Below are 72,089 nucleotides of genomic sequence, written 5' to 3'. Positions count from 1 at the left end.
ACATGTAAATATTTTTGCATGTACATATTCATAAGGATGAACTTATATTACCTTCCAAAACACAAAATGATGACGAAATCACTTCATATTAACCAGGCGATGTAACATGACCTCAATCTCTCCATCTAGAACAGTAAAAGAGAAATGTAGGACTATATTCTTCCAATGTTTTGATTGACAGTCCATTGGATTTAATTTGCAATGAATTTTGCATATGTCACCCAGTCGAGGGAGAAAAACTTTCATATTAGGGTCAGTGACCAAAGTCTCATTACAAATCATTTGTATTCATTCACTACAATATTTCCATTTCCCAAGTCCAGAGATGTGATTGATCAGAACAAACTCTGATCTAGTTTTTTTGGTACATTTCAGATAAAAGTATTCAAGGACAAAATAAATAAATAAAATTAATTATAATAGATAAATGTTCATGTTTTATAATCACTTATTACATGAAATACTGAGTTCTGATTGGTCATTCACAGCATTCAGTGGTCAGATGCTTCCTAAATGGAATACAACAGTTCTTGGCCACATTTTTAGTAGCCTTGATTCAAGATTCTTTTTTCCTATTCATTTTCCCATGGGGATTTAAATAAATAAATAAGTATTATATACTCTCTGTACTATCCTTTACATAAAACTATAGATCTCTGTATGGCCTGGTTATGGCCTGGTTCCTGTGTTGAAGTGCTGTAATCGGGTCCCGATGCATCTACCAACCCAGAAAATGTGAAAAAGAACAACCCAGTAATTTTTTATTTTATTATTTTTTTGGTAAGCCTTTCTCTGCAAGCTTGCAAAAAAAAAGAGCTGTTCAGATTTTGCTTCACCGTGACATAGAAAGGGGATCTTATAATAATATTATAACCCCTTATTCTGCAAATTCCCATGGCACCATGTACGCTGCTGCCACACAGATCTAATATAAACATGCAATTTCTTTCCCAGCTGTTTACCTTCACAAACATAACCGACTGTTTTAGAAACTTGTGTGTTTTTAACATAAACTTGTGTATTTCTCAGTTTAAGTGCAATACAGCATGAAAGGAAACTCCCATGCCATGTGACACCTGCTTTCTGTGTGTGTACGCTCAGAAAACTGTATATCATGAGTTTAAACTAATTTGGTTAAAAATGCATGATTTCAACGTGATAAACACGATAATCAAAATTAAACAGATGTTTTTTTTAGCAGAATATCTAAGGCACAGCCCTATTTTGAAAAAGGGGGTAGGGAGCAGCAGCTCATTTGCATTTAAAGAGACGTGCACGAAAACTGCATTTTTCTGCTTCCACTCAAAATAAGCATTTTCAAAATGTTATAATAAATTATCTGTGGGGTATTTTCATCTGAAACTTCATAGACATATTCTGGAGACACCTGAGAACTTTTTTGCATACTATTGTAAAAAGGATCATAATAGGTCTCCTTTAAGATGAACTGTCAGTATTTGAGATATATGAGATATGGATATCTCACCAGATTCCCTCCATGAAACTTGATAAGTTGGTGTGATATATGTGTCCCTGACCCATAATTCAGTTGGGAGACGGTTTCACAGAACACTGTCTGAAAGTTGCAGTTTGACATGTGATATGAAGTCTCTTCTCTGTAGACCTGACACTCAAAGCTCATCTTCATTTTGCTCCTCTCAAGGCTATCTTCAGACAACAGATGAAAAAAAAAAAAAAAAAAAAAAAATTTCTCTTGCGGTAGTGGGTTGGGATTCAGCACAGAAGGGAAAAAATAGAACCTGTTATCCCCTGGCTGAGTTGTCATGGAAACAGCATCGCTGTGCTCTTTCCTGTGTGAGGAACAGGATGCCGTTTAGCGTGTGGGATCTGAAGATGCTGTTGTAATTGATTCATGTCTTTGTCACCTTTATAAGTCATGAACACACATCTACAACAACCGATTGCTGTGATCTTTGTACCTCAAAACCATGGAGACACTAGCCGAGCTAGTCATGGAACACACTAATTTGTGCCAAAGTTCAACTAGTGTTTTGCTGCCTTACACGGCATGAGTTTCTATGGCAACCACTTCTGTGCCATGATTATTCAGCTCATCCATAAGAGATTCTCTACTGTGCAAGGGTATTAATGTGCTTTATGTAATTGAGTATGTTGTGATAGAAACTGCAAATATTCTTTTGAATGACAGAGAATTAAGCATAAGAACAAACTGATACAGCACTCTCAAAATGACAGAAAATGGCACTTTGCTATGCTGACTTCATTGCTGGTGCTTGAAAATGAAGTACGGCTGCAGATCTCTAAAAAAAATCTAGCCTATAGATAACAGATTGGGTCAATGTGATTGGGTTACTGTTATTAAATCAAATGCGGTACAGTGGACTAAATGGTCAGACAGTCTCTTTTGAATAGTCAGCAGAAGGGAGTGGGTGATCTCCAGTGCTTTAATGTCCCGCATTATTCACACTCACTTACACCCCCTCACAGCCAGAGCAGTAAAGTTAAATGGTGTGTCTCTCTGAGAAGGGAGATATGTGATTCTTGTATGACTGAAGCAATGGCTGAGTGTATGAGTCACTTAGCATTATATAAATAAATATATAAATCTGTAAATGAAAGCATCAGTGTGATTCAGTAATTTTCCTCATGGGTCTTCTTGAGTGTTTATCTACAGGAGGGACATAAAAAGCAAGCATGCAGAGCATGTGCATGCGATTGGGTTTTGCTTGTGTAATCTCATGTTTGTCATTATCAACTCACTGTTTAATTCTGATTATAAGAATACATGAGGCCAAGGGCAGAGTGAGGTGTGAGGTTGATATATGAGACTTTAGGCCTCTGTTCCATACATCTGTTCATAGCCCATTTTCTGCATGGTCTTTCTCTCTCTCTGTCCATCTGTGCGAATAAACATATATCGCCTTTACACACACACACAAAAAAAAGATTCACTGAATTTACAAAAAAAAAAAATTAAGGTAATTGGTTGCAATCAATTTATTTTAGCTGCATTTAAATAAACACATTTAGCTGACTAACTTTCAACAACATTTGTTTATTTAAATGTAGCTAAAATATATTGATTGCAACCACTTACCTTAAAAATAATTTAGTAAATTCAATTACTTTTTTTTTTTCGATTCACAGATATGACTTTCAAATTCTCATTAACCGAAGATTACAATCGAATGCAAAGTTAAAGGGGCGGTTGATTATGATTTCACTTTTTAAAGTTTGTGTGTAATGTTGCTGTTTGAGCATAAGCAACGTCTGCAAAGTTCAATGCAAAGTGAGATATTTTCTTATTTAAAAAAAACTGCTGTTTAAGGACTACAAAAAAGGCTGGTAGGGACTACAATGAGCTTCTTCCAGGGTTTGTGACATCACTAACCCCGATGTTTACATAAACCCTGCCCCCGGGAACATGCAACTACCAATAATGGTAAGGGGGCGTGACATTTCTGGACAATGTGCACTAGGTGGTTGGCGAATCACAACACACTTGGCCAACTAACCAATCTGAGCCCGATTGCGTATTTCTCAGGGAGGGGCTTCATAGAACTAGGAACTCAACAGAATGTTTTGACAAGAACAGAAACAGCGGTGTAGAATAAAGGTAAAATATGTGAAAATAATGCATTTCAAAAAGCAAAACAAAGCATGGACACTTTTACGCTTCCCCAGCTCCACCTGTATATGTTATTATATATATATATATATATATATATACACTCACCTAAAGGATTATTAGGAACACCATACTAATACTGTGTTTGACCCCCTTTCGCCTTCAGAACTGCCTTAATTCTACGTGGCATTGATTCAACGAGGTGCTGAAAGTATTCTTTAGAAATGTTGGCCCATATTGATAGGATAGCATCTTGCAGTTGATGGAGATTTGTGGGATGCACATCCAGGGCACGAAGCTCCCGTTCCACCACATCCCAAAGATGCTCTATTGGGTTGAGATCTGGTGACTGTGGGGGCCATTTTAGTACAGTGAACTCATTGTCATGTTCAAGAAACCAATTTGAAATGATTCAAGCTTTGTGACATGGTGCATCATCCTGCTGGAAGTAGCCATCAGAGGATGGGTACATGGTGGTCATAAAGGGATGGACATGGTCAGAAACAATGCTCAGGTAGGCCGTGGCATTTAAACGATGCCCAATTGGCACTAAGGGGCCTAAAGTGTGACAAGAAAACATCCCCCACACCATTACACCACCAGCCTGCACAGTGGTAACAAGGCATGATGGATCCATGTTCTCATTCTGTTTACGCCAAATTCTGACTCTACCATCTGAATGTCTCAACAGAAATCGAGACTCATCAGACCAGGCAACATTTTTCCAGTCTTCAACCGTCCAATTTTGGTGAGCTCGTGCAAATTGTAGCCTCTTTTTCCTATTTGTAGTGGAGATGAGTGGTACCCGGTGGGGTCTTCTGCTGTTGAAGCCCATCCGCCTCAAGGTTGTGCGTGCTGTGGCTTCACAAATGCTTTGCTGCATACCTCGGTTGTAACGAGTGGTTATTTCAGTCAAAGTTGCTCTTCTATCAGCTTGAATCAGTTGGCCCATTCTCCTCTGACCTCTAGCATCAACAAGGCATTTTCGCCCACAGGACTGCCGCATACTGGATGTTTTTCCCTTTTCACACCATTCTTTGTAAACCCTAGAAATGGTTGTGCGTGAAAATCCCAGTAACTGAGCAGATTGTGAAATACTCAGACCGGCCCGTCTGGCACCAACAACCATGCCACGCTCAAAATTGCTTAAATCACCTTTCTTTCCCATTCTGACATTCAGTTTGGAGTTCAGGAGATTGTCTTTACCAGGACCACACCCCTAAATGCATTGAAGCAACTGCCATGTGATTGGTTGATTAGATAATTGCATTAATGAGAAATTGAACAGCTGTTCCTAATAATCCTTTAGGTGAGTGTATATATATATATATGTATATATATATGCTACTTGTGCAGCAGCAGTGTCTTGCATACTCATAGCACCGTGACAGCTTGTTTTGTCAGTAGCAAGTTCCTGTACTTGCAGCAGCAGCAATAATCTACAACAACAGCAATAACCAACAGCAGCAGCAATTCAGCAGCAGCAATGTAGCAGATATATCCCGCCAACATTGCCATATCCATTACCATGCTAAACTCTTCCTAGAGTTGTCATGATAGAACAGCATTTATTTGAAATAGAAATATTTTGTAACATTCTAAATGTTTTCCTGTCACTTTTAATGCATTGCTGAATAAAAATATTATTAAATATATATTTTTTTTAAATCACACTGACCACAAACTTTTTAACAGTATAGTGCATAAAGAAATCTAAGAAAATTTGAACCCTGTAAGCATTGTTTTTAAATATCACACATAAAAAAGTCATTGCAAGGTATTAGATATCATTGAAATACGTGTCTTGAAAAATCACGTCTCTGAAGTCAACAAAGGTGCTGTAAACTGAACCATTTGAAGCTTTTTTTTATACTTGAAATGTTTGCTAACATCAGTTTGGCTGACGTGTCTTTGGTGGGCAGGGTTTTGTAACAGCGATTTGATTGAAGCAGTAGGGTTTCATTTAGTAGCTAAATCTGGAGGCTGTTATTGCAAAATTGCTTACGTCACCTTTAAACTACAAATTACCCTTTAGATAAAGTAGCTGGCTACTTAAAAATACTCAACTACACTGAATCTACTTAAAATGGCATAATGTAGTACTATTTTACGCTCAGATAACAAACGGCATGCAGACAGAGCACAACAAAATGTGTCTGGTACAAACACAATGTCACATGATGTGCACTGAATTACAACCAATAAAGTTCAAACATTTAATGAAACATTTAAGCAGAAACTTTAATGTTGCACACTGAACTTTTTAATTGATACTTTTGATATCTACTTTATACACCAAAACAATAGAGTTCAGTAGTGAGACCTCCATTTCTGTATACGTTGTTGATACTAGAATCATTGCATGTTTCCTTACCAATTCCAAGTGAGATTATACTGAAATGACTTTCAACAGAATGGAAATGAGCTTGGCGAACCGACAAGAGCATCATGTCTGCAGGTGGGAATCCTCTTTCAATTTCTCCTCAAAGCTTTTCCATGATCCTTAGTCCTCTGGGTTTTCCCGCCACAGATGCAGAGGGAGACCATGGGGAGATGGGTTTCACATGTCCTCCGAGGCACATCCAAATTAATGCTCCGCTCTCTAATGGAAAAAATCTGATTTGTGCTTCTAGATGTCCCGATTATTTAAATGTTCACAGATTATCTGCATTTGGTTGCATACATCACCACCTGATCCAATAGGTTTTCTACTTTACTCATAATGTTTGTTTTTAACTACATTAGCGCCGTCCACCTGTGCCCCAGCCCAGAGATTATGTATATATCTTTTAAAGCATCAAGAATAAAATCAAAAGAGGAAAGAGGTTATAATCGCTAGTCTATCTGAGTTTTCTGACAGCCTCTCTAGGATGCCACTGAAAAGCATCCCAGGGTAACACTTGACATATGGTGGACATGGTGAGAGAACTTAGTGCCAAAGAAGAACAGAAGGGCAGTCCCCTGGCAGGGAATTAGGCACAGTACCCAGACCAAGAGAGTGAGAGGCATTGCTAGCAGCTTGGCATTTACTCGGCCAATGTGAAAGAAGATATCATCAGCGTTACAAAATAAGCACATATCACGGGGAAGATCAATGGCCGGACTAATTTATGCTTCAGCTGTCCCACCCCCAGACAACCATTACAAAAATTGTATGGACTGGGGATGCCTCATGTTATTTTTCCAAATTTGCTTCATGAATGACTCATGAATTTCAGCTGGCATTAAAATTTGATGCAATTCCTTCACATGCAAACTTAAGATGAGGACGTTCAGAGGTCGCTGCTGAGTGTCATGTGAGCAGCTGCAGGGGTGGACGCAAGTGGGTGTTTTAAGGGGGAGGGCAAACAGTTCGTCGACTTCACTGCAGCCCCACTCATGCCACCGCATGTGGCGCCTTTCACAGTGGGCTCCTCGTTTGTTGACGGGCACATTATTAATCCTGATGTCGAATTGATAGATACCGCTGAGCCTGTTAGCAACATCCATGTGTGTGCTGGTTGCAAAGCTTCCCAGAGAGCGGAAATAAAAAGGCACAATGACCCCTAGGGCCCAAAATAGAGCAGAATGTAATAATAATGAAGTGCAAAAAAATTGTAAGTGCAATCTTTTGTTTGGCAAAAACAAAACAGGCCAACAAAGGCTGAGGTTTCCATTGTTTTGGAGTCACCGCCCATCTTCAGTGTTATAGTGAGGCACAGAGAGATGTGTCTTCGTGCCATATGCAATTTGCATTTGTTTTGCTACAGCACAAAGATAGACAGAATATTAATTTTAAAACATACAATATCTCGGAAAACACCAGAGGAAAAATTAGCTTGAGGAAATCACACAAAAACTATATAATCAACTAAATACATTTTTGAAAAAACAATGATACTGTCAATATGTCCAAAGTGCACTTTGGCTTTTGTTTTATTCACATTTACAAGCATTTGCTGTTGTCACTGAGTAACTTACAAAAGTTCTTTAGCATCACAAATTTGTAGCAATAGCCAAGAATACATGGGTCCAAATTATAGATTTTTCTTTTATGCCAAAAATCATTAGGATATTAAGTAAAGATCAAGCCGTAAATTTATCAAAACATAATTTTTGATTAGTAATATGCAGAACTTCGTTTGGACAACTTTACATGCGATTTTCTCAATTTTTTTTTTTTTTTTTTTGCACCCTCCGATTACACATATTCAAGTAGTTGTATCCTAACACACCATACATCCATGGAAATCATATTTATTTAGCTTTCATGTGATGCATAAATCTAATTTTTTTTTTAAATGACCCTTATGACTGGTTTTTGGTCCAGGGTCACATATGAGACTATTATCAACAGATGACATGCATACAATTTTGCCGTTCAGAATTATGTCTGAACAAGAGCTTCCTATACAAATATTTTGTGAAATATTTTGAAACCTTGTGTCAAATTTGGCAAACTATCAAAGTTGAGTCTACAAATTGAAGATTGGAGATTCTGTTGTTGAGTTCATTATTTAGATGTGAGGAAGCAAAGTACTTATCACTGCTAGAGTGGTGAACATGTTTAATCTAAATTCTGATCCCATATCAATCTGATATTTAGTGTTCAAATACTTTCTCCTGTCTCTGGCCCAGTCCTTTGCCATTGACCCTCAACCCTCTGCTACTTTTGTTTGGGCCAGTTCAAAAACATCCTGCACTGTTGAGTTCCTGTACTGTTAAATCTCTAGAGTTCTGTTCCTCCTCTTCTCTTTTTAAACCCACACACCACTCTGTCTGTCTGGGCTCTTGATCTTAGATGGTCTATATAATCATTGCGGCCATTACACGCTCAGCTGGGCAAGGATTGCCTGTGGTGAACTGAGCAAGGAGCCAAACAAGGAGACCCAGGAGCTCTCTGCTCATGTCCTCTGCCATGCCTGTTTGTGTATGTGTTTTATACACTTTATTGCTAACTCATTTCATTTTTTTAACTTTTCAATATATATTCAAATCATTAATCCTTAAAATTTTATATAGGAACTGCAGTTGCAATCTATATTGGGGGAAAAACTAATATTTACTTGTGGAAAAGAGAAAAGAAAATATCCTCAAGACTATGAAACATTATTTACAGTTTTGCAGATAAACAAATTATGATATAAATAACAGCGTATAAAACGAAAATGTAAAAAAAAAAATAAAGAAAAAAACTAAAAAAATATAAATCATAAAAAAATCAACTTTTATTTTTTAAGAATTAAACATTTATTTTCAATGCTAAAAAGAGTGGCAATAACAGTAAAAAGTTAGCACTTGTGAAACAGCTTTCAACTGCAAATACTAAATGCTAAACTGAAAATAATCAAATGAGGATGCATGGATAAAATACTTATTACTTAATAAATTTAAGTATTTCTTGAGGGAAGAAAACCTTAATGCTGCTCTGAACAGGAACACATTCACAATCACACATAGCAGCTGCATAGGAAAGCACTGCTGTGAAGACCAGGTCCTCAGGCACTGTGCTCAAATAGTGTGTGCATTTGTGTGTGAGCTGGACACAGACAAAAAGTGACAGAATCCTACAGATGTGTTTTATTTCACCTTGTCATGACCCTGATAAACAGAGTGCTGCAAGTATATGGTTTCTCATGCTCTAGGGTAATTTATATGCAACATGTGTCTGTCATAATTAGGAGCACAGAGAGTGCTGTATTCCCATCTCCTGTGGGGAGAGTTACTTTTAGGAGCAGATCCCATAAAACTCTTCTCCCTACATATACAGTTCAGAAGTCAACCAATATGGCGTTTTCAATAGTTAATGTTAAGTAATTACATTTGATTGCCCTCAATCCTGAGTATGTGGTTAGGCGTCTTGTATGCTTGCAAAAGACTGTGAAAGGATATTAATAATGGATACAGAGTCTTCAAATGACAAGAGAGAGTTGTAAAAGTGTCTGTTTTGGACCTTAGTTAGGGTGGGTGCCATATCTAATTTCTCATGGATGAAAACAAGGTTGAGAGGGATATATCTGTTCCATGGGTTGTATGCATAATCACATATCAACACACATACCTGTAGAGACACATAAGTTATGTATTACAATCATACAATGGGAAAAGCTTGAAACAGAAGTTCTCTATGTGTCTAATGCTCAGGGGACACAAACTGAAATTCTATCTCAGCAGCATGCAACTACGTTCTGCCTTCATTTACTTATAAATTATGAATTTACCTCATAACACCCCCCATTCTTTCAGTGCTGAACCATTTCTGAAATGTTCTCTGTGCATATCATTAATTCAGGCCTTTCTCATGAAACACAAACAGAGCAAGTTTTAAATCCATTTTTATGTGAATTGTTGCACTGAATTGAACATGACAATATATGTAAGAATGGTTTTACAATTTACACATAAATCCAATCTGCTTGTGTTTCATGAATAAGACCCGCAGTTTTATGTGATTTTTGATGGTTTCTCATTTTCAGCTTCCAGCATGTATATGTCAGCATGCATACTGTATGTATATGTTTTTCCTTTTGCATTTATGGATTTGATCATTAATACAGCATGAGATGTGTTGAAGGCTTGTCCTTGTACACACATAAGACCTATAATGGGAATGTAGGTTCAAGCTTGATCTGTTTGAACCATTCCCCTCACACTCTTTTTTTACTTCCCTGTTCTCATAGTCTCCTGTGAATGCAAAAGACCTTTTTTTTTCTTCTTTAAGTATGAGATGCAAAATAGCTCAAGGCACATTATGGAACTCATATTAGTGTACTAGACCAAAAATAATTTGAATCTAGAGGTATTCAGCAGAACTTTGGCCTATCCTGAATATGTGGAGACACAATGTGATTAAGGCATAAAGGGGAAAAACCCCACAGGCAGCACAATCATGTTATATGATTGTATCTCTGCCAATAGGCAAACAATAATTGCTTTAAGAATGTTACCTTCCAATTCAAAAATTAGAATTAGAACAAAATAATTTCTTCTTTTTTGACTTTATCATTTGTGGAGAGACAATGGCTCTTAGGGATACATATAGTAAAACAACACCCTTTTTTTTTTATCAAATTTACTGTTAATAACATCATTATTCATTGTAAAACCCATAAAATCAGACAAAATTCTCCTTCTCCCTCTGTGTCTCCCATAGAGCATTGATAAACTGATAAGCTTCCATTATCTGTCCTCTTCATACATCTTTTTAGTCTTTCCCTTCTCGCTTTATCTCTTGCCCCTCTTCCTCTATCCACTCCACATCTTATTCTTTATTGTATTCCTCATTATTTATATATTTTTCCTCTTTTTTTTCTTTGCCCTGGCTTCTGAGAGACAAACCCCTTTATGCATAGCAAAGTTATGATATTTATAGCAGACACAGCAGACATCATTATGACTGCATCTGAAATCAAGACAAACGGACAACTTGTTTAGAAATTCTTTGCTCCGAGAGTATCATATCATTTGAGAAAAACTGTAAATGATGACCATTACACCTTTTAGAATGACAATTTGACATTTCACTGTAACACTTTTCTCAAGGCAACATGAGTTTGAGTAGAATTCCCACTGTGTGCGATGATAAGCTCAATTTTATCTACAATTTTTCCAAAAGTCTTTGCTGTTTGGCACCCAATAAGTCAGACAGTATATCAATTTGCCCACACAAATATACATTTATATGTGGTTCGATATCGACCATCAGAGCTCCTCTGCCTCATATCCAGAGACCAGACTGAACTGTGGTTGTTGAGGCATAATGTCTCTGTGGAGGCTACTTTATATTCTGCTGCTCAGATAAATCTTGGCCACCATAGGGCAGGCTCTCTTAGCTGAAACAAAAGCATTTTTCCGAAAGGGTCTCTGGGTCTAATTAAAGGCTAAAAGCTTGGGAGGCTCAGATAAGTTGAGTGATACGGTGTCTGTTGAAAATGCATTTTTAACTGTTAATAACAGAATGTACTCCACAGCAGGGGTGGTGAATCAATTTGAGTGTGAAAATAAGCATTTTATAGACTGTCTAAGAGCAATATTTGGTCATTATTATTCAAATAAGGAAATTTTAACTATGAAATTGAAGCCTTTGTTGCATGATTGCACTTCGTAAAAGTGAGAATACATTTAGAATCAGGTTTATTTGCTAAGTGGGTTTATATGTGGGGAAGCATTCTATATTCTGCTCTAACCAACTGTACATATCCAATTCTATAATTGCCTTTAATTAACTAGACTCTCATTGCTTAATTGAGCATGGTTGGCAATGCGGAGGTTATTTAAAAGAAATGGGAATGTATGGCATTTTCTAACATTTAAAACAAATTCTCATGTGCAGACACTTACTTAAACTTGCTGAAGTAGCATTATTGCATTACAGTTACAGCAAGCATCATTCTTTTGCCAAAGAAGGTCTTAATTACCTCATTCACAGAGTAAGTCATAGTTGGATAAGCATAGTTAGCATTGTGTAAACATTACATCTTAAACAAACTGGCTCCCAACATTCACATTAATATGACTGAACCCCGTGAGAAGTAATAGATGTCTGGTTACCTTGTGCTGCAGTGTGAATACCAGGTGGTTTTAGTGAACATGTGACATACATCTCACACAGACGTTCATTATGCTCTGACCTATGAATATAAAACAAACGTTTCATTATATTGCCACTTGCTGCAACAGAATTAGCTTTTGTTACATATTCATGGTGTGCATGAAAATTAGTCGCTAAAGGTAGAAACTGCGAGTCCAAAACAGTCTAACAGTTTGTGTTTACATGCACAACAATGCGCAAATAACTACCAAAAACATTTTTAATTCTATACCCAACAAATTTAAGCAATCCAGTATTAGTATCTATTGGGAAAGCAAATGACATTCACTTAAGTGAATTGATTTAGTATCTTGTGTAAATCTGATAAATTTTACCACTTGACAAAATAGTGTTTGTAATTTTTAATGTTCATTTTTTGGGTGACTTATTATCGACTAAAACAGTTGGTTCATGATAGACCACTTCAAATTTTGGGCACAGCTGCTTTGAGTGTCTGATGAGGTCACAGATGGGCTCACGACTTATCACAGAGCTCATCACTGAACTAATGAGTTCAATACAATGAGTCCAACTAATGACTCAACAAATCTGAGTTATAAAATATATGCAAATCAAAGTGGGCAAAATGACTTAATGAATTTAATAGAACAAATTCTCATTTGTTGTCATCATTAATAATAACTGTTGGTATGTAAATGTAAATTACTATCACTTGTACTTACCTGATAACACACACAAACACACCCACACACACGCACACACACACACACACACACACAATTAACTAATAATTATTAAAAAGTAAAAATGACTTTTTATTAAAAATTATTCAATACAAAATAGAATGTTGTATATTATATACCCTCCGGGGCCAAAATATGTATGGCATAAATTGCTTATTACATGCCATCTTATTGCATTGGACTTATTATACTGAACGTTTCAGTCAGGCTGTTTAACACTGATGTTAAGCAGTTTCCACATATACACCCTATAGTTTAACAGTTCTGTACAAAACAGAGGCAGGTGATAAAAATAAAGTTATAGTAACTGTCACTGTCGTTACTTCTGAGAAAATAAGGTCCAGCATCATTTGTTTGCACATATTGATATGATATGTTGATATGTTGTATGTAATGTATATAGAGAAAGTAAGTAAATTATGTCAGAGTTTTACACATTCATAAATACATACAGTGCCTATAGAAAATCATCATACCCCTTTGAAATAGTTACTTTATTTGTCCTAAAGCCTGAAGTCAAACCCCATTCCAAATAACTTTTCCAGCATTATTTACAATTTTGGTCTTCCAATATCAAACCAATGAAAGAAAGAAAAAGAAAAAAAGTTCTACAAATTGATAAAAAACAAGGTTCCAAGTTGGAAAAGTCATCAGCCCCTTGATTTAATACTTCGTAGAGCCACCTTTTGCTTTAATTACAGCCAGTAGTCTTTTTGGATATGTCTGTACTAACTTTGGACACCTTGATTGGGGAATATTTGCCTTCCTATATATCTTCCTTGCAGAATTGCTCAAGTTCAGTCAAATTCTGTGGTGAGTGCCAATGGACTGCTCTCTTCAAACCCATCCACAGGTTTTCGATTGGATTTAAATCCTTCTTATCCTTAAGCCATTTCGTTGTTGTTTTGGCAGTATGTTTAAGGTCATTGTTGTGTTGGAAGGTGAATGACCTGCCCATCTTCAGCTGTCTAGCAGAGGTTTTCATCAAGAATTTGGGAACTTACTTGGCAGCATCCATTTTCCCTTCAATCCTGATCAATCACCCAGTCCCAGCAGAAGAGAAACACTCCCACAACGTAATGCTGCCACCATCATGCTTCACAGTAGGTATGGTGTGTTTTGGGCGGTGTGCTGTGTTTGCTCTTCGCCAAACATAGCGCTTGGAGTTCAGTCCAAAAAGGTCGATTTTGGTCTCATTAGCAGCTTTTGCCAGAAGGTATCAGACTCTTCCAAATGTGTTTTTGTATAGCACAAACGAGAAAGGCTTCTTTCATACCTCCCTGCCATACAGGCCAGCTTCGTGTAAAGCTTGGGAGATAGTTGTCACATGCACAGACTGACCAGACCCAGCCATAAAGTCTTGTAAGCCCTTCAATGTTGCCTTTGGCCTCCTGGTAGCTTTTCTTATCAATGGCCTCCTGGCTCTGTCATCCACTTTGGACGGATGGCCTGATCGAGGCAATGTGCTGGTGGTGCCATACGCTTTCCACTTCTTAATGATTCTCTGAACAGTACTCCGAGGGATAGCTAAAGCCTTTGAAATATTTTTGTTCACTTAAAAATAAAGGTGCTTCAAGCGATGCCATAGAAGAACCATTTTTGGTTCCACAAAGAACCATTCAGTCAAAGGTTATTTAAAGAACCATCTCTTTCTTACCTTTTTATAATTTGAAGAACCTTCTTTTGCCACAAAGAACCTTTTGTGAAACACAAAGGTTCTTCAGATGTTAGAGGTTCTTTATGGAACCATTTAGACAAAAAGGTTCTTCTATGGCATTGTGAAGCGCCTTTATTTTTAAGAGTGTAGCCTTCTCTTAACTTTTGCCTTTCTACAACTTTATCTCGGAGGTCTTTTAAAAGCACTTTCCCAACCATGGTGAAATATTTTCCATACCATGCACTACTAACAGTGGAATCTTCAAGAAACATCTTGTATTATTCTGAAGTAATTAACACACTACTGATGTCAGGTGGGGCAATTAGCCTGGTGATTTATCTGGAAGTTGATTGCTTGCATCTGAGCATGTTTATAATGGTATTCTCTAAGGGGCTGATCACTTTACCAAACCAGGCATTTCACTGATTTATTTTTAATAATAATATTTTTTTAATGATATTTTTACTTTAATGATGAGGGTTATAATGTGTACATGCAGCTCAAAAAAGTTAGACTTCATTTATTTTATTTCCAGGGTGTAATGTGACAAAAGGTAAAGGTTTTCACAGGGTATGATGATTTTCTATAGGCACTGAACATACATGCATGAATGTTTAAGTAATTATTCATTATTTTTCTTGCATTTTAAATGCATCCAAAGGCCTCTTGTCTGCATTTTTTTCTCCATGTATTTATAGCTTGCTAGCTCCCAAACTCTCCCCTTAGAATATGAAGTCCCTGTATGACAAACAGTACTGAGAAAGCCACATGTTCGGGTATGATGGTGCACACACACATTTATTGTAATACTGATTATGTATATAAAAAAAATGCCACAGGCAATTGTGTGCAATTATATTTTATCCAATGTTCATCTGAATAAGCATGTCATATCTGAGTCATTAAAATGAATGAACGTTCACGCTGTCATACTGTCAGAGAGTCACAGGCCGTTTCTCAATACCAAGTTCGCAGAGTCTGGACTTCCGTCCTTTCGAGTTTGGACTTGCCAAGTTCGACTCAGAAGAACGAACTCTCGAGGACGGGAGGACGAACTGAATTCTGGGTTATGGCCCGTATCAAGTCCGCACAAGTCACCTCTCGATGCATCCTCGGTAAAAGGGGCGGATCAAGAACACATCCGGGGATTTGAACTGGACTTGGCTAGATGTGAACTTTGAATTGGAACAGTACTTGGGCAGCGACTGATGACATTTCACAAGTCCACAAGAACACAAGTACAGACAAGTACGCATATTGAGAAACGGCCACAGTCTCCGTCGTCAACAGCAATCACCAGATCACAATCACCTGAGTTCTAATCACCTGCACCTGCAAACCCTCATCAGCGCTTCCATGAGAACAACACTTTCTCTGACACTCATCATCCGGTCTACGGTTCATTCCACTGAACAGTCACCAGACTCCTTTGCTACTAGCCTGTGATATACTTGCCTTGTTGTTTTCCCAGACTCTCTCCGGCGATTCTCCAACGAAGATTCCAGTTCTCCCACGTTCATGATCTCCACAATACCTGAGATAGAGACACTGTTCAGTTCCCTGCCGTATACTCTGCATTGGACAATTATTCAAGTCACTCACCTGCTTCGATCACCTCTCCATCTGCATATTGTCAATAAACACTCTGCATTGCTTCTTACCTGCTTCTCCTGGCTCTGTTTGTGACACATACAAGATTTTGGATTTGTCAATGTAAAGGGCACTGCATGAGGCCAAAAAGAAAGCTGTAAGCTGTTCTCATGATGACACATACTACTATGAACAAAAGTTGAAATTCAACTGTGCTATAAGAATGAGTTTGAACAGTTTCTTAGTGACGGCCAATGCAACACTGAAAATCTCTTAACTGAGTATCTAGCATCTAGTTATACAGTCATACTTCAGGGATGATCAAATACTGATAGAAAACACCAACAGTAAATCCTTCATACTAGATTTAATATAACAAAAACGCCAACTAGATTTAATACAACAAAACCATGCAAGATTTACTGTGCTTTGCACAATCCACATTAGAACGCTGTCTAGGGACTACTATTATTTTGTTGTACAGCAGTAATTTTGTCTTTCACCTTTGGTGCTTTCTGTAAGATCAGTACTAACAGAATGTTCACTAATGAAAAACTGGCTTTAAATTATGGGTCGGAAAAATACAAAGTCTGTTTTTGCAAGATTGAATATTTAAAATTGTGCTTCATACAATATGCTGCCTCAACCCTCAGTATTCTAGTTCAGTGTGTGGTATCCGGGGTGGCCTGGGATGTAATTTATTTCACAAGGCCAGTTCTAAATCACATTCAGAATATTGTAGGCATCTGGCAGGAGCTCCTCAGAGGGTCATTAAACAGGTTTAATTGAATTTCTGTCACCAGTTTTGACTAGACCAAAGAGCAATGGGAAAAGCATATTTATTTCACTCCTTGTTGACTGGAGTATCTTACTCTTATGAATCACGAACAGCCAGATCTCAGGTTTTGCCATTTAGCCATATATCCATTTGGTGCATGTGCCATGCCTGGCTTATTATCAAATATATATATATATATATATATATTCAGGTTTAATTAAAAGAAACATAGAGATACGAGTATTAAAAACAAACACTGAAACACACACATACATTGACCCCAAAAAGTATTTTGACAGCCAAGCTTAAAATATATGAAAGTCATTGCAAAACACCAATGATGTGCAAACACAGCTTTCAAGAAAAATATTTGACAAAATGGACTTTGTTAGGTTTAGTATGAAAGAAAAAAAGATATAGTGTTCAAAATGAAGAAAAAAAGCCATTTGAATAATTGCTGGTTGTCAAATGTTAATGGAACATGTCCATAGGTAATGTGATGAACTACACCTGTTATAGGACACCTGTGGAAACTCATACACATCAACTCAAATTCACGTCATTGCAAAAACAGGGGATAAAATGCAATTACTTCTGAGAGAAAAAAGGTTCAGCAACATATGTCTGCAGATGCCACTTGATATTTAGACATTTACATGTATTTATAGCTTGCTAATAGCTCCCAAAGTCTCCCCTTAGACTATGAAGTCCCTGTATAACAAACAGTACTGTGAAAGCTATCACATGTGTTATGATGATGCATGGTGATTCATCACGGGGATAATGAAGGAACCTGATGAAAAGTACTTTGCTATGCCTCATTTGTGTAATGAGAGAAAAAGTCTCCTGTGTCAGTCACACTGTCGGTATCTGTTTGTCTTTAAGTTGTGAAATTAGGGTTCAAAGTTTATGCTGATCATTGTCATTTCATCTGATCAATTTTCTTCAGTTTATTGTCATTTACTCATGTCATGTGGGTGGAGGGATTGAATTGCTTTGCACACTGAGGAAGGCTTTGAGCCGAAACGTTTGTGTCTTTTCCCATCAGCGATGAATGTAAAATAAAACGTAAAAAGAAAACTGTTTTCGTGAGTGCAGATCATAATCTCCTCTTCAAAACAATTTAGTTAAACTTAAACTAAATAATTTACGGGGACAGAAATATTGCCGATGCAGTTAAATACATGAACCAGTGGCATGTAGCAGATCTTCACAATATTAAGCATATCACTAAGTTGTTATGGGTATAAATAACAACGTCTCCACCATTTATGATGGCTACCTGATAGCAGACAAAGCACAGTACTTTGCTAGTCATTTAGCCCTCTTTTTGGGCATCCCAAGTTGTTGAAGCCCTCTTACAACAAGCCTGTGTGGGTGTCCTAAGCTGCCAAATATGAAAACAAGTAATTGACCTCTATAACTTATCTCTGAAATAATATTTAGGAGTGGTTGATATTTAATGACTTTGGTCATAAAGGTTTCCTCCATACTAGAGCCAAAGGTATTATCTCCACAACCTCCACAAAAACTTATACACACAACTACATATGAGTGTGACAGGGATAATTGTGCGTGTGTGTGTGTGTGTGATAAGTTTTTGAGGAGGTTGTGGAGGGGACATCAGATTGAACTGCCTGAATCTAAAGTAGCATAAGCATCTAATATGCTGTACATTTCATGATTTGGGCCATTCACATACATTTATTGATCCCCATTAATTGAGGGAATGAGGAGGTTATACCAGCAAGGACTGAAGCCACTTCAAGAGTAAAATTAATTGGGACAGAGCAAATCTAAATATTGTGTCTAAACATGAATCTGAAATCCTGTGTTCTCTGCTGCTCCCTTCTTCGATTTTTCATTTTACAGTTACATGGCATCTGTATCAGCAACTTTCAGATCATTCACACAACATTTCTCTGGGTAAACATTAAAACATAAAAGGCTTTAAAATACACTCACTTGGTTCACAATATGCAACAATGGCCAGTCACATTACGCCACAGCTAGGCAAAGCAAATTTTATGTATCCCAGAGCTCTTAATGTTATGGCCAGGAAGCATGCACTCTTTCTGACAAAATTACTTTCTCTACTAAAAGGAACAGTCACATATAACATTAAACCCAGTCTGTGCATTCTTGCAATTCTGTTTTTCAACTTTTAGTGAGTGCGTTGTTCAACTGCAGAGAAGCACTGCCCCCCAATGGCCATCTAGAAGACAGTAATGTGACAGCAAAAGGCCTTGATAACCAAACATCAAGCTGTCGTTGCATACAAAGAAATATAATAATAATAATAATAATTTGTCACTTTCTCACCGTCATGTCGTTCAAAACCAGCAGGCTATCTCTGACAGAATGTCCTCAGGCAGCGTTGTCCTGCATAGAGAATTATGAGGCGGTCACTTCTGTAAATTTTGTGATACCTCTGGCTGTCGACAAAACTCAGGAAGGCAATCATGTGCAAGCTTTACCGAACAGCGGCTATTAGGACTTGTCCACTCATTTGGAGAAATATTGAAATCTTTACACGTTTACTTAGCATTTCTCTAGTTTCTATTCATTTTTCATTGAATTATGTGATCTGATGAGCATTAGCTGCTTCCAGCTCTAGTTTTACTACAAATGAAATCAAAAAGTTACGATAGTTAAACCATGTAACCACAAATTAACCATGGTTTTGCTACACTGACCATAGTTTAACCATGGTATTTATTGTAAAACTGTATCTATAAAAATGTAAAAAAATTTTACTACAATAAAACTTTCAGATAATAAGCATATGATTTTGATAGTATAAGATTTGTATGCAGTTGTCATGAGATTTTGGCCATTTTCATAGCAAATTAAGCCTAATAGTAATCTAATAAATTGTCTTATGTTAGCTGTAATGCATGTCACCCTGCAGTGATTATATTTCTAGATGTATTCTGTCAAAGGAATTCTTGTAAGGCTGAAAATGTTTTGTTTTGTTTTCTAGAAAGACTGTTTATAATAAAAGTAATTTGGCTCTGCTGTGAGCACTACCTGAAGCAATGTTGGCCAGGAAGCACTGGACTACAAGGAGTGGATGAAAAGATTTGTAAAAAAAATGAAAAACTGAAAAGTTGTGCCTCTGGTTGTAACCTGTGTAGATGAAAAAAAGCTTTAATGCAATGTTTAACGACATTACATGTTAAATTACACTGGCATCATTTAGGTGTTATTCTGTGTTTAATTTAATGTTAGTTTTTTTGTAGAATATACTTTACCTTGACAATTGTCATTTTCTTTAATTATCTAATTATTAGAACATCAAAATGCCATGGTAGGATATCTGTGCACAGGCACCTCCACCTCATTTTGCGACAGGAAAAACTTGAAGAAAATCTATAACTGGTGAGCAATAATCCAAATTCAACTCCAAACAAATAATAGTTTGTGTAAGAACAGAAATTTAAGTTGTTGTTCACTGAAACTCTTCCCCTCGCTGTTGCCACTTGCATTCTATTAAAAAAATGGTGCCGCTCTAGTTTGCCGTCAAACGCCAATCGTGACACATTTAAAAATGTCAATGCAAATGTTATTTGATAACTATTTGACATTATCAATCAATAGGAAATTCAGATTCAGCCTGTTATTTATACATATGACTGCAGAAGATACTGAAAGTATTCAAGGAAAAAGGGCCAGGAAAAAGATGTTTCTAGAAACCTCATGTCCATGTGCTCTTGCCATGGTTTTGAGAGAGCAGAAGCAACTAAATATTCATCTCCAGTTGGCTTTTCACTGACTGTGATTGCAGAGGCTCATTCATGTGACGAGTGATTCAAACCAAAAGTTGACTTTTCTGTAGCACAGAATGTTCTTGCATCTGTCAGCAGGGTGACTCATTTAGCACATCCACACTGGTTAAAAGGTCCTATTTCTCAGAAGGAGGAGCAAGGTACCATAATGAAGTGTACGTCAATTATCTCTGACTCATCTTAAATAAGAGTTTTTGAAATTAGAACAAATTTCAAAAAGAACTTTAGACTAATTTGTCCTGTCTTACAGCCTTGTTTGTTATAGGCCTACATTATTAGTCATTGCAGATACTTGATGACTTTTTTGTAGTCTTTATTTTAATCACAACTCTTTGGTCTGACACATCCTCAGTAATGTTTACATCTCCCGTGTAAAGAGTTCCTAGGGTCTAAAAATAGACTACCTACCCTCCATTTATACAATAAATACTGATAAATGAGTTTGGCTTGTATTGTGCTTGCTACTCATGGCCAAGAGTATCTCGGGACATCTTACAGTATATCATCAAAGCTATTTTTTTTCCCTGAAATGATGTTTGTGTTCTCTTCCTTCCCTTGAGAAGTACAAAAAGTAACTTCCAGTTGTTTATGGCAACAGGTAGCTGATTGTAAAGCTGTTAATTTTTTTTGTACTGATGAAACAGTCAGAGTTCTTTTTTTTTTTTAATCAAATCATCTGTCTTTCATGCAGTCAATCATTATAACATTTTTAATCTGCTGTCTAGAATTTTACAGACAATGATAAAACCCATTTTTACAGCCAGTGCTTCAGCAGAGTTTTAGGGTGATGGTCCATAGTGACGCTCAGTCACAGCTCCTCTAAGCTGACATAAAGGTGTGATATTTCTTTATTTCCCCAGATAAAAACTCTCTCACAAGGACACATGGAGTTTGGCTCTAAAGGTCCACTGCTCTCAGCAAGCCTTTTTAGCAATTGTCACTTTGTCACTATCAGAGAAGAGTGGAGACCTCTGGGGTTCAAGCTCACAAATCTGCTCTCCAAGTGGAGCGGTCCTCAAATCATATGTCAAACAATGACATACAAAGCAAAATTGAGTGAAATATGAATAGGCACATCGATTTTCAGTTATGAAGCTCCGACAAACAGTGCTTGAACACAGTCAGACACTATGTTTGAGCAGCTGGTAAGTGATTTCCAGTCTGTAGATTAGTTCATGTTTAATTTTCTGTCCTCAGGAAGGTGTCTCAATGCTAGATATTTGCTTTGGTGGCCAGCTGATGCTGATTTATTCACTGCTGGAAAGAGCTGCTGGTGCACAGTGTCAGAGAGTACATGAGCTGTAAAAAGTATCTGCACAGAGCTCTCAACATCCCAATATTGAGGCTGTTGCCACGGGAACTGTCTAGTAAAAATTCCTCCTCACTAAGATGATCCACAGATAGCGATGGCATCATTTCAATAGCTAATTCTATTCTGTTTAATGGTAGGAGAGAGTACAAAAGAGTGAGAGAAACATTGGTAAAAGACAGATAAACATGAGTCAGACAAGCCTACTTGATAATACCCAGATATGTTTGTACGATAAAACCATGCAAAGGACATAAAATATAGGCCTATACCTCCCTTGGACAGCAGATGGTAGTAGATTTTAATTTTGGACTTCTCATCTAAAATTGAATTTAGATTTTGAATCGCAGTCCACTCACTTATATTCATTCAGGGTGGAGATGATGGGTGTTTGGACTTATTTTAACTGATTTTGAATTCTGCCATACCAGTAATCCTGAAATCTTTGCCTGTGAGTAAAAAAAAAACATCTTTGAAAATGCTAACTAAATTTATTTCTTTTTTAAACTAACCCTTCATTATAATATTTTGACTGAGTACGTTCTAGTTTATATTTAACGTTTAAAATGAGTTAGTCCACTACACTGTAATGCAACGCCTGTTTCTCTTGCCTGACCACATATTTTTAACCCATTTGCCTCAAAGCCACTATAGGGTGTAGCCACATAGGTCAAACATTAATAGACACAGACAAAACACACAGCCACTCAGAAATGTAAAATAAGCTGGATGCACCAATACTGCATATAAGGCAATTTTAAAAAGACTTAAAACAAATGAAACATTCATACTATTTCTTAAGATGATTTTTTTGCCACCAAAATTGGGAGTATTGTTTAATTAAGAATCTAGAAGTTACTCTTTTTAATTCTATGTCTACAGTTGCTTACAGGGAGATTTAGCTTGTCCTGGTATGCAGACTACAGTGGAAGAGAGTGAAAGTTTAAGCTAGAATGAATAAACTGAGGACTGCTGCTCCAGTTCCTCTTGCCCTTGGATGACGTTGAGCATCAGGAATGAGGTTTTTGCCTCCCTGTCTCTTGTCCATCCTGCCACATCAGCTGGATGTCTGCTCTGAGCTGCCCATTCCTTGTCTTCCTGCTCAAGTAATTTCCTAGAAGGTTTTTCCATAATGTTGGAAAAGGGGGTGCTACTTTGTTTGTAATGTACTCTTCAGCACTTAACTATTCTCTTTAACTTTCATCACAAATTTTAAGCACAGAAATTGTATTACATTCGAAACTCTTAATAATTTGCTTTACGAATAGCAATAGTAAATTATATATTTTTATATTTATTCTCAATTACTGCAGTTTGACTGGTACTCATCAGTTCCAAATTAATCTGTCATATTCACTCTAGGTTACTTTGACATTTTAGACTTCCAATAGCATTTTATATTTGTCATAATGTCCAGCAGCTGTCTTAAGTCTTGATTTACACACCGTTTCCGTCCCATTTGAGGTACTGTAGCATAGGTTACAGCTCCCAAATAGACATCCTCCAAACATAACCCGCCTTCTCCTTTATGAGTTAGTACTTCAACTCATAAATCAAATGACACAACAATAAACAAGGTGTTACGTACATCTACACCACTCATTTCACAACTATCAAATGGTAGTTGTATCATCAAGTCAATTAACCAGGAGCTTGAACATTCATGTTTGAATAAATATCTTCATCTTTGAATAGACGTGGTAAAACTTAATTATTACATGAGTTGAAAACGAGTTGAAAATCTCCAAATACATTTCCAATTGGGCACGTTTGATAGCTGAAGTAGAACTTCAAGAACCTGAAAACATTTGGAAAGGGCAAAAGGATTGGTGTTGTTTTAAAAAAAACTCTTTTCACTGCTGAAGACTTATTTTGAGCTGTAATGGCTTCTAAAGTTAACTTTTGTGTCACGCCTATATTTAGTGAAATGACATGGACTCCTAACTGTGTATAAGTCTAACAGCAGCTCAGATGATTCAGATGCCGATGTGAGGCCGATTCTCTGGCCGGCTGGACATGTGAATAAGTGCCATGTGCTGGGTCCCCTAATCTAGTTCTCATGTGGGGTTAACCCCTAGCACATGGGGACAGAGACAGCTTTAGTGCGAGCCTTTGTAAACATGCCAGTGACTATTCTCTCTCTAATACACACACACACATACACAAACACACTCTCATGCACACATCATAATCTTACACACATAGCTTATTTTACTCTTTGTTCTATGTACATTCCTGTCAGTCAGACAATAGGAGCCACGGTATAGTGTGGCTGAGAATTTAAAAGCGAGAGAGAGAAACCTTAAAGGGATAGTTCACCCAAAAATGAAATTGTGTCATAACCTGTGTAATGTTTTCGTTTTTTAATGTTTTTTGTTTTCTCTGTGGAACACAATATATACAGTATATATACACTGTATGTACTGTATGTATGTATGTATGTATATATACAGTGCCCTCCAAAAGTATTGGAACAGTATGGCCAAATCCTTTATTTTTGCTGTAGACTGTAAACATTTGGGTTTGACATCAAAAGATGAATATGAGATGAGAGAAGATAGCACCTTTTGTTTGAACCCACCCATTTTTCAAGTTACCCAAAGTATTGGGACGTGTGACTGACAGGTGTTTTGTTGCCCTGATGTGTCCTATTAATTGATTATTCAAACAGTAAATGGCACTGAATGTCTGCGCTCAGTTTCAGATCCGTGCAGATTGCATTTATAGTTAGACATGTAACCAACATGAAAACCAGAGAGGTGTCTATGGGTGAAAAACAAGCAATTGTGAATCTGAGAGAAGATGAAAAATCAATCAAACCATTGCACAAACACTGGCAATAGCAAGTACAACCATTTGGAATCTCCTGAGGAAGAAAGAAACCACTGGTGTACTAAGTAACACACCTCAAACGGGTAGATCAAGGAAAACATCTGCAGTTGATGACAGAAACATTGTGATCGCTGTAAAGAAAGACCCTAAAACAACTGTTAGTGACATCAGCAACAACCTCCAGAGGGCAGGAGTGAAAGTATCACAATCTACTGTTCGCAGAAGACTTCATGAACAGAAGTACAGAGGCTACACCAGAAGATGCAAACCACTCATTAGCAAAAATAATAGGAGATGAGCCTCAAAAATTCTAGGACAAGGTTTTATGGACCGATTTTATGGACCAAAGTGATGGAAAGGCTAAGGTTTGGAGAAAGAAAGGATCTGCTCATGATCCCAAACATACAAGCTCATCTGAAACACAGTGTACACAGGTGTACATTATAGTACACAAGTAATGTAATGGCTTGGGCTTTCATCGCTTCTTCTGGGACAGGCTCATTAATCTTCATTAATGATGTAACACATGATGGCAGCAGCAAAATTGTCTCAGAAGTCTACAGAAATATTTTGTCTGACAATTTACAGAAAGATGCAGCCAAACTGATTGGGAGATCCTTCATAATGCAGCAAGATAATGACCCAAAACATAGTGCTAAAACAACAAAGGAGTTCATCAGGGGCAAGAAGTGGAAGATTTAGACTGGCCAAGTCAATCTCCACACTTAAACCCTATAGACTATGCATTTTACCTGCTAAAGAAGAGACTGAAGGGAGTAACCCCCCAAAACGGCAAGAGGCTGCGGTGAAAGCCTGGAAAAGCATCATAAAAGAAGAATGCAAAAGTTTGGTGATGTCAGTGGGTCACAGGCTTGATGCAGTTATTGAAAGCAAAGGATTTGCAGCTAAATATTAAGTCTTTTTCATTTTAATCGATGTTAATTCTATCTGTTCCAATACTTTTGGTAACATGAAAAATGAGTGGGTTCAAACAAAAGGTGCTATCTTCTAAGTTGTGTATCAGATCCAGATGAAAATACCTGTAAATAAAAGCTGAAATGTTAATCTCTCATCTCATATTCATCTTTTGATGTCAAACCCAAATGTTTTCAGTCTACAGCAAAAATAAAGGAATTGGCCTTACTGTTCCAATACTTTTGGAGGGCACTGTATATATATATGAAGAGTTCAGATGCAAAAGCCTCTAAGTGCCATTTAAAATTTTCTTCTAAAATTAGCGTTTTTATCAGGCTCCTATGTGTAGGTTCAGTATTTTCACTTTAATGGTAATGAATAGGTTCTTTTCATTGCCATTTAAGTGAAATATCAGAACATGAATATCGGAGCCTGATAAAAATGCTCATCTTAGAAGGAAATTTTAAATGGCACTTAGAGGTTTTTGCATCTGAACTCTTCATATACGTATATATATATATATATATATATATATATATATATATATATATATATATATCAATAAAATTAGTTCAAAGTTCAAAGTGGCTACCTCTGTGAAGCTGTGAAAACAAACAAACAAACAAAAAACACACCATAAAAATCATATATTCCAATTCTTATGTGTGATTAAAAATCAGAGATTTCAAATCAAATACACTCTTAAAAACAAGGGTTCCAAAAAGGGGTTTTCACAATGATACCAGAGAAGAACCATTTTGGGTTTCCCAAAGAAGCTTTCTGAGAAATGTTTTTAAAACAACCACTTTCCTTACTGTAAAGAATATTTTAATAATCTAAATAACTTTTTTCCACTATAAAGAAACTTTTTTTTGCAACGGCAAGGTTCCATGGATGTTAAAGGGATAGTTCACCCAAAATGAAAATTCTGTCATTTATTACTCATCCTTCATGTCGTTCCAAACCCATAAGACCTTCGTTTATCTTTGGAACACAAATTAAGACATTTCTGACACAGTTAAGGTACAGAAATGTAGTAAGGACATTGTTAAAATGGTCCTTGTGACATCAGTGGTTCAACCATAATTTCATGACGCTACGAGAATACTTTTTGTGTGAAAAAAAAAAAAGACTCCACTCAATTCTTCTCCCAGGAGTTACCGTCGTCCACCAGTACGAGAGTACCATGACGCATATGCATGCTTTCCTCTGCACGTAAACAAGGCGCAGCGCATGCGGGTTCTATGTCAGTTCTACGTTGTGGTACTTTCTATAATGGTGCTAGGGTAACGCGGAGGGAAAGAATTGTTGAATAAAGTCATTATTTCTGTTGTCTTTGCACACTAAATGTATGCTGTACTTACTACTTTCTGTGCCTTGACTATGTACCCTTGCTGTCTATGGAGGGTCAGAGCAGAGCCTTCTAATTTGCGTTCCAAAGATGAATGAAGGTCTTACGGGTTTGGAACAACATGAGGTTGAGTAATTAATGACAGAATTTTTGGATGAACTATCCCTTTAAAGCTTCTTTAGGGGCCATAAATGCCAATAAAGACTGCTTATTTTTAAGAATGTGTGGTGCCATTTGTGTCACATCAATAATATTTGGTCTCAGGATGTGGTAACAATTTATGTTTGACATCATTAACATCCAAGCACCAAATTTGATTTGATAGCTGTGACAAAGAAGAAAATTTGCAGTGAAGTATTATTTATGATTCATTTTCTGTCTGTTTGGGGTTTGGCATGCAGTACATGTTTACTATGAACTTCATGAAGAAGAGCTGCATGATGCTCTCTTTTTGTGTTCCATGAAAAAAACCAAACACAGAAAATAGGGTTGGAATAACATGAAGTTAAACAAGTTATGACTATTTTAATTTGGGGTGAACTGTTCTTTTAAGATCATGTATTTACCCAAATTAACTTTCATACAAGTTTTTGTGGTCAGGGAAGAGTTAAATGGCTTGCATCCTACTGTTAGATCTGACAGCTGCACACAGTCCCCAAAGAGAGATTATTTTTGACAAACTGAATGGAACAACTGAAGGAAACCTGGCTATCTGCCTTAGGCGTGTTGTGCTGTTTTTACACGCAGATAGCATCTTTCCAAGCTAAAAACCCATGACCAACATGCATCTCAGCAAACATCAACAGTGGCACAATTGAAAACCTCCTTTATCTCATCACAAAGTGCATTTTCAGGCTATAACATGCCTTGATATTTGATTTAATCTCCTTTTTTTCACCCATCTGTTTTATTCGTTTAAATTTTGGCTACACATAGAGAATGTTAATGTTGAGCAAGACTCATATTCCAGATGGGAAACTGAGTGGGGGCTAATGTGCCCATGTTATGTCTAGAGCCGCCTGTTTTTGTGCAGAGGTATGAGCTCTCATTGCTGCTTGTGTTCTATCTGATGCTTTCTACCTGTCAAACTCTTACTGTACATCTGTCTGCCAACCAAGTGGGATGTTGCTGGGGTGATGTTGTCATAGCAACAATGAAAAGAAGGAAGAAAAAAAGTTAGACAGCGAGTAGCAGTGTAAAATTCCTTTCCATACTTTCACATGCTTGAGAAATGGAGCAGGTCAGCTGGTGCAGGCAAATGAGAGGAGGATTTTAGGACAAAAAAAAAAAGTGAGATGCGAGTTGATACGAATGACAAGCAACGTAATTTAAAAGAAAAATGTTCTGGGTATTATAGTTACAAGAATGAAAGAAATGACATGGAATGGTCTTCTAAATTAATGTTCAGCTGTCTTTTATAAGTCTGGTTACGGTCACATGCTAAGTTAGAACGATAAAGAGGGAGAAATGGAGAATAATGGCTTATTTGACAGAGGGGAAAATGGTGGTAATATTCTAGCAAAAGAAGTGATCAGAGCAACTGGTATAAAAGCGTCCTTATAAGGATATGAAATGAGGGGAAGAAAAAGTGGAAATGGTCCCTCGATGACATACACAGGGTGGCAAGCAACTTGGCATGTTTTACACTGTTCTTAAACTCGACTGAAGAAACAGAAAGGAAGTCATTAGACTGGAATCATTGTGTCAACTGAAAGGAATTTCATTGCCCTTCAAACATTGAAATAAAATGAGGTCATATGTAAATTCAGCTCTCGAAAGATGCTTCTTTCCATTCTTATTATGGTATGCTGTATTTGATATGATGCAAACAGCACTTCCCTATGGATTTACAGTCAAAAAAAAAAAAAAATTCTGTACTACTATTTCGATCAAATTCTATTGAGAAAACATTTGCAGGATGGAAATTTACATTGTTTTAGTAGGGATGGCGAACATTGGCACTCGAGTGTTTCACAAGTGTTTGCATATCATCTAGATGAGCAGAGGTGATTTGACATTCCAAAAGATCTGGTTTTGTCTGGCCAAGTGTGTGGCAAGACACAACAAGTCTAATGTGCAGAGCAGATACATCTGAAATGCATTCTGGGTAGCGCTGCCAAACATTAAGTATTTTCACACTTATAAAAGAACCCTTGTGTGAGCTTATTTCTGTGGGTAAGTATGTGTCTGTACACTTTTAAAAGGGGTCACACTTTAGGCTCTGAGAACTTACTGGCTAGTTGGCTGGAAAACCAAAACAGCAAAGAAAGAAGACAGCTGAACTCAGCTGCACTCAAACGGATTGATTCCTAACATAAAAATGAACAAAATAGCTGTTTAGGGGCTACAGTGAATACAGAACCGTAAATCTGATGACAAACTTTAAAGCTGGTTTGAAAAAGCCAGGCCAAATATTTGAAAATGTTTTAAAAGTTTGAAGTAGTTTTAAAGTGCAAATATTTTGAAGACAAAGTCTATCAGAAAAAAACCACAGACAGAGAGAGAGAGAGAGAGAGAGAGAGAGAGAGAGAGAAAACATTTAATCGTGCTGTTAACAAGATTTCGCACATTGCTAGCATTATTTAACATTTTGCTAGCATGGTTTAACATGTTGCTAGCATGATTTAACCCTCCAGGATCTGAGGGTCTTTTGGGGCCCTGGAGAAGTTTTGACATGTTCTGACATTAGTTTTTTTTCAGTATCTTAAAAAAATATTAATGGCAAAGGTCTGATAACACTGTATTCAGCACAAACTGGGCTACAATAATATGTGAGCAGCATGAATGTACTTGTTTGTGATTTTGAGAAAACAATGTTTATGCGTGGTTAGTGAAAAACTATTTTTTTTTAAGTCACTGAAATAAGGCCATAAAACACATACATAATATTTGTTTACAAGACTCATGAGAACTGGATGTGGTAGAGTCTTTGCTACAAAATGATGTTTAAACTATCCTTCACAGAAAACAATATATTGATTTAACATTTGTAAAACATGTTTTGTGATAGAATGCCCTTATGTGAGAGAGACAAAGGGCCTCCCATAATGGGCCATCAATAAGAATGTGACTGAGCTGAGGCAGGTAAGAAAGTGTGAGGAGAGTAAAATAATGTGGGTTTATGATTATTATTTGTATTTAATTTGCAATACAGTATAATAAAAATATACTCAGTGAAGGTCAAGGACACATGATTGAACATACTGATCTGAACACTGAGACTTGAAGAGTAACACACCTTTGTGCCAAACATTCATTCATAGTGTTGACACACACTACATTTATATCGTGGTTTTATATGCTATAAAACATTAAACAAACATCCTGGCATTGTGAAGCATTTAGACAATGAAATGACACATATTTCAAAATGTTTCACTTGATTTCATTCATGTAGTCAGGAATTATAGTTTGGGAAAAGTCTAACTAGTAAAATGTGTACAAGTTATGTCACAATAACAACAGATGTAAGTAATACTCATCAGAGTGATATCCTCCACTGGATCCAGCTGCGCGACGCATCGTGTTGTGTTCTTCGTCTTTTGAGGTAAATCTTCTTCCAAAAACAAAAGCTACTTGCTACTGCCAATGCATACAGCGATACGGTGTTGTGAGTATTTAAGAAATACTGCTGCTACACAAATAGCATATGCGACCTGTGCTGGAAAAATTAGTCACAATGAGCAAATTAAAAAAAAACATTGTTATTTTTATTTTCACATTCCACTCAATTAAAAGACCTTTTGTCAGAGCCCACTCTGGAGCAGGGAAACACGGAGGCGAGGAACTTCACCAACTTCAGAACTTTATTGATAACACTGGGATCACAGGAAACATGGCGGTGACGATAATACCGGACACAGGGGCAGGGAAACACAGGGCTTAAGAACACAAGGAAATCCCAGAGGAAGAACAGAAACAGGTGCGGAGAAATTAAACAGGGCTAGGGACTAATTGACTACTGATGACAGGGAACGAGGACAGGAACAGGAAGGCCAAATATAGACACGAGAGGAGGGGGAAACAAGACACAGGACTGACACCTTTGACTGAGCTACACCTGTCTGAAGTAGACGAAGTCAGCAAAGTCAGTTCTGAGAAAAAAACAAGTTAAAGTTTTCTGAAGGTTCCAAAGCAAAATCACTTTGAAACATTGCGTTGTTTCCGCCGCTTCCTTTCTTAATATTAATTACTATATCACAAAAGAGCCATTTTTTATTTTATCTTTGTTATTAAAAATAAGAACAGATGCAAACAAATAACACCAACAACAGTAGAACAAATATAAGAAAGAAATAGGCATAGTACATTCCTTTTTTCATTTTACATCTAAATAAAGGCATTCAAGTAAGAAAGTTGATGATGTTGAAGGTGATGTTGAACTGATATGTAACACTTTTATTTTATAGGCAAACAACATAGTACAAAAATAAACACTTCTGAGAGCACAATGAATGCTGCCATTCATATGAAAGAAGATTCATATCATCTACACAGTGATCAACACAAGTGCAACATTAATAGATTTAACGATGCTGGAACCATCATTGCGAACACCATCAACGCAGAAAAAAATATGTGCAGATTATAGCAGAAATGTTCTTATAAAGCTGTATTGCAGATTGAAATTAATAACCGACTGAAACTGCATATTGAGCGGAACATGCATTGATTATAAAATTGGAATTTTAACGAGCGTTGGTATTGTTTATGGAATAGAACACACTCTTTGATGTAACTAAAACAGGTGTCCTGAGAAATTGCACTGATCTCTGTGACAATCTTACAGCTCTGTAAACATCAAAACAGGCTAGCTGTGGGACATCGATGTGCAGCTAACCAAAAGACTCAGTTTGAGTATTCAGATTACCTACATCAGGTTTGCTGACATGCCATTAGTGGGTGAGATTTTGGACAGAAGAGGCAGTTGAATTCAGAAGCTAAGGCTGGTAGAAGTTAATGAAACATATCACTTACAGTGCCTTTATCTTGTGGAATGTCAGTGGTGACAAAAATTAGCCCTATAACTATAATTTCTTCTCATCTTAAATGGGAGCAGCACTTACAACACCACAAAGTGCTCTTAATGTCTGTAGTGCATAGAATTTTGACTGAAAGAGTTTAAATTCAGCAGGCCTTCATTGGCATACTAATCTGTCGAAAACATCAACGTTCATTGGAAACCAAAAGGTTGGTGGTTCGTCTTACGCATTGAAAGCTGAAGCTCCATCTGTCAAGAGTTCATAGGTACTACTTTAATCCCATGAGCATTAATGTATGTGAGCAACACTTTGGCTCTTCTCTCAATTACGTCAATGAGTTTTTCAATGCCTTGACGGCCACCCTGACTGTCCCAGTACTGCTGGTCGAGAAACAGCGATTGCAGGAGCTTTTCCCTGAGACGCTGAGACCTCAACACTGACACAGATTGATTTGGTAGCCTGAAAGGGAAAAAAATATTCAAGGAATATATATGGTAATGCATTCCAAAATTATTAGAACAAAGTTATCCACTTTTTTTGTTTTTTTTTTAAAGTACAACATAAAATATAATTGAACCATTTTCACAATCCCCTCAAACTAAATTGTATTGCTTACTGCCATATTATGTAATACCCAGCTGTAATGCAGATAACGTGCAAGCAGTGATACTCAAACACTGCAATGGCCCATCGTTTCTTCTGATTTATGTTATTGCACAAGTGAGCTTGTATTCCCAGAGATATCACATTAGCAGCATTGCCAGCAGAATCCCTTAGCTCAGACAGCACGTGTCAGATTGTTGGCGTATGTATTTGCTTACGTCTTCAGTGCTGTTGTGGAGGTGTTGGCTTACTGAAAGCCCAAACTTGTGGCCTCACCGAAATGAATTCAGTTGCAGTCTAAATTGCAGCAATTACAAACCACCTCAGATTGTCCATCAAGAACGAGAACAGAAGATGCCCAAAATTATATTTTATTTAAAACCATAATGTCTAGGTAAACCTGATAACCTGTGGTGACTTGTAATTTAATCAAACAAATTGTAAGGATTCATTTCTTTGAGGAAATAAGTTTGAAATTTCACTTAACTAAATCTTTGGCAAGGCATTTTATATGAAATTGAATACAGGTTTGTCTGAATGACCTGTTTTTAAAAAGAACGTTTGCGCAGTATCTCTGCAAAATCTCTGTGATTTTTGACATTTTTGACAATGTTGTTATGAGATACAAATAAAAAATCAAGTGGTCATATTTGAACTCTAACTCTCACTCACTCTTTGATTCCCTCTAGTAGCCTGAAATTCAGATTCCCCTCATCTCGGTCAAAGTAGCCCTTGTTGTTGAAGAAAACCAGGTGGTGTGGGTTATGTTTACGGTGGACTATGTGTCTCAGTTCTATGCTGTCCTTGTCTCTACATTCCTCATGGTAACCAAGCTCCACGCAGGTGTCCTCTGGACGAGGCTTGAATCCACAGCAGTTTTTATCTAGACGTTCATGAATCTGAAAATAAAAAATCTTTTTGCTTTAAGGATTTAAGGTAAAATAAAATGTTTCAGTTGTTTTTCTGAACAAATGTTGCTTATCAACAAAGTTGCAACGCAGAAAGACACTACTGATAAAAGTGGAGTACCTGCAGGAGGAAATCAAAGACTACCAGCTTGCTCCATTCATGGTGGTGGATGCTGGTGCAGCTCCACTGTGGTTTAGGTACGCCCCGATGCCAGCACTTGTGTTTGAGAGAGGTTTGATATGAGCCCCAGTTCAACCTTTCAGAAGGTTGATCTACTACTGGGCTTAAAGAAGGATCCCACAAAACCACTGGACAAGGCTGACCATCTGAAACAAAATTAATATGTATACATTCATTAAATCAGCATCAGTCATACTTGCTTTGTCAACAGCTCATGGCAGCTTTTGGTTACACTGAAAAGGTTCCTTTTCCTCAGATTTTTCTCAGAAGTGACTTCACTTTCAAAAAAAAAAACATTGGTTTGACATTTTTAATCTAATGTAATTATACATTTTCCCTCAGTTTCACAGACAAGGCTTAAGCCTAGTCTCAGACTAAAACGTAATTCTGAGCTGTTTCAACTGAAAGAAAATTGCATTGACTGATCTTAAAATATATCAGTGCCTTGGTTTTGTCTCAAGAAGATGCACACCAGTAATGTTTTCTTCTAAGGCATGTTAATAAAAATTACTTAAATGTCCTAATTGAACTATGGCCTAATCTTGGTTTAGTCTAAACCCTGTCTGTGAAACCAGGCCTATATTCTTTACTAATTTAATCCAAGACTAAATAAAATGCAGTCTCCACTACTAAAATTATATAAAAAAATACAATAAAATATAAAATAAATATAAATAAAATATATGAAATATATAATTTTTTTTTAAGTTTTAGGTTTAATTAAATACAAAAGGGGAAAACACTAAAATTGGGTAAAAACAATTTTCACTCAAAAATTGTTAGTAAATTGCAAAGAACTGGGAAGTACCATTGACATGCAATTTTTGAAGTAGAAAGGCTAAAATAGTATTTTATTGCAACACGTACTGTATTAATCTTTGTTTTATGTACAACTTTGGAAAAAAAAGGTTATAGGCTACAGTGAGCACTACCTCCAAGAGAGTGGAATCGTCTGCTGACAGCTGGCAAAGTTCTGTTCAGTCCTAAGATCCTGTCCAGATGAAAGGCGAACACCTCACTCATGTCCAAGGGTCGCCTGACAATACCACAACATTTACGACACTCATCAACGTCGTCCGTGCTATTTGTCGCACTTTTAAATAAAATTAAAGAAGAGAAACCCCGAGGTGACACTTCATCAATTTGCGTAATTTTACTCTCGGCTAGAAAGCGCATGGCAGTGATATCGTCATTGCTGAACCATGGAGGAGCTCTTTCACTGTATATCCTTATAGTTGAATAACCGGTGTCACTGCCATCAAGCTCAGAATATCCCAGTCGTTTGTTAACGGTGCTTGTATTGTGCCCCGCGTCCTTCGCTTTGCCCTGTGTGCCACCCTGCTGTCTCACTTTAACTTTCTTTCTCCGGAGTTTGGGTCGCACTGTGCCCCTGATGATGGCCGGTTTGTGCCGCTTAGATTTGAGTGTTATATACACCACATTAGACCAGGTCGGGATCACAGATTCCTTCACCTCCCCATCAGCGGGGCCCTGGTCATTTTTACTCGGAGAATAAACGCTATTTCCAGTCCACAGATCAGGACGTTTGTCCTGGCGCTTAGACGTGCGACTAACACGAACAATGAAAAACAAATAAACAAAACACACTACAGCTATAATCAAATACTTCCGAATGGCAGAATATTTCCAACAGTTGCAGATTTTCAAAAACCATACTGACAAATAAATCAAAGAATCCCAGACATTTCTAGGACGAGTCGAATGCGTATCCATTGGTACGAGTGTCTGCGCATGATTAAGTCGATTTTCTTTTATCCACGTTGGAATAGCGTTCGTTTACATGTTGATGGTAGACAGGAGCTCCAGATGGTCCGCTCAGCGCAACCGCTCCAACATGAATGAGACAACTGTCCCGATGCCGGATCAGCAGAGATAACAGTCCCAAACTAACAAGAATGTCGCTTGTCCTTACGCCCCATCTGCAAGGGCAGAGACTAGAACGCTGTCAATACAAACTACACTAGTCACATTTTCCATATAACACAGGCTATATTTCGGTGTAAATTTCTTAGATAACCCTCCTGAGAAAAATCCATCTAAAACAGCATAAGCTGGTGTGTTTGCTTGTTTTAGTGTGGTTTGGGGGTCCGAAGTCGATCAGCAAACCAGAAAAATTGTGTTATGTATTTTTATTTTCTTAGTGAGGGTGAGAGCTGATCAAGTTTCACTCTGGCTGGAAAACAGAAGTGTCAGAAGGGTTAAAGGCACTTCTGACTAACAAAACCTTCTGACCACCAGCTTGGTCGAGCTGGGAGACCCTCTTAATTCAGCAAACCATTTTAGGATGATTTTTTTATTCTTTATTTTTACAACAACTACTGATAAATTACAAATCAGGAAAGCTCATTAACCAGGTCAGTCTGGATGACCTTAAAATGTAATTACAATAGCATATTCCGCCAGGAAGAAGTTGTTTGTGTACACCTGCCTGTAAGCAATGTTGTTTTGACATGTACTGTACTTGAATTTACTAGTGTCAATCTGTGAGCAATAACATGTAATAATGATGGGCTCCAGTACAGAGAACAGGATGCAGGAACAGTGCAGACTATGTAGTCATTTATGTACATCAGGAATGCATTGTTTTAAACTGTAGCGCTTTCAACTGTAGGCATACACCTATCTTTATAAGTGCTTGTTTGACCTTTGTCAGTCTGTCTGCTGAGGGTCTTATTTGAGACATAAAACGTCATCGGTCAAATATATATATATATATATAGGACCCAGATGAAAAGCTTCAGACTCAGTTGAGAAAATACAACAAATATAAAAAAAAATATACACAGCCTATAGTCAGAACAGGGTTTAATTCATATATGTGTGAACTTACACAACACCTTAAATTAATTTTGATAGCAATTAAAATGCTAGAGCAAGAAATGTGCAAATTACATCAAGGGCTACTAAGCAACTGGAGAGACCTTCTGCCAGTTTGGCTTAAAACTTGATCCACCATTGCCATCTTGTGGTAACAGACTCAAGTCTTTGAATAGGCGCTTAACAGAGAGCCAGCCAGAACACCACAAGACGCCAAAGCAAACAGCAGTAAGTTCCCAAATCCCTGAGGAAATAAAAATTAGTTTATTAGGACAGCCTAAACAGAAGTTGACTCTACATAATTTAATATTACAAGTAATGAATCAATATTAAAATAAAAAACAATAGTCATTTCAAAACATCGTGTTCTCTGAAGTTAAATCAACACAAATACTCAAGTTAATTTGAAAAAGTGTCAATCTAGGTCATATCAAAATGCCATCTCAAACACTGAATGAATACAAATAGCTTTATGTTACCTACTTTGACCTCTTTAAATACCACAGTTCCCCACATAGCAGCTACTAAGCCATAACCCTGAAAGCAAAGTAGAACACACCATCATTACATACGATTTGCAATGCAAGGTGAATGAGGACATGAAAGGTTTTTTTTTCATGATACTTACAGCATTAATTATAGGGAATGTGATCACAGCTCTAAGGTAGTAGTTTGCCATAAACCAGGCATATGTGGCTAATCCCCACATCAGGCCACTCAAAAAACCTGCACAGAAGACCTTACTTGAGGAACACAGGAACTCAATATTCAGCAGAAAAGCGATAATGTCTGGAGGAATATTTTGTATTGAAAATGTATTGTGTTCAGTGCCTGATTTGTACACAAATAAATGTAATTACAACTTTGATAGAGTTACAAAGCAACATGGTCCTTTCATCCAAGTTAAAATAAAGACGATGCAATAGAAAGCACATTAATTACCAGGTAAGATGGCTCTGGGATAAATACGAGGCCTGTTCTTCATGACTGCACAGTAAGCAAGAAAATACACTGTGCTTGTGAGGAAAATTCCACTGTAATGGGCAAAGCAGTAGTCAATTTCTGTAATGGACGGCAAAAAAATAAAAAAATAAAAATTGCCCATTAAGTGCATCTTATGTAGTACAACTGCATGTCACTTTAAATCAAACTAATACACATACCATGCTGACTGGATCCAATGAACATACTTGAATTGATTGTGGCATGGACTTTAATATAGAAAACAGGCATAAAAGAAGAACCATAAAGGACACCTGAAAATACGGCCAAGATGCAGCCACTGTAACAAAAGGATATCATGAAAACCCATAGATTTGATCTTTATCATCCAGATATTTTACAATACTAGAATCTATATCTGAAAATACCATAGATGTAAATTCAAAACTGCAATAAAAAAAAATGCACTGATTGGAAAAAAACAAAAAAGTTGAAGAATATTTTAGCACAACAGTGTTGATGGACTAGAAATCGGAGGAAAACTGCAAAAAGAATGAAACAGAGGGCCAACAAATACTTACAACACTCTCTTGCTCTTTGGTGAAATTGTGTCCACCCATGAATCACTGGAGCTTGTGCTGTCTGAATTGAACCTCTAAAGACAGACGTGTAAATGCACGTACACACAAAATCTCAGCAAACATTTGTGTATCCAAGTCATAATACACAACAATATTCTGCATAAACAATCATAATAACTCTTAATGAGGAAAAGCCCTAACAAACCTACCCTATCATCAATCAACAAAGGCATGGATTCGGTAGATGTGCGTTTCTGAACATCACTTTTCACAAAGAAGAATATGATGGCACTGAAACAAAGACATGATTGTGTTACATAAAAACTGTACCAAGGTGCTCTCTCTCAATAAATAAAAAGGTAAGGATGTTTTTATTCCATATCCCATAAAATCAGATGGAACTGTGGATCCAATACAATGTGACTTCAGGTCTTAGGAGGAGATTTATCCTGCCTTACACAGTATATTACATTTTCAATTTCAGAGAAACTTTTAGGCGAGTAAAGACAGCAGCTCTTTGATCTCAAAATGATCTTTGTGAGGTGTAACTCCTGAGTGAACTAGAAATATTTTTGGGATGGAAATATTGTCTGACCATAAATTAGAATGCCTGCAGCATTTTCTTTCCATTGCCGTGGGTTTCGGCCATCCTTTTGAGGACACAAAACTACTGTAATCTTTCAGCCTTCATTAACCAAATAAATATCCTCTTAATGGTCTGCCTTCAAATACTGTGCACACAACAAATGCTTAAGGATATCACATTGCCTGCGCTCTCATTACCTTAGCAGACAAAGGCCAGCTCCACAATAATTGTGTATCGGTTTGGATACTTCCTCTGAATGCAGACCAAACCAGCCAAACCTTGAAAGGAATGAATTAAGAGGTAAATTCACCTCTGCCTTTAAAAACATGGATAACACTTTACAATAAGGTCTCATTATATTAACCAACAATGAGCAGTTACATTATTCGTCTTTGTTAAAGTGAGTTAATAAAAATACAACAGTTCATTGTTAGTTTATGCTAGCTCAGGTCCAATAATAATAAATTAACATTTACAACTTTATATTTTTAATCACGCATTAGTAAGTGTCAGAATTTACATTAAGATTGATAAATACTTTAGAAGCACTTTGTTGTTAGTCCATGTTAACAAAAGTAGTTAACTAACGTTAGCAAATGGAACCTCAACCTCAAGTGTTACAGCTTAGATTAAGAAAAAAAAAAAAAAAAAAAAAAAAAAAAAAAAAAGTGTACTAAACCAGTGCAACAATACTTCTGAGAAAATGTATGACTAAATTTCAAAACGGCATGCAAATAAACATTCATAACTTGTTACTTGATATTACAGATGAGCTTGTTAAAAAGCAGCACAGATAATATCAAGTTAACTTAAGTCAAAATGATCTGTTATCTGACATTAACTGCAAAACATTACCCCCCGGTTTCACAAACAAGGCTTAAGCCTAGTCCTAGACTAAAATGCAAGTCTGAGCTGTTTCAACTGAAAGAAACTTGCACCGATTGATCTTAAAATATATCAGTGCCTTTGTTTTGTCTGTAGATGCACACCAGTAATGTTTTTTTTTTTTTATGAGGCACGTTTATAAAAACTATTTAAAATGTCCTAATTAAACTATGGCCTAATCCTGGCGTAGTCTAATGCTGCATTCACGTGCCATCAGAATTATCGTAAATACGAGCTTCCTAGTCAGAAATTGGACACGGACGGCCTTAGAGAGGCTTTATATGGCCAATTTCTGACTGGAAAACTCGTATTTACGATAATTCTGATAGCACATGAATGCAGCATAAGCCCTATCTGTTAAACCGGGCCTACATATTTAGCAATGATTTAAGCTGCATCAATCAAAAGTTCTCTGTATTTTCCAGATGCTTGCGTCACCAATGGACTGCTTATCCAACTGAAATGGCATATACTAGCCTGGGCCAACATGGTAATCCATGCTTCAAAGTTTTACATCAGGAAATCCAGTTCACCCCTAGTTTAAGCCCTTTCTGTCAAACATCAGTCCTGCTTACCTTGAGCTTGTCCATCCAATTAGCAATGCACTGGATCCCCAAAGCAAAATTCCAAGTCCAAGGCCAATAAACTTCACAACTGGGACTGCTGTTATATTTCCTGAGAGGTAAATCTGTTACAAATAACATCTGTATATTTTAGACACAGGTTTATTCACTCACACATATGATTTACCAGTGGCCCAAAGTGCTCCTCCAAGCATAGCAGCAGGATGGGCTCTGGAGGGGCGAAACAAAGTGTCCGCAACCAGTCCAACAAACCATATAGCCGAGCAGCAAATCCATTGAAAAAACATTCCTGTAAAGACAACAGATTTTAGCACAAGGTCATTCAAATGCTGGCTTGAAGCATAAAAGTTAAACTCACCATCACTGGTATCAACGGTTTTAACAGGAACGAAGTAACTTCCATACAAAAGCACTGCAATCACACAGGCCACAAAGCCATAAGTGATGTCTGTACTACTGGCTTCATTAGAGGACAAGGGCTCTAGGTAGAAAACAAAACTGAAGGTTGACCACACACTTGTTGCATGTATGCTTCAAAAAAAGCATAATACCTGTCTGCAATAGAGCGACTGTTGAATTTCTAAGCATAGCAATTGCCAAGCCCACACACCCAGAGGTCAACAATAGATCAATCAAAATACTTAACTTTGTTTTCACTATTTAACATACCTTCAGCTGACAATGTGCTACAGCATCTTACAACAAAAAGCACAATTACAGCTAGTAAAGCCATCAGTGTCCTATTTTGCCTCTCACTCAGGGAATAAGCACTACATTTGTTATTGTGGCAATGCAGTGAAGCGGTTTGTTGTAAACCAGGTGTCATTAATTGCCCCCTCTATCCTGCCCTACTAACCAATCAGGATGTAGTGAGGAGCTTCTTATTTTTCTTTAAAGGAGCCTCAGTCACCATTTACTGTCATTAGAGTTTTTCCATACATAAAGGTGAATGGTGAGTTAAGATAATTCTGTCAAACTCTCCATGTGTGTTCCAGAGAAGAAATTCATACGGGTTTGTAACTGAGGGTATAAATAATGATATAAATAATATCATGAAATTGAACGCAGTTTACAAACAGCTCCACTAGATGGCGATTTCGTTCCAGCTTGTTTAGATTCTGCCAGCCTTGCGCAGAAGGAGGCCGGTTAGCCAATCACATGAGGTTTGGCCAGCATTCCAAATTCTGAATATGCAAAGCAGAAAAGAAGTAACAACAACACTGCTCTCTAAACACTAATCACTGAGTGAGTTAAGATTAATAATAACATGTATTTTCTGTATTGAACGTCCTTTTGAATGGTAAAATGTTGAACTATGAAGTAAAAGAGATTAATATAGCACACTAGACTGACAAGAGTACTAGAATTAGTAGGCAGTGAAACATTCTTGACATGAATAACCTTTTTTGTATAATCATCAGAGTATTTCTGCTTTTGCTTCGGCATTTTAATGGGCATAAATGTTCTGTCTCTGCAACGTTGTCTACAGTAGGCGAAAGACCATAGTGTAAAGATTCACTGTATCAAAAGTGTGTCGTTGCCATGGAAACTGAGGGTAAGGTAAGGACATAACAGGAAATGAATGTGTTGTTGTAACAAATGAAAACAGTCCCTAATGCTCACCAACGCTGCATTAATTTGATCAAAAACACAGTAAAAACAGTAGTATTTAAGAAATCCTTCTAATGTGTTGATTTGGTGCACAATAAAAAAAAAAGTCAAAAAGTCGTGACGTATGGTCACCATACTCGAAATTGGTGCTCTGCGTTTAACCCATCCAAGTGCACACACACACAGCAGTGAGTAGTGAACAAATGCACACACACACACACACACATCGTGAACACACACCCGGAGCAGTGGGCAGCCATGCTGCGGCACCCGGGGGTTCGGTGCCTTGCTCAAGGGCACCTCAGTCGTGGTATTGAGGGTGGAGAGAGCGCTGTTGTACATTCACTCCCCCCACCTACAATCCCTGCCGGCCTGAGACTCAAACCCACAACCTTTCGATTACGAGTCCGACTCTCTAACCATTAGGCCACGACTTCCTCCATAAATATTTCTTATTATATTCAATGTTCAAAACTGCACTGTTGTTCTGCATAATATATATTTGGGAAACCGTGATGCATTTTAGGATTCTTTTGGTAAATAGAAATAACAGCATTTATTTTAAATAGAAATCTTTCGTAACATTATAAAAGTCTTATCTGTCGTTTTTTAAAAGGTTTGAATGGTAGTACATATATTTAATTTTATTCCTAAGGTGATCGAGTGCAAGGCAGCAGTGGCCTGGGAACCAGGAAAAGCACTCTCCATTGAGGAGGTGGAGGTTGCCCCTCCCAAAGCACATGAAGTACGAATTAAGGTAGATCCATAACACTGTATTTATCATGTTAGGCTAGACATAGTATAAATGTAGACTAAACTTAAAACATAATTTAAAAATAGGCCTGAGAATAACTATGTTTTTTGCTATGAACGATATGCTTTTAAATTGTTTGATCATTATTTAAAAAATTATATTTAAGTATTTTTGTTCTATTTTTTTTTCTTTTTTATTGTGCTTTCAAAGAACCAAGTTTTATTTTATTTCACTAAGAAGTGTCTTTTCATCTATTTTTTTTAGATAGTAGCATCTGGAGTATGCCACTCAGATTGGGCTTACCTGTATGATGTTGCTAAAATGAAGCCACGGCCTTTTCCTTTGATCCTGGGACACGAAGGGGCTGGGATAGTGGAGAGTGTTGGTCCAGGTGTCACAAAGGTATCTAAAGGTAAACAAAAAATCCATCATAAACACTTTTAATATTCTTACTTCTAACAAGAAATGAAATGTTTATAAATGCAAGTTCTGATTTCTCAATTGCTTCATCTTAATCACTTTGTCCTAGATACATGAATGTAGAAGTGTGTAGGGATGGAACATGCATTATTTCAGAACACTTTATTTTTATATATCTGCAGGAGATAAAGTCATTCCTCTGTTCCTGCCACAGTGTGGACAGTGTGAACGCTGCCTGAGTCCAAAGACAAACCTCTGCACCAAAAACTGGTTATAGTAATAATAATACACAATGAATTTATAGTAAAAACTATATATTTTTTCATCTACTTTTGAATAGAGGTTAACTGTAGTTTTCTCTGCCTCCCAGGGACAAAACCCAACAGGGTGTTCTTGCAGATGACACCAGCAGGATCACCTGCAAGAATCAGCAGATTTACCAGTTTATTGGTATCAGCACCTTCTCTGAATATACTGTTGTGCCAGAGGACAATGTCACCAAGATTCACCCAGATGCTCCACTGGACAAAGTCTGTCTGCTGGGCTGTGGAGTGTCTACAGGATATGGAGCAGCAGTGAACACAGGCAAAGTGTGTGTGATTTACACATCCATAAGATAAAAATAACATCCCACAAGCTTATACCATGTGTTTGCCATTTTTTTGTCATTGTCTTACTCAGGTAGAATATGGCTCTACATGTGCAGTGTTTGGTTTGGGAGCTGTTGGACTGGCAGCTGTCATGGGATGCAAGGTTGCTGGTGCTTCCAGGATCATCGCTGTTGACATCAACCCAGACAAGTCTGAGATCGCCAAGATTTTTGGTGCAACTGAGTTTGTGAACCCTAAAGACCACAGTAAACCCATTCAAGAGGTGCTGAGAGAGCTGACTAATGGTGGCGTTGACTTCTCTCTTGAGTGTGTGGGGAATGTAGGAGTAATGGTAAGCTCCTATAAACAGTGTGTATTATTATTTAATTATCTGCAAGTGTTTATTATTAGAGCTGTAATTTTCAAAGATGTTCTTACTTGTGTCATTTAAATAAGAAATTCAAGCTGCCATGTAGAAGAAAGTAATTTACTGTATGTGACCTGTAATTGAACTAATACAATTTCCTCTGACCAGAGGGCTGCTGTGGAAGCGTGCAGTCCTGCAGGGGGAATCTGTGTGATTGTGGGTTGGATTGAGGGGGAGGAACTTTCTCTGGCCCCCCTGGATATCCTACTAGGAAGAACTCTGAAAGGCACTTATTTTGGAGGTAAATGCTTTCCCTGTATTTAATGTAGTGTGAGCTGTTAGGAAGGCAAATGCGCAGAATGAATAATTTTACAGTAATTAACCTGTTGTTTTCCTGATTGACAGGATGGAAGAGTGTTGAGGTGGTGCCCAGACTTGTTCAAGACTATATGAGCGGGAAGCTTCTGCTGGATGAATTTGTGACACACAGACTGACTCTAGATCAGGTTAACCAGGCTTTTGATCACATGATCACTGGGAAAAGGTCAGTTTTTTGCATCTATTAATGAATACAATTATGGATTTGTTTTATGATGGAAAACACCAGAAAATATTGCCTTATTATATGCTTAATAATTGTTTAATATTCTGTATTGTCCAGCATAATCCAATGTTAATATATTATATAAAAATTAATTAATCTTTAGAATAACTCTCACAGTTCATATACATGGCCGTAACCAAGGTTTGAAAATTAGTGAGGTCTGGGGTGGGGTTAAGAATTGTGCTATAGGCTAATTATCCCTACAAACACAACTTTATATACACTAAACACTTTAAAAGAGACAGGTATGTGAAAGATGTTTTCTCTGTTTTGGAGGGATGAACATTGTTAAAATGTGAATCCTGTCGGCAATAACCTATCCATGGGCTTTTTTGATTACTGTCGATTTAAGTGCCGACGATGCAGTGTTGCCAGATATTGCTATTAAAACAAATAAAAATAAACAAAAAATAAACTGAAATTATTAGTCTAAACTGAACTATACTTGCAGACACTCATATGTGGAGTTTTAAACTGAAAATTAGTCATTCAGAGAACAAATTGTATTTTTGAACATGAAACATTTACAGAGGTTCCGGACCTCGATGACCTCATAGATGGCTACAGGCATGTTCATATGATATTGCAATGTTATATTAAAATTGTGGTGAAGTTGAAGTAGTGACAGATTTTCCTCTGTATTGTGTGTAACAGATTATTGAGAATATTTTGATTGTGAAGGGGCGGGTTTTAAGAGAACTAAATGATCATACATGAATGAATGAATACATTTATAAAATATGTAGGGTGAACTTTCTCTATTTATAGTTTCAAATCCCACAATACAAAGTCTAGGCATGAACAATTTGAAAAAAAAAATAATTTGTTCGTTTCTCTTTTTCTTAGTATCCGGACAGTGATTGAGATGTGAAATGGAGATGATTCTCAATTTCCTTCAAACATCTTTAGTATTTTGGTGGGTTCCTCTACCTCTCTAAAGCCTCGCAATCAATATCATAAGTTAAATGTCATTATGAACTTTGCAGACTAGTATAAAAGACTGTTTCAAAGATCCCTTTTCACTGCCTGTATGTATTGGCTAAAGTACACAGGCACAGTAAATGAAGGAAAGGAAAAGTCACATTCACTGAATAAAGCATTGCTTCTTCTTATTGTCTATTGTCTCAAAGAGAATACAAGAACCATGTCTGTTATGATCAGAAACTGTTCAACACAATAAAGCCAAGTTTGTTAAATTTGATTTGGTTGTATCTCTTCTCTATAAAGTGAATGTGAAAGTGACGTGACATACGGCCAAGTATGGTGACCCATACTCGGAATTCGTGCTCTGCATTTATCCCATCCAAAGTGCACACACACACCGTGAACACATACCCGGAGCAGATGGCAAGGTTACACTGCAGGACATAGGTATTTACTCCAATTTTTTCTCTCAGTGTACACTGTACAGCAAGAGTATCTCTCCCTTCTGTGTGCCTTGAGACCAACAGTGTAAATTTTTTTCCGGTCTTAACTTTTCTTATTTCTTTTAGGCTTATAGTCATTGACCTTAAATTACTGTAAGTGTTGCAAATTTCCATGGTGCTTCAATACATGCTGATCATGATCAAACTTGTTTTGCTTTTGCAGCCATTGGGAAGAGAAAGGTTGACCCATGGTTTTCTGCAGGTCATCCAATCACATGCAAGCAGGACTTTGTTCAGCTGCTGCGTTTTGTTCAGCCAGTAACACATTTTGAATAATCATATAGCAGCTGTGCACTAGTACAAAGTACACTAGTACCAGCAGGTCCTCTCCTGACCCCTGACAAAAACAGCTCTGTATGTAAGTTATTAATAGCATACAAACATTTGCAAACTGTAAATCTGTGCATGAAGTCATCTGCTTTACTGAATTCATTTTAAATAGAGTAAACTTATCAAAACTCGAATTTAGCTTTGAGGCTTTGAGGGATATCATAATGTATTAGTATACTGACAGTATAAATATACAATGATTTATGCTTGAACTGTTTTTTAAGATCAAGTGAAGATTGTTTAATGTTTAAGAATTGTGTACTGTTTACAAAAATTTGCTTGTAATGTAAACCTGAATGTATGTAACACATTATATAATGCACTTGCATACTTCGTTATTGCTACATCACACAAGGGTAACGCATATGATACCATATATGCAATGTCATGCCTGTGTGCACAGATACAGATATTAGGGGAATACAGGCTTTAACTAGTGTATGATATATTTCATAATGGTTCCGGGTCCCAAAGACGGTGCTTTTATGGCTTTTAATGTTGTCTGTTCGTCTCCAAATAGTGTCAGTTTACCGCTCACAATTTCATGTACTATATATGTTCTTGTACAGTCACAGTTTGTGTATGTCTAGGCAACTAGGTACAGTAGTTATAGTATTTATAGTATATGTATAGTCAGATGCTCTTTTTTTTTTATTATACTTGCATTGTTGTATGTTTATCTTATGTTTAACTAGTATGTAGGACCGTGGTCCTGCGAGACACGACATTTCGTTCCACTATATGTCCACACATGTAGCAGAATGACAATAAAGCTCAACTTGACTTGAAAGCTTTGTTTCCTTTCATCTAACAAATCTTCATCTTTGCAAACGAGGGATGTTACTTAAATTATGCCCTCACAAATATTTAAAATAGTGCAAGAATGCATGTATTTTTATAATTAGCCATGAACTTATCTTATTTAAAAACCACAATATGTAAATTTTTGCGACAAAAAAGAAGAAAAAAAAGAAAACAGTGCTACATACATCATGTGTTAATGCAATGTTAGAACCATCAAATATTTTGGAAACATTTTGAAACAAACCATTCTCCAACCTGTTAAATTTTTGGAGAAAAAAAAAAAAACTTTTAATTTTTTTTAAAATGGTTGTTCATGTTCTTTTAGGAGGCTGTTAATAGAAAAGTGTGTGGTTAGCATGGAAACTGAGGGTAAGGTGAGGACATGATAGCTGTTGGACTGGCAGCTATCATGGGATGCAAGGCTGCTGGTGCTTCCAGGATCATCGCTGTTGACATCAATCTAGAAAAGTCTGAGATCGCCAAGACTTTTGGAGCAACTGAGTTTGTGAACCCTAAAGACTAATCCCATTCAGGAGGTGCTGAGGGAGCTGACTAATGGTGGCATTGACTTCTGTGTGTGGGGAATGTGGGAATAATGGTAAATTAAATCTTGAATCTTTTATCTAACAATCCTTTGGGTTCAAAGAGGTCTATTTCAAATTGTGAAAGCAAATCAAGTTACTATATAGTCAGACAAGAACATTACTGATCCGGATTCATATGCAGTTGAATGAACTGATAAAATGTAATATCTTACAATCAGAGAGCTGCTGTGGAAGCATGTACTGCTGCAGGGGGAGTCTGTGTGATGGCGGGCTGGACCAGGATGGGAGAACTTACTCTGGTTTCTGAGGATATTCTATTAGGAAAACTCTAAAAGGCTCCTATTTTGGCGGTAAAGCATGCCTGATAAATTAAAATATATCTTATGATGATCTACTGTATCCTATATGTTGCAGCACCAAGTTGATGTGTTATGGAGAATCAGGTCTAATCATTTTACAGTCCTCTCTAATTTAACTATGTATTAGTGGAAAACACCTGCAATTTAAAGTAACTTCTCTGGCTTTCCTGTCTGATTGACAGGTTGGAAGAGTGCTGAGGCAGTGCCCAAGTTGGTACAGGATTATATGAATGGGAAGCTTCTTCTGCTGGATGAATTTGTGACACACAGACTGACTCTAATAATAATCTGTTACATTTATATAGCGCTTTTCTGGGTACTCAAAGTGCTTTTGGAAGGGGGGGGGGGATCTCCTCATCCACCACCAATGGACTCTAGATCAGGTTAACCAGGCCTTCTATCTTATGATCACTGGGAAGAGGTACGTTCTGTGAATCTACTAACGATCTTGTATTGTGTGCTAAACATTGCTACGACTGTATGTCTGACATTTTTCAGTATTTCTGTATTGTGGAATGGTCATATACCACACACATTAGTCAAGAGAAGAAATTATTTATGGTGTCTAATTATTTCTATATCTATGCATACACTTATACATTTACATACATACATGGACTTAACCTCTTTCTCTCTCTTTTTCAGTATTCGTACGGTGATTAAGAGGTGAGTTGAAGTAACTGTCTTTAAACAGAAGTGTTTATATTCTGTTCTGACATAATATCCATCAGAGAAGAATCAGCGTTGTCATAATGTAATGCAATAATGCAATAAAGCTGCATTGGTCTCAGTTCAGATCTCATTGGTCCCAAATCCTATTCAACATAATTATACAGTAAACATTAATAAACTTGTCGCGTCACACACAGCTATTTCATATTCAGTATGGTTTCATATGTACAGTACAGAGAAGTTGTATTTCTGATATGCGTCTTTAAAATGCTTATATTCTCAAGGAATATGTATTATTTCATGCATTAAAGCTTATTCTGATGCGTTTAATTTGGTTGTATCTTTTCTTTTTCACCAGTAGATGGCAAGCTTGTACTACAAACATCCTTATTCACTTCCTTTGTTTTCTGCATGCTGTTTGCATTGAGATTCGTGAGTTTCTTCACGCTAGCCTTTATTATTTCATATCACCGAGGCTTGGCTCAATATCCGCTAAGTGTTCATGTGTTTAGGTTTCACACCGTTACAGAGCAAACCATGAGCAGTCCAGTCTCTTAACTACCATATACCATTATTGCCCTTTGAAACCACTATCCACCAGTTTACATATAAAATATTATCATCTGAGCCTTCTTTGTCTTCTAGTGGGACATGAGAAGTCTCTAAAAAAATATAAATAATTTTGTTATAGGGAGATGGATGGGTGCGTGTCACTAAGGGTTACATGCAGCTGATCATGGGTTGCATGTTGACCTTGGTAATATTATATATTGATTTAATAAAGCATGCTCTTGAGGGTTAGAATAGCAGTTGTGGCCTGTCAGAGCCAGAGACAAAAGGCTGGCTGGGGAATGCATCTCCATGATGAACTGGGATGGCTGTCCAGGAATTTGCTTTATTGTAGTTCCATTCAGATCAAATGAATACTCTTGGCAGATCCCCCTCCCCCTTTTCCATCTTTACATAAAATGGAAAATGAAGCGAAGTCTCCCTCACGTTTACACCACCCCTGCCATATAGTGCAATCAATCAGAGATTCAAAGTTTTCATTGCTCTTTCCATTGAAATTGAGAAAGATTGCTGATAAATGGAGACATCAAAAGATAAAAGACAAGTAGCAACAGGTGCCTGTTCACTGAGCTCATTTGTGGATGCAGGGCAAATTTACAAAGGCCCAATAGGGCCTAATATGCATTTAGAGAGATCTTGCATTTTCTCTAAATCATTCAAGCTTTTTTAATTAATATAATATTTTTTAGTTAATAGGGCCATTCAGGCTGTTTATTTTCAGTTAGTTGGCAGATGTGGATATGAAAAAAATAAACCTACACTTTTATGTTAGTAGAGAGTAGCGTTGTGAAATTTTAAAACCTTATATTTATTGTGATAATTGGGTAGATGACAAATGCAAATTGGACTGTGTCCTATGGTGTGACATAGCAAAAATGTAGAAAAACAAAACTTAACATACAAATAACATGAGAAAAATGTATCTTCATTCAGGACACATTGATACATTTGGGGGGGACTTACTATAGACAAATACTAAACTAAACTAAAATACAGTTTTAAAAGTTATGAGTTTTAAAAATGACATGATTTAGAACATTTATACATTGCACGCCATTATAAAGACTGTACGTTCATCCCTCACATCCTTTCATCCGCGTTATATTCAGTAGCCTACGTCTTTATGTCTAACCTGATTAAGGTCTATTGTAGTCTACAAAGTATAGATCTATAATATTAGTAAACACCCTTTACTGGTAAAGTTGAGAACAAGACAATGGTAACTTAACAGAAAAATCTATGTAGGCTTACCTAAATCAGTTTTGTGAGGCAGTGTTTCAAATGCTCACTTAATTGTCTGAAGCGATTATATGTTTTATCAAAGCAAATAAATGTATTTTGTTTGTATTTTATGTGAATTCAACGTTTATATTTTCAAAAATGATTCCATGCCAATTTAAATTAGTCACATATCTATGGTAATGGTGTGACCTTTGATTAGACTGCCCTGTGTGTTTTTCATCAACATGATTGACATAAATAGAAGGTAGAGTCAACTAAAGCAATGGAGTATCAGATTCTAATGAAGAATAACGATTTGTACTGTGTGCTTACCATGACAGATATGAGACATATTCCTCTCACATGAGCTTGGTCCAGGCAAATATCAGGCATTTACCCTGCCAAATGTGTAGTCAGTGCCGTGCATCATTCCGACATGACAGCCTCATAAGGAAAATTGACAAACAACGGAAATGCCAGCATAGGTAAATATTGCTGAGCAAATATAGCCTGGAAGAGAAAAAATGTCAAAGGGGCTGAGTTGCCTTCCTCAATATTTAGATGGGGATCAAAAGATTTCTCCCATAATTATTATATTTAATGTGTGTGAGGGTGTTCAAATGTGTCTGTGGGGGTGCACCCGTGTGTTTGAATGTGTGACACTGCTAGATGGTACTGCTACCATAGACATAGTAAATCCTAGTGCCAAATAACTTTGGCCACAATTCCAGTGATCATAAGAACCTATTTTTAAATTGCTTTAACCAATATATTATCATATAATTTCAACTGATAGCCTCAAGGATGAAGAACCTTCCTATACAAGAAATTCTGCACAAGAGATTCTACCAAATTATGTCATGACTCTCTTATTTTAACCAAACTATCATGGGTAGTTGGACACATTTCTACCCAGGTGGCCTAGGTGCTGAAAAATATATGACAAATTGGTCAGACTATGTAGGATCTGGGCCATAATCTACAGAGCGTCACTGTGAATGACGTTACGCAAACTGAGAGACAAATCCCATGATTCATTTGATCTGAATGTAGAAAATGCATTTGTAATGCCTTTGAAATGTAAATGTATTTATGTCAGTTTACTTTGTAATTCCAATGATTTATGTCCACAGGTAAAACACGATTTGTCAAGATGAAGACTTTGCCAATTGGTATTTCTCTCATGTGGAAACAAATAAAACGTCATTGTGCCCTGTGCAAGTATGAACAACTGAGTCAAGATTCATTATATATATGACTGTCTATTTGAATGTTTGTTTGAAGTTGTTTCTGTGTTGCTGAGACATAAAACACAGTTTTGGTTGTCTCTATTCTTTGGCATTTCTTTGCTTTGAGAGATGTCTCCTTTCGTGTGCTACTCAGAGCTCAAAGTGTTTGGCGGAGAGCATGAACAAACACAACCTCTGGATTGTCTTAATTGATGGTACACTCAAGCTTCAGTGGCAACGATAACGTCAATACAAGTACCTGAGACAGAGAGACAGACAGCACACATACACAGAGAGAGAGAGAGTTCAGAGAAAAAGACAGTGGCCTAGTTCAGATGAACACAAAGCCCAAACTGCCATGGAAGAATGCGTCCCTAAGTCGGGGAAAGACCACCCTGGTAGAGGCCCTGTTTTAGCAGTAAATCCGGGCCATTAGTGTTAATGCCAGCCAATGCCTCAGACATCCCCAGCCTAAAGCTCAACACAGCAAACCCGGATCCAGTGACACAGTCCTGGCTGCTCTAGCAAGGGAAACCCCTTATCAAACGTGCCTGGAAGGGTTAGGAGAGGTCAGCAATACTGAAGTTGCACACCTGCACTGCAGCGGATCTCCTCGTCTGAAGTTGGTTGACATTGGATTAACATAGCCTGTTTGGAATTTTAAAGGAAGTCAATTATAATTATTCGACTGGTGAAATGACTGCGTACATATCCACTTTATTAAGTAAAATTATCCTTTCATCCTTTCAGGATTGTATATGACAAAAGCAGTGCCGAGAAAGCGATTTAGACATTATAATGGTAACACTTTACAATAAGCCTAAATTTGTCCAAATTTATTAATGCATTAGGTTCTGTATCATGCACTAAAATGAAAATTAATGCTTAAGCATTTGATAATCTTGGTTAATGGTAATTTATACATACTCTACCATTCACAATTTTAAGGTCAATACGTTGTTGTCGTTTTAAGAAATAATACTATTATTCAGCAAGGATGCATTAAGTTAAAATTGACTGAGTAAAAAAAAAAAAAAAAAAGGTTAAATCACTGTTTCCACCAAAATATTAAGTAGCACAACTGTTGATAATAAGATTGATAATAACATTTAGAATAATAAATGTAGAATGATTTCTGAAGGATCATGTGACACCGAAGACTGGAGTAATAGCTGCTGAAAATTTATATTTTATTTTTTATTATTTATTGTTTGTTTGTTTTATTTTTTATAAAATAAGCCTTAAGAAACTTTTTACAAAAAACGTTACCAAACATTTGAAAAGTGGGCTTAGTGTAAATAAATGTATACATTTCAAGTTGTATAAATTAACATTTAATTCATACAGTATCATGAACAAACACTATTTCACTATTCAGAAACATAAGAACTGAACCACTAACTAATAGCTAAAAAGACTTAAAATGCAGCACAAAGACACAATAAATAAGTTAACCACCTTATTTACATAAATTGCCTGAAAAACCAATCAGAAATTAGCTTGAAAAGTGAACCTATTGTGGAAAAAGCTGTCAGCCTTCTAAAAAACTCCCCAACACTGGTGCAAAAAAAGGTATGAGACAATGCTAAGGTTTGTTTGTTATGACGGATTGCTAATACTCACGTACAAGATTTGAGGTCATATTGTGTAATAGCTGTGAAGGAACACAAAAACACCCACATACATCATCAAAATGGATGGTTAGCATGTGTGTCTGAGGAGCAATTACGCAATTGCAGTGTTAAGAAACACCGTCAGGCTTATAAATGGGAGGAAGGGCCTCAGCACCCTTGATTCTCTACATGTTTTGACTGCAATGACACAGAGTCTTGCCTAACAAAATTTACATACTCTGATAAATATGTTTGTTGCATCGTACCCAGACATGTTGCACAAAAAGACATGGGTGTGGAGGGATAAATAAAACAGAAATTAGCAACACCACTCTCTGTCCGCCTCCCACACCACAGAGATACAGAAGGCACATGCGACATTTAGAATATATGGTGTCTGTTACCTTCAGCTAAGCCTGGCCTTAGGTTCACTGGCTTAAATCTTACACCATATGCAAATTGGAGATTTCCAATGGATTTGTCATTTTATCTGATGATCTACACATCCACGGCATGAACATCTACCCTATTTTATTGTAGTATAGACCAGCACAGGTGACATAAGATAATGTTTTTTTAATGGAAGGTCAACTTATGTTTGAATGAAGGTGCACAGTGTTACTTTGGCTAAACCTGAAGAAGAGCATTTATTGAATATGAACGTTTGCTTATGGGGGAGGAATGTGTGTGTTTAAACCTCATACTGGGAGTGCCTTCGGAGGCTCTATCTATTTAGCAAATATCGAACGTTTCCCCCCTCAGGTGGTCGGAAACCTTTCCCGCTCGTGCTTGCTTACACTTTAAAATCCCTAAGAGCAAATATAAGCAGCAGCAGATTTGCTTAATATCAACTCTGCCACAAAACACACATCCGTGAAATGTCACCAGAGTCCCCAGGTACAAAGTCAAAATATAAAAACGTCAAACAAGCAGGGTGCGAGGCATGTTTAAGTTGGGAAAGCGGCCCTACACGTCCCCTCGGCGCGCACGGAGCTTATCTCACAAGGGGACTAATAACTACGAAAGGACGACATAAAAGAAGAAACAAACAACCTCCTGTTTTAATTGACAATATTTGAGGTTAAGGTAATTGAGGTGGCCCTAGTGTGCACAGCATCAGTAATGCGACGCTAAAGGGAGACCTCCTCGGATGGCTGCTAATAAAGAAGCCATAGCTAATCTTTTAAACAAACATTCATACTCAACTAACAAGGCTACTTGCTGTCACATCATACATTATGTATATTTTTCCACCTCACTTTTGACTTTCGGTGCGCTCTTGAGTTGAGTTCATATCCAAACACATCTCTTTCTCTTCCCTTCTTGGGTAACTTTAATTAGCAGGGGTCTCAGATAGCGTCTCTCACGAGGGAAGATGGGCTAAATTCTCAAAACAAACAGAGCCACACTGGCTTCCCGTTCTGTGTCTTTTCATCTCCTCCTGGCTGGCCTGGGCAGCCAGTGGCACAGAGCAGCAGAAGGGGGCCACACATGGTGTAAGTAAACACTCATAATTGCATTAGATCCCCCCCTGTGAATATGTAATGCCTTCTCAATACCAGAGTGCTAGGGGACAGATCCTTCACTTTTTTCTCAGTACAAAGACCTTCTCCTCGCATGAGAACTTTGCCACGCAAATTTGCAAAGAAAATCAGAGATTTAAATGGTCAATTCAGATGGAGTATTATTTCAGCTTTTTAAAAGAGTGCTGAAAGGAATAGTTCACTTAAAATTATGATTCTGTCATCGCTTACACTCATTTTGTTCCAAACCGGTATGACGAAACACAGTATACACACACACACACACACACACACACACACACACACGCACACACACTATATATATATATATATATATATATGTATATATATACACACACACATACATACATACATACATATACATTTATATATATATAGTGTGTGTGTGTGTGTGTGTGTGTGTGTGTATATATATATATATATATATATATATATACAATTTCTTTAATTAAACAAAAAATCTACTCACTGCCACTTTTGAATGGTAGACAGGCAGTATTTTTACTTGCTTGCTTACTTATTGTTTTTAAGAAAACTCATCTTTATAATTCAAACTTACAACAAATCAGACCTAAAATAAACATAACGTAGGCTCTACGCAAAGGCATAGATGCAGTTTTGTGAGTAAGATCAGAGAAACACTAAGTCAACACCGATCCAACGCTGAGAGGCCTCATCACAGCAGAAAGCTGATGAGGGCATGAAAAGCATGGGCTGTATTGTTTGTGCGAGGGTGGTTTAATTTGTGAGATGCTGAGGTTTGTGTCAGAAAAGATAAACATGCCCCATATCCTCTCTGTGATAGGAGCTTTATTGGGTACTCTGGAGCTCAGAATGGAAAGCAGAGCTTATGTATGTGCCTTTAGGAAAAGCTCAAAACCAGCTTGCATGACATTAAAAACATTTCAGCCTCTTTGTTCAAACCGATAAGAAGGGTTATCAACATAAGCTAGCAGATTCAGGTATTTTCAAAAGAGTTGAAGCTACTTTTTTCAATGAATCACTGTGTAGTATAACAAAAAAAATAATCTGTGTTGTTGTTTATGCACAAAAGGGACAATGTTTGGCTGGTTAGCATGACCGTGTCAGGTCTTGCCGGTAAAAGTCTGCACATTATGTGGCCTAAAATAAGCTTTTTCCATTGACACCCATTCGCACTGTATATTCTGACTAAATCAATTAAAGAAAAAAAAAGAAAAAAAAATCAAGCAGCATACAGTATTGTACAAACTTTTTTATGATTCTTTGATGAATAGAAAGTTCAAGGGTTTTTTTATCACATTTATGTGATATGTTTTAGATGCATTAGTTTTCAAAAGTTTGGGGTCGGTAAGAGTTTTACAACAACAACAACAAAACTCGAAGAGTTTTTTTTTTAAGTTTTTATTTTAAATCTCTTTACTGTCCCTTTAATTTAATACATCCTTGTGGAAAATAAATAAATAAACAAACTTCTTATATATTACAAATATAAATAATATTATATAAAACAAAACGAAAGAAAGAAAAAAGAGAGAGAAAGGAGTTTAACTGCAATGAGTGCAAAATCTACAAAAAAATAAATCATTTAAAATTACAATGAACATGAAGCATTACACTGACACATCTTTCCATATTACCATGGAATTTTAAAATTCATATGATCACGATCAATCAATGAATCCCGTGCTTTGAAGTGCCTTTCTCTTGTTGGAGCCATGTGACTGAGTGCCCCACCCATCCTGTTTGGAGCTGAGGAGGATTTGAGTTTTAATCCAGCCACGCTGGCCCTCAGGGTAACTCCCACCCAGCAGTGCCCGCACATCTGCCCCGACAGGCTCAGAGCTCACCTGGTGAGACCCGGCCTCAAAAACATCCAAGAGACCTTATGTCAATCAAAAGGATCTGGGACGAGGTCAGAGTTGCATGTCTGGGAAGCTGGTTTTCATGAGTTGATGTGTGGTTATGATTGCTGTGAATGTTTACCTTGAGGCCTGTTGAGCTGGAAGAGGCTGAAACCTGTGCCAAACTGTTCTTCTGTGTTGGTTAGACACTGTACATCCGTTACTGTGGCAACACTGAAGAGCTACAGCCTCGTTGGAACGTAGCATTAAGCCAACTGTGTGTGGGCGGCCGGTGGTGAGCATGTCTTATGGAAGGCTTACATAATGGAAGCTCCTCAAGCACCACAGCCTTGGCCCTCAGCCCTAAAGCCACCCACAGAGAGGTGTGCTTAATTGCTGTTGCACTGGGCGGTAATTACCTGAGTCACTGGTAAAAAAAAAAACAGAGATGTTTCAAAAATATCACAACTGATTACTATAGTGGCCTTGGATTATAGTCCTTTGAATAAGAACGAGGGGAGATAAATGACTGATCCTTAAAGAAAAAAAAAACTCAACAGAACAGAAAAGGAAGAGATACATTTATGATAATACACTGCACTGTGCTATACTGGTTTTCTTTTTCTTTCTTTCTTTTTTAAAGCATACAGCAGGTATACAGTATTGATTTGTAATTTATTTATTTTTTCAAGCAATTACTATTAGTCAGCAAGAACACATTCAACTGATCAAAGTGAAGACATTTATAATGTTAGAACATATTTCTATTTTATATAAATGCTGTTCTTTTGAACTTTCTATTAATCAAATAATCCTGAAAAAAGGGTATCATGGTTTCCACAAAAATAATAAACTACACAACTATCTTCAACTTTGATAATAATAATAAATGTTTCTTGAGCAGCAAACCAGCATAATATAATAATTTATTCAGGATAATATGAAGACTGACAATGACGACGAGTAATGATGCTGAAAATTCAGCTTTGCCATTACAGGAATAAATTGCATAGTTTAAAAAATGTATCAAAAAAGAAAAAAAATATATATATATTCATTTTTATTTAACACAAATATTACTGTTTTTTAATATTTTGTCTTTCTTTTAATTATTATTAATATTATATATTTTTTTCAAATAAATACAGATTTTAATGTTTTTGAAAGAAGAGGCTTCTTTCAAAAACATCAAAAAATCTTACCAACCCCAAAAAGTTTGAACTGTATGTATATAAAAACATATCACAATGTGCACAAAAACCATCCTAAATGAAACACATTTCCTTTCACCTAGTTATATGATAGGTGTTTCCACCACAAGGGAGAGCTAATGTACAGAAAATCAAACAAGCAGCCTTTAGAAAGGCCATTCCCATGGAGTAATGATGAAAATGTTGCCTGTGGGATTGAAAGGAAGAGAAATAAAAGCAAAACAATAAGAGAATGCTGCACTTGAAAATATATGTCTCACTATAGCGGTGGACATATACGAGAAGCGAGTGCGTTTGACCACTGTGAAGGATTCATTCAATTTTCCAGAGCTTAGGACCTCAGAAATCACAGATGGAAAAAAATATTTTTTTGTGCTTATGGGCATATGTGTGCGTGTGTGTGTGTGTGTGTGTGAAAACTGAAATATGGTGTGTCATTATTTTACCCTGATTCAGTTCCAACTTTTGACAGGATAATAATGTCAGCCAAACTACACAGATGGAGTGTAGCACACAAACAATGGGGAAATTAAATGTCAAACTCAAAAGTGTGAGCAATCAGACTGCCTGACTTTTACAGTAATCTCGAAACTGCCTGTTCTCCCCGTCTGCATGTATAACCCGAGTGCAGTGTTCGGCGGAGTGTCAAAGAGGTCATTTATCATGTTCCAGCAGTCCAGTATTAATGCTTTGAAATTCTGCCACAGCACAGTGAGTTACAGGCTCTGTGAATTATATCTTCATGCTAGAAGTAAAGATATGCTTAAAAATCTTTATCCTGGAAAAAATATTATAAACGTTTATGACACCGAGGCGTGGGTTCAATGAAACCACTATAAATCTCCCATCATTCTGAACCAAAAAACAGCACCATGCCTTCACCAGATGACTCCATCAGGGCTGTGTGTTCATACAGACGAATCCCTGGGTAATACACACAAGGCCTAAAAGCCGGAAATCTGAGGTTTCTTTTCTTTCCTTTTCTGTTTTAGATTTCGTCTTTCCCTTTTTCACCTGTAGAGGAAGTAAAGGACCAAAGATTCACTTTCAGGCCAATAAAAGCCCTTTGTTGCTGGAATCAATAAGCATACTATGAGTAAAATATAGTTTCAATGGACTACGGCTGTAAATAATGACATAGAATTTACTGACTGGTTTCTAATAAAATCTCTGGATGATTAAAACGGTGATTTAAAGCACGTCAGACTGACGATTTAATCAAAAGTTTCTAGCCAGTCAAAAATTAGTGCAGACAACATTAGATGGTTGATTACATCCTGCTACATCCTGTTTAGTTAAAAAAAAAAAAAAATGACAAAGTGTCCTTTTATTTGTGATACACCTGCTGCAGCTTCTCTCGGTCGCTAATGGCAGGCTGACGGATTGACTTCAGCATGAAAAATGCTAAGCAAAGGGACAAGTCTCAGGTTTATGCGCTGAACCAATTAATTAGGAAGGGGAGATGTACGAATCGAAGGGACGAAGGGAGGGGACTTGTATCTTTCTTGACTATTTTAGGTTTATGGTGAGAGGTTATTTTAAAGAGCATGAAGAAGTCAGATTGCCGTGGTGGAGGAACTTAACCTTTCTGTCACACACTCACGGCCTCGATCCCCTCCCCATGCTTCAGTCTGCCACAAAGGCTAACAAATCTTCCTTTGATGGTGGGTGAGCAAGGATGCATACCACAGATGTTTGAACACAGGGAATGTTGATGCATATTATTACTGACATGTGATATGAAACATGCATACTGATCATATCCAACAATGCAATGCGATTTAGGACTCCTCGTGTTGTCAGTTTGTTAACGTGATGGCCCTTTAGATGTGCTCTCAGAACATCGCCTCATTGAAGAAAAACCCAGGGCTTTAGCTCCGGTAACAGTTCCCCTCTGTCAGATTACAATGCTCTGATTTCAGATCCAAGGTTTATCTTTTGCAAATAACTGTGAAATTGCTTGGCACAAAGTCCTTTCACTCAATAAGCTTTAAATAAGATGTCAAGTGTGGCTTCAGTTGGTGGCTAGCTAGCTGGTTGGCAGGGCCGGTTGAATTTGAACAGGGATTCCACCGAGGTCTGCTGGCTGGAGACTCTAAACACTCTCAAAATGGATTAGCCCGGACTCTCGGACCCACTAATGCATTCTGGCCACTTACCTTTTCGATGACTTCGCCTCACAACGGATAGCAGATGGTGGAGCAGTTATAACGGTTCGGTGGAATCTGAACCATTGAAATATTTTCATTAGTATTTTAAAAAAGCACAGATTTGTTTTGGTGTTCATACCTGTTTAGGGCTAGCTAGCAGCTTTGCTTCTCAACAGGCTGTTATCCAGGAAAAAGTTTTGACCCAAAGGTCCAAATAACCGTTAAATAACCACAGGTCTAGTATTAACAGGAACTGTCTGGAGCTGTTACATTTCATTCTGCTCTTTATAGGATTTTTCCGATCAACAAACACAGAACTAGAAACCCTCCTCAATGCAGTGTGGCGCCCTACATAATAATCTTGAATTTCTATCAGTACTGAAAGACCAGAAAAAAAAACTATTGGAGAAATAACTGCATATGCAATACATACCACTTTAGATAAAGATAACTCACAGCTATGATGATTTTGCAGAATTTCAAAAAAATACATTTATATTACAGCAATATACAAATTGCTTATTTTATCAATACTTGAACAACTTAACTTAAAATCATAATAATATACTATGAAGTCACATTTTAGAATGAGACATTTTATTTATTTAAAAAATGTTTGTATTATTTATATTAATTTACACTGATTTGTTTGTCATGTTAAATTTGCTATTTTACAGTGTCCATTTAACAATGCATTCACATTTTATATTTATATGAAAAAATAGAAATGTTAACATATATAAAAAAATTAAAAATGATGAAATATCAATTTATATGTTATTTATAAAGTTCTGAGTGGAAGGATTTTGAGAATAGAATGAGACCACATGGTATCTAATGCACTGTAGGAGCACCTTAAATTCAGATTATTATTTTTGTTGTTGTTGTTGCAAAAATGTTAATATTTTACATATTTTGAAAAGTCTATCATGACATTCCAATGAAACACATCCACATCCACATCCACATTCACTAATTCATATTCAGTTTCTCTCTCGAACAAACGCTAACCTAAACAAAATAGCACAGAGGATGATCAGTGATCCCTGGTAAGCCACATTCAATCGCTCCTAAACGGGTCTCGCTTCCTAGCAAAGGAATCAGAGAAAACCTTTAAGTCGCCAGCTAATTCTTGTTTCAGTTTTCTGGCAAAAAAAAAAAACTCTCCTGCGCTACAATTTAATACCAGACAGGATCATGCTGAGAGGCCAGAGTGGAATCAATCTTCAGCACAGACACCAGACCTGAGCTTTTGCTCTCCATTTTGTTCCGCACATTCTCTGTTTCTTTCACTCTTTTGTGCTTTGCCAAGTCCTGCACCAACTAGAACCAAACCTTTCGCAAATGCACCCACCCACCTCCTCAAGTCAGGTTACCACACGTACTCGAAGAAAGGAGATGTGGAAAATGGCATTTCCTTGAACCACCCAACCCCCCGCATATATATACACACACACACACACACACACACACACACACAAACCACCACACATGACCCCCCCACCCCCCACCAATCTCTAATCCAATCAATGAGGCCTTAGTTGTCTAATAAAGTGCTGCTCTCATGGTGGAACTTTATCCCTGCAGCTGTGCCGGCCCGTTCTCCGGCCAGACCAGGCTCTCCCTCTTTCCTCTGATCACACATTTCAATATGAATGGAGCCAATAAGGGGGTGGATTAGGGGCTGGTTACTCTGTAAATCCCGGGCCGGCTTTGATGCCCCTGCCGGGTTTGGCCGCCCAGGCCCCCAGTCAAACGGGCAGCCGGCTCTGCCACCTGGCTCAGCCTGCTCGTTCTGTTTGCTCATATGCGCTGATTAAACATGGCATGGCTTGCATGGCTGCACCGGGCACCAGATGGCGCCGTGGTAGCTTTGCCCGAATGAGCAGGTGGAGGCGGGGCAGGCTGTACTGGCTGACACTGGCACACATGGTGCGGGCACAGACCTCTGCCAACCTAAGGATGGCAGGGAGAACGGCAAACATTCCTGTCCCATAGTAAACTACTGTTCCTGCACATACACGCGCACACAAACAGGGGTGTCTTTACTCCCCGTTCCCACAACATCTGATTCCTAACTCCTTCCATCCTCTTATGGCTCCGTGCGCTTTGTGTGTGACAGAGCTATTGCTGATTAATATTTGTTTTACCTCTTTTGGGACAGAGCGGGACCCAGCTGATCCTGGGAGACGTCCTAATCCCCACAAGATCCGTGCCAACAGGGGGCATCATTTCGTTCTCAACAGGAGGTCAACATGTCTGTAATGAGGCAGGCAGGGCAAACCGTCAAGTTTTAGAGCTTAAAAGTGGTGAGGAAACAAGAGAGTAAAGTTAGGCTAACTTGCAGAGAATTTTTCCACAACTGTTTGGGATTTGAATGTGAAACTTCAAGAGTTTCGGTTCTTGGAGTCTAGTCTTTCAGTCTGATTTTATTTTCACGCTCACTGAGACGAGTGAAAAACGGAACAAAGGAATTACTGTAGGTTGGCATATTCAATTTGAAAGCTCTTTCTCCCTCTCTCTCTTACACACACATTGTGTCATTATAAACGGAGATGGATATGACAGGTGTAGTTTGTGTATATATGAGAAAAAAAAAAAAAAGGCTGTGCTCTGTAACGTTTCAGAGGTTGTAAAAGCACAGCTGTTTTAAGCCAAACAAACTCCTTGGTTGTGCTCTATGGTTTATCCAGCAAGGAAAAGTGCAGCAGCAACACTATATAAAATGCTGGGCGATTATATCATAATAATATCAACAAAAGTAAAGTAAAGATAAATAAATAAATAAAGTGACACATAATGAAATTTTATTTTAATTTAGTCCTTAATAAATGCCAACATCAACCTACTACTTTATGATAAAACTGACACAGTAAGTAAATATATATAAACATGAAATGTTTTGCATATAAGTATTTTTTTCTATGATTTTACCATAAAATTAAAAGTATAAAATTATTTATATACTATAAAAAAATATATAACAAAAAATATAATTCTATAATACTTTTCATATAAAAAAAGATAAATGTAAAAAGTTTAATAACTGTTTTCACTTAAGAAGGTATGTGTGAGCTATATGGACACAATGCATTCTGGATGCAGTCTGGTGCAATTTGGTTTGGGTCCAAAAGGCATTGTACAGGTGTTGATTCTAGCAGTACATGGCAGTAAGTATATATTCACAGAAGACTAAAAAAATCTGCTTTTTGTTATGATTCTGAAAGAACATATCTAATTTTGTTTTTCCCAAATTTTGTGAAAATCTGGATTTAGTCAGCTAAGTTTCAAAGACAGAATTATTGTGCTTTTCCTTTGTGTACAGCAAACACAATACATGACCTTAATATAATTTATGCATTTTAATAGTACGAGTAGCCAAGCCATTTGTAATAATATGACACTGTTTGGATCATATCATGAAAAGGCTGCTATTTCTCACACACACACACACACACACACACACACACACACACACACACACACACCTGTAAATCTAGAACAATATCTTCACTGTGGTGCACTGCTGATATCCTTGGCTTTTAATGTGCTTATTTATATTTATGGCAGACTTCTCTTGACCCAGCGAAACAAACGTATGTCAAGAATGACCTGTCTTATTGAATGTGTGACTACAAGTCTAATATGTGTTTGTGTGTGCGGTGCCTGACACGGAAGGCAGTCTGCGTGGGAGAGGGCCAAATGCTGGAAGCAGCTTTTAGCTGTCCATAAAGATGTCTAATGAATGGCGCCAAACATCAGGACGGCCACACAAATTACTCTTCTTTCTGCCAAATCCCTCTTTCACAGTTCATCTTATTTTGTGCTTGTGCTGTTCACACATTTCCTTCATATTTTTTTTTTCCACTGCTGCCTCAAAATGTCATTCATGTCATTTAAGATATTTCATATAAATTATAGAAAAGAAAAAATATAATATAAGAAAATAAGAAAAGCATATATATTTGTATCAAATATATTCTTTTTGTTTAATACTTTGCTTGAAAATAAATAAATAAAATCATAAATCAGTCCCTCCACCCCTCCAAATAAATTTGTTTCCGAAATATGGTCCAAATATATATTGGGGGCACTGTATTACTCAATACATTATCTGACTCCAAAAACAAAATGCTTTTAGTTACTTTCAATATATTAAGCTATAAAAAGGCAATATAATCATCAAGGGCAATAAAAACAAACAAATATTATCAGTTGGCCCTAATACACATCCCTGAAGCATATCTTTGTACCATAATCACATATGACAGGTTCTTTCACTCCCAGATTTCTTTACTTGATCTGCCATATTTCATACATTCATAGAGGGTTTTACATACTGTATAGGCCTATTTCCTTCTTCACTCCATTTGTGTTGTGATAAGAGCAACTTCCTGGATTAGAGAGGTAGCTGTGATGTCTCTCCAGAGAGCCTGTTTGTTTGGGTAAGACAGCTCGTTCATTACAACTCAGGATGGGGGAGGATGGGAAAGCAACCTGTCTCCCAGATACTGCAGGACCCAAGCCAACACTTGCATCAGATATCTGGCTCTTTATAGGATCGTTAGGATGCTGTAATGTGTTACCTTAACTATGACATTATTTCAGCTATTTTGGCATTTGTTAAGCTGATCTTAAATTTATTGAGCATGAGGGAGAAAATGTGTGAAAACAGAAGATAACATTAAATATGACAGAAAATAAATGCTATTTCCATGTAATTTCACGTAATTGTGTTTTTACTTGTTGTTTTTTTAAACACAATCTGAAAATAACAACATTTGAAAATAACAAAATTTGCACTTCAAAATCAATCAGAGATGAACACAAATGTACCTTTTCATTTTCTCTTTCATATAAGTTATGTTAAAACCATTGACCCAAGACAATAGCTCAAACCTTTTATATTTATTAAAATATACAAGAGAGAATTAATACAAACAAACAAACAAATAAATAAAAATCCTTAAAGAAGAAACTGAATTGTATTTGAAGTTGAATGCCATATTAATAATAATAATAATAATAATTTTTAGTTTCAAATTTTTGCAGTATACTGTTTATGTATATCAAAACGTATATATAAAATTGATTTTTTTTAACTTTTGAATTGACATTATTTACATTTGTTTTTTCTACGATAGTTTACAATTAAATTTAAATATATAAAAATACAATTTATTTTAAATGTATAATAATTGTTATAATAATAATGTTTAATTTTTAAGCTTTGCAGTACTTTTGTATTACTCAAGAATTAGTGCGGTTTGATAATTTATTTCTTTTATTTTTTTTAAGTGTGAAGACAGATTAGTGTTTTGAATACAAAACATTAGTATTATTACAGGTAAATCGTTTTAATTATTTGGCAACATGCAGGGAATTCATTAATGTCTAAATGAATCCACTTAATGTGAAACATCTTCACCACATTTCTCACTTCCAATCATGTAGGATTACTTTTAGGTCAAAATCATGCAGCCACATAATGAACTGCCTTTTAACATTCTACATACACAAACAGAGACCGGGAAATAAAGATAAAGGAAGAAATTGAGTAAGGGTGAGGGTTTCATCTTTGCTCTGAATGCCACTTAATCCTTTAAATGCTTGTTATCAGCAAAGAAATTAGAAATCATCCTCTGACAACTCTACAGATGCTTGTGCTCATGTTTGACACAGAGTATGACTCGAGCTTGTCTTTTACAAGTAGTTTTTCAATGAAATGTGTAAAATATGTAAAGATTATCAGCAAAAAGATACGGAAGATGGAAGCAAGAACCACAGATAAAACTCAGAGGTGGTTAGGTGAAGAGGTGTTAAAAACAACTAAAACTAACTGTACATACACTAAATACTCTGCAGTTTGCTATTGCATACAGTACATTTGTCACTTTAGCATTTGAAAAAATAGTGCCCCCTTAATCAACTCCCACATACATGAATTCTCATCAGTTTCAAGAAAGAGACAGAAAGATGCTTTGCCCTTTGACTCCTAAAAAACAATACAAGACAAAAAAAAAAGAAAGCACCTTGGAATCTACTGCTCAAGACAATAAGCACTTCTACAGTCCACACAGCCAATCCATCCACAGCCCTTCCTCCAATGTGGCCAATCAGAGATGGGCCCCAGAGGTCACCTGGCTCAACAGGCTAATCCTAAATTTGGCGTGTAGATTAGTGTTCTCAGCCTCGCCGCCACTCACACCCAAGCCTGTTAAATCCCGAGGTAAACTCAGGAGCTGCCATAAGTGGGTAGTGTAGCCATGCAGAGTGGATTTAGCAAAATGGGATAATATTTGTTAGCGTCTTGCCAAAGGTGATTAAGGGAGGGGATAAACAGTAATGGGAGTGATTAGCTCTTTTCAGCCACTTTTGTGAAGAGCTTGAGGATCTGCGGACGAGTTTGTAAAGCCTCGATCATTAATTGGATGGAATAGATCCACTCTGTGACATACCTTGTGGTGCCAGTTTACATAATTACCACATAAACACAGAGAGAAAGGTAGAAGTGCATTTTAACAGGATTTATTGCTCCTTAACAATCCATTTAAAGGTGCTGTATGTAAGTTTTTGACTCTACTAAAGCATAAAAATACCATAATATGTTTGCAGATATTTAAGAATCATGCTAAGTTAACATACTTGTTTATCTGAAAAACAATGCTACAGTCAGTTATTCTCCTTTGAAAATATGCGTTCCAGGCCGGAATGACGGTCTCTGTTTTGGTTTGAGAAACCCGCTCACTGCCAGTTTACCCAATTGTATTTCGGCACCCCAGGTTGCCAGTTGACGGAACACACAGCGTATTTCATGTCATTCATCGTCATGTGCGCTTGTTCCTGTTGGTGTTTTTAATCTGGCAACCTGCGTGTGCGTCAAGTCTGCGGAGGAGGGGCCGGGTGAAAAAAACCCCTCTCCAATATTTTGAATTTGGACAGCAATACTACATAAAGCACCTTTAAATTATACATCACTTTTGAAAATAAATACATGACTGGGATAATTCTGATTAGACAAGTTCATTCAGATTCAAAACAGTTCATTCAGATCCTCAAAAATGATTTAAGATCACTTAAATTAATTGTTTGATCACTGAATCATTCATTCAACTATTCAAATCATTCAAAACATTAGCATAGAGATGCAACCGTTCTGCTGTGGCTGCCTTTGGAAGAGTTAGCGGGACAAAAATAAATGATGTAAGTTACTCAGCATTTATGGCTTGTTTATTAAACTGTCTCATATTGCTTAATTGTAATGAAGGATCATATTCAGTATAGTGGTTGTTTAGTAGCAATAGATCAAGTGGTCACTGCAGGTGGCAGTGTTAACCTTTTTTGGTGCAGGCCAGCAAGAGAGAGACCGAGGAATGAGAGAGAGACAAAGTAAGCTTTAGTTCAGTCTGGATCTCATTACTAGCCTTAGCCCCGCAGGGAGAAATGAATTAAAGTAATGAAAAGTAACAATAATAATAACAAAGATTATCTGTGTCATCTTGCTTATCAAAACAGAAGTAATGGAGATTTGCCGGGTTTGAGGGCAGAAACAAACAACCATCAGCTTCAGTCTGTAAGAACACTATAGAAAGAAAATCAGAAGGGCTTGCTTTTCCTTCTCTAGTGGTGATGTGTGGAGGAGGGGACAGGATCCTTGTTATTCCAGCAAAGTTCATGCCCGAGTCAAACTTGGGTCAGTGGACCGGTCGCAAGCTAAAGTCATGAGTGGGGAATCTGAGGGAAAGGGGCAGGTTACAGAAAGGTGAGGAGCACTGAAGAAGATAAGAAGGCATGCTGGGGAGATATGAAGGAGGGAAGGGGAGGAAAGATCTGTGCTGTTTGGTCATTACTGACCCCTGCAGACTCAAAAGCATGACTTGAGGAATGCTGGGGGGGGGGGGGGGTGATCTGACAGGATAGTGACCCTACCCCAACACGTGTCAGCGGTCCCAGAGTGAAAAAAAAACATATGATCACAATATCTTTCTATGTGTATAAATTGCAAAAAATATATAAAAAAAATCAGGTTTCTATCAGTGCAAAAATGCATGATTGTAATATGAATTTTTAATTTATATTTACACTACAATTTAAAAGTTTGGGGGCTTTTTCATTTTTTGATAGAAGTTTCTTTTGCTGACCAAGGCTGCATTTATCTGATCAAAAACACAGTAAAACATCAATATTGCCTAATATTATTACAATTTAAAATAACTGATTTTTATTTTAACATTTCAAAATGTAATTTATTCCTGTGATGGCAAAGCTGAATTTTCAGCAGCGATTACTCCAGTCTTCAGTGTCACAAAAATCATTCAAATATGCTCAATCGGTGCTCAAGAAACATTTAATATTACCAATGTTGAAAACAGTTTTTTTATTTCAGGATTCTTCGATTATTAGAAAGTTCAAAATAATGGTTGACACATCATAAATACATTTACTCTCACTTTTGATCAATTTAATGCATCCTTGCTGAATAAACATATTAATTTCTTCAAAGCCAGCATTCCATAGACATAGTGTTGCATACCAAATTATAATATTTTATTCCACTTATGCTAATCAGTCTGATCAACCTCAAACACCCTATATTTGATTAAAATGTATCTGAAAGACCAATATCAGAAAACTGGAAAGGTGCATGATGAGAATTCATATATGAGATAAAGAGGGAGTCTGTCACACCCCTCTCAGAAATTGTTCCTACCACTTTATCAAATTTCCCCTCTGACTGGACAACATTACACATTACCGTCTGTGTCTCACTGGGAAGTTATGAGAGTAACTTGAGTAACCGTTATATGTACTGTATGTGTGTGTTTCGTAGAGAGAAATGTGAAAGCGCAGATGCAGACGGCACAGACTGTAGCAGGAAGCAGCAGGGTCAGCTTCAGTGTTTTCACAGACATAGAGACAGCAATGTGTGTGTGGACAGAGAAACAGGAGAGGTTTGGTGGAATTGCTCAAATGCTGATATTAGGCTATGTCGCTGGAGGACAATACATTCTTTTAAAATATCCTCAGCCAAAGAGGATTGCATATACAGAGATATTACTCACATTGTCATCATACACACAATACAAACACAAACACAAACACAAAAATTAAAATTAAATGTCCCATTGCTCTAAAATAAGCTCACTTCATCTACCCTTCTACCATTTTTCATGCTCTGTAAAAAAAGAGGTAAATAACAAAATAAAGTCAATGAATTACAACAGATATGAAAAAAATGCTTACAAAGGAAAATGGGAAATGGAAAAACTTTGTCTATAAAAATAAAATTAAACTGAATAATTTTAAATAAATGAACAATATAAATGAATAATATAATAATAAATAAATGAATAATATAATATAATATAATATAATATAATATAATATAATATAATATAATATAATATAATATAATATAATATAATATAATATAATATAATCTTTCATTATGCATTTACATACCTTGCTATAGATTATCTGTACCTGGTGATATAAACCTCATTTATCATTCCAAATTAATTACGCCTGGTTTAATTCTCAAAATGAACTAGCAGTAAATTGACATACAATTCAATATTTTGTATGTCTTATTATTCAGAGCACAGTACTGGTTTATTGCAAATTCTGAGAGGAGATTTGCTACGCCAATGCATATTCATATGTTTAATGTACAGACATGCATCCTTAATGCTCCAACCTCCTGCAGAATGCTCATTAATATTGTGTGCCGTGCATTTCAAAATATCTCAATGATTCTAATTAAGATCTGTGCCCTGAGGAGAACGATAACATGAAATAATTATTAGTGTTGTTGTTGTTATTATTGATATTGTTTTTGCATGAAAACATACAAACATAAACTTATTTGCAAGATTCAGGTTTAAACAACAGTTAAAAGGAAAGGATTTAAAAGATTCAAAAAATCTAATTTTATAAAGAAAACAAAGCTAAAAAATTAAAAAAGTTATATAAATCACAAAATAAAACAGTCTGACACTGTGAATACTTACAGTAAAGTATAACCTCTATGAGGAGATCCATTGGCCTAAATTCAAATATGCATAAAAACCATGTCAACTGAGTATTTATTATAAATAGTCACAGACATTATTTATTTCATTTGACCTTTAAAGTCAACATACAGCTCTTGAGTGTAGTAGGGAATAGTCTCTATGTGAGGACTAAACTGAAGCAGACAAGCAACAGAAGCCCAACTCATAATAAGATTTAGAATGGTGTAAATTACAGCCAATTATAGGGAAGCACATCATAAACATAAGTCTGCATTCACACACTGAAAGTCACTTAAACCCTTTATTATGTGCATCACGTGCATCAAAAATCACGTGCACCCAAAAATTGCATCAGCACACAAACAGACAACACAACACCTTGGCAGACTGTACGTGCTAATACACAGGACGGAAGTTAATGTGAGAAGGAGTGAGGGCATGGGAAGATGAGATCCATCAGGCCCAGCCTTATCTTCATCTTTATCTCATTGACGTTAAATAAATAACATTAGCCAGCCAGTGCAAACGAGAGACAACTAGTATAAATACAGACACATGGCTAGGCAAAGATGCGTAGGTAACGTGCCAGGCTTGTTTATGAATTATTAATGATTTTCCTCTTGTCATTTCGAATGGGATTGAAGAGGGAACAAGAAAGGAGGGGCGGTACACTCCTCAAACAGATTTCCAATTTATTCCTCTGTAGTTTGTCCGTCAACCCTCCCTCTGACAACATAATCCCAGCTAATCCGCCGTGTTCACTTTCCCTTGTTGGCTCTCATGCAAAAGCGCTCAGGCAAATCTCGCTACCTGTCAGTCAAAAGCTTGCAAAGAGACAAACACAGTTTGGGAGGCTGCCAGTCGCTGTCCGACGAAACACACACATGCATCTGACCAACGCTCTCACACACATATTAAAATATCTCCTCCGTTCTTATCCTGCTAAAGGCTTAACCCCTCCATCCCTCTTTGTAATACACTATAAACAAGCCAAGGCTGGATGACTGAACCAAGTCTAACTGTACGCTCTCATATACAGTAACCTTATGAACTAGTGCTGCGGGCGAGAGGGAGGGACCGCGGGGCACTGATCCTCACTGAGAAGAGGGGAGGCTGGTGAGGACTGACCCCACTGTCCCTCCACCTGCCAACTTCAATTAAGACTTCTGCATTGCTCCCAGCTGGACAAGTTACTCATTTCAGGCTGTCAGGAATTATTTTTGGCATTTAAGTTATCAAATGTTCGTGTAAAATAAAAATAAAATATATAAAATAAATAAAACAAATAAAAATAATTAATAGATACATTTAAAAATATATATTAAATGAAAACTACTCACATTAAATCCAGTTGTGAATTACAGTACAGCACCTCTCAGGTGTTTTGACTGTCAAAAATCATGAGAGTAGAAATTCCTTCCAAAATCAGCAGACCAAAAGGTTGCTTTCCAAATAGCATATGGAAAGATAAAATCTGGGATAATGGACTTCTTGGAACTGTTCAGGCAAAGTGACAATGTGACGTTTTCTTGTTCTTTTCTTGTGGAGGTGTTTTTTCAGTCCTTTTTTGGGGGGAATGTATGTGCGTGTTTTTAGGGAGGTGATGCAGGTTGGGGGAAGAATAGAAGAGGGAGGGAGCAGAAAAGTGTCTTTAAACACCTCCTCTCATGATAGTATTGTTTCATCACATTAGCGGGATGATGCTGTACTGTTGCTGAGCTGAACGGGATTGAATGACAGGTGGAAGACAAAACATGTCTTTGTCAGCAGAATGGAATTTTGGTATCTAAAATAAATATACACCACTGTTCAAAAGTTTGGAATCAGTAAGAACGTTTTTTTAAAGAAATTCATAATTTTACTTAGCAGGGATGCATGAAGAGAAAACAGCTAAATAAAATTTTGATATCTAAGATATATACTGTATATTCTTCCTTTCAAATGTTTTGAATAAGTTTGTTTACATTAAGATTTTTTCTCAGCGAGGATGAATTAAATGTATCAAAAGTGTCAGTAAAGACATTTAAAGTTTCACTAAA

General features: G+C 37.0%; 3 protein-coding genes across 5 annotated transcripts; 1 reads left to right on the top strand and 2 right to left on the bottom strand.

Moving 5' to 3' along the window:
* Positions 1–29,651: 29,651 nt before the first annotated feature.
* Positions 29,652–35,969, bottom strand: LOC306883335 (Golgi-associated kinase 1B-like). The gene is made up of 5 exons (XM_079438518.1): positions 34,710–35,969; positions 33,718–33,923; positions 33,361–33,587; positions 31,412–32,544; positions 29,652–29,862 (listed from the first exon to the last, which is right to left on the bottom strand). The coding sequence occupies exons 1-4, from the start codon at positions 35,509–35,511 to the stop codon at positions 32,337–32,339; spliced, it is 1,443 nt and encodes a 480-aa protein (XP_079294644.1). The 5' UTR covers positions 35,512–35,969; the 3' UTR covers positions 29,652–29,862; positions 31,412–32,336.
* Positions 35,970–36,775: 806 nt separating this feature from the next.
* LOC306883613 (transmembrane protein 144-like) lies at positions 36,776–40,926 on the bottom strand (the record flags this gene model as incomplete). The annotated part of the gene is made up of 12 exons (XM_079438978.1): positions 36,776–36,859; positions 37,099–37,152; positions 37,244–37,341; positions 37,558–37,677; positions 37,779–37,897; positions 38,139–38,212; positions 38,348–38,429; positions 38,922–39,002; positions 40,185–40,284; positions 40,360–40,482; positions 40,552–40,674; positions 40,863–40,926. The coding sequence occupies 12 exons, from the start codon at positions 40,924–40,926 to the stop codon at positions 36,776–36,778; spliced, it is 1,122 nt and encodes a 373-aa protein (XP_079295104.1).
* A 400-nt stretch (positions 40,927–41,326) lies between these two features.
* Positions 41,327–47,084, top strand: LOC306883111 (alcohol dehydrogenase class-3-like). Of its 3 annotated transcripts, XM_079438211.1 has the most exons (11): positions 41,327–41,438; positions 41,683–41,753; positions 42,460–42,561; positions 42,823–42,970; positions 43,161–43,248; positions 43,349–43,568; positions 43,660–43,920; positions 44,104–44,236; positions 44,341–44,479; positions 45,386–45,455; positions 46,130–47,084. In XM_079438211.1, the coding sequence occupies exons 2-10, from the start codon at positions 41,736–41,738 to the stop codon at positions 45,408–45,410; spliced, it is 1,134 nt and encodes a 377-aa protein (XP_079294337.1). In that variant the 5' UTR covers positions 41,327–41,438; positions 41,683–41,735; the 3' UTR covers positions 45,411–45,455; positions 46,130–47,084. The 3 variants fall into 3 exon arrangements, with proteins under 3 accessions (XP_079294337.1, XP_079294336.1, XP_079294338.1); XM_079438210.1 differs by lacking the exon at positions 46,130–47,084 and having other exon boundaries at positions 45,386–45,739; XM_079438212.1 differs by lacking the exon at positions 46,130–47,084 and having other exon boundaries at positions 41,375–41,438; positions 42,460–42,549; positions 45,386–45,739.
* Positions 47,085–72,089: the final 25,005 nt, after the last annotated feature.

This window comes from Barbus barbus, assembly GCF_936440315.1.
Source record: "Barbus barbus genome assembly, chromosome: 17".
In the NCBI taxonomy this organism is placed as follows: domain Eukaryota; kingdom Metazoa; phylum Chordata; class Actinopteri; order Cypriniformes; family Cyprinidae; genus Barbus; species Barbus barbus.
Note: the sequence above shows the minus strand (reverse complement) of the source record. Positions and strands in the feature narration are given on the sequence as shown.

Excerpts from the sequence above, each read along its gene's own strand:
- LOC306883335 (XM_079438518.1), bottom strand. The coding sequence starts at position 35,511 with ATGGATACGCATTCGACTCGTCCTAGAAATGTCTGGGATTCTTTGATT. Across the intron at positions 33,588-33,717 it reads TCTTTGATTTCCTCCTGCAG|ATTCATGAACGTCTAGATAA; the intron begins GTACTCCACTTT and ends TTTTATTTTCAG. Across the intron at positions 32,545-33,360 it reads CTACTAGAGGGAATCAAAGA|GCTACCAAATCAATCTGTGT; the intron begins GTGAGTGAGAGT and ends TTTCCCTTTCAG.
- LOC306883111 (XM_079438211.1), top strand. Across the intron at positions 43,569-43,659 it reads CAGCAGTGAACACAGGCAAA|GTAGAATATGGCTCTACATG; the intron begins GTGTGTGTGATT and ends TGTCTTACTCAG. Across the intron at positions 44,480-45,385 it reads CACATGATCACTGGGAAAAG|TATCCGGACAGTGATTGAGA; the intron begins GTCAGTTTTTTG and ends TCTTTTTCTTAG.